The sequence below is a fragment of the Hemitrygon akajei genome, chromosome 32 (assembly GCF_048418815.1).
Source record: "Hemitrygon akajei chromosome 32, sHemAka1.3, whole genome shotgun sequence".
Lineage (NCBI taxonomy): Eukaryota > Metazoa > Chordata > Chondrichthyes > Myliobatiformes > Dasyatidae > Hemitrygon > Hemitrygon akajei.
The window spans coordinates 17,418,064-17,490,152 of record NC_133155.1 but is presented as its reverse complement, the minus strand read 5'-3'; the positions used below and the strand labels follow the sequence as shown (position 1 = coordinate 17,490,152).

The 72,089-nt window shown below is 42.0% G+C and overlaps 1 protein-coding gene across 1 annotated transcript; it reads left to right on the top strand.

The window, feature by feature from the left end:
* Positions 1–27,215: 27,215 nt before the first annotated feature.
* utp11 (UTP11 small subunit processome component) lies at positions 27,216–43,984 on the top strand. Its single transcript, XM_073034654.1, has 8 exons — positions 27,216–27,349; positions 30,430–30,491; positions 31,484–31,586; positions 33,067–33,180; positions 38,258–38,351; positions 40,558–40,688; positions 41,653–41,763; positions 43,489–43,984. Exons 1-8 carry the CDS (start codon positions 27,287–27,289, stop codon positions 43,570–43,572), a joined length of 762 nt encoding a protein of 253 aa, XP_072890755.1. The 5' UTR covers positions 27,216–27,286; the 3' UTR covers positions 43,573–43,984.
* The last annotated feature ends 28,105 nt before the right edge of the window (positions 43,985–72,089 follow it).

The window sequence follows — 72,089 nt, the reverse complement described above, 5'->3', positions numbered from 1 at the left end:
CTTCATCTGCAAATCTGCTGGGATCTTCTACCGTGTCCACTGCTCCTGATGCGGCCTCCTCTACACTGGTGAGACCCATTGTAAATTGGGGGACCACTTCGTTGAGCACCTCCGCATCACCTACTACACACGGTACTTCCCAGTGACAAAACCTTTTAATTCCCATTCCGACATGTTGGTCCATGGCCTCCTCTTGTGCCAAGATGAGGCGACCCTCATATTGAAGGAGCCACACCTCATATTCCATCTGGGTAACCTCTAACCTGACGGCATGAACATTGATTTCTCCTTCTGGTAAGCAAATTTTGCCCCACCTGTTCCTTTATTCCCCACTCTGACCTTCTCATCTGCCTTTTACATCCCCCTGGGTCCCCTCCTCCTTCCCTTTCCCCTTAAGGTACACTCTCCTCTCCTATCAGAGTCCTTCTTCTTCAGCCTTTGACCTTTCCCACCTACCTGGCTTCACCAATCACCTCCTAGCTGCCCATTTTCCCCTCCCCCCCACCTTTTATTCTGGCATCTTCCTCCTTCCATCTCAGTCCTGAAGAAGGATCTTGGCCTGAAATGTTGACTATCTATTCTTTTCCCTGGATGCTGTCTGACTTGCTGAGTTCCTCCAGTGTTTTGTGTGTGTTGCCTTGCATTTCCAGCATCTGCAGAATATCTTGTGTTTATACTTTTCGTCAATGATTTGTAGATCTTTGACATGTTTTTATAAACAACATGAAAATCTAATGGATGATGAGTTTAAATTCATTTTTGAGGGAAACTTCAAATCCAACTCCTGGCAACTGCTCGATTTTTTTTATCTGTGGGGCTGTGTTCACACACAAGAATAGACAGAGAATATGAATGAATTGAAAAATGATTAACACTGATACTTTTTGATGCTTTTTCTTTCAGACGTATTCAACACAGCTCAAAACAGCGGACTACGTTGTTCAGCCGATTAAACTAGCTCATGATTTCTTTTTCAACATCATTCCTGAGTGCAATGAATTACCTAAAATTGTATTCTGCCTGAGAACAGGAAGATCTTGCAAAAGCCCAAATGAATGTCCAACTGATTTACTTTGCTTAGGGTAGAGAGGATTGGTGGCAAGAAAATTGGTTGGAAGCTTAAAATACTGACACCAAAGACACTCGTGAGTTTCTGCAGATAGAGAGAGCATTCTAACTGAGCATAGAGAGCATTCTAACTGGCTGCATCCCCGTCTGGATCAGAAGAAGCTGTTGAAAGTTGTGAACTTGGTCAGCTCCATCAAGGGCACTAGCCTCCATAGCAATCAGGAGTGATCTTCAAGAAGTGATGCCTCAAAAAGGCGACGTCCTTCATTAAGGACCCCCATCACCCAGGACATGCTCTCTTCTCATTGCTACCATCGGGAAGAATACACAGGAACCTAAAGGCACACGCTCGATGACTCAGAAGGAGTTTCTTCCCCTCATCCATCTGGTTTTCGAATGGACATTAAATCTATGAGCACTACCTCACTACTTCTTAATTTTGTTTTTGCACTACTTATTTAATTTGACTCTTTTATATACATACTTACTGGATTAAGCCTGATTCTGATACGGCAAAAAGGTCTTCAGCACAAACAAGAGGACAATGCTGTATTGTCTCACGAGAAGGGAAACTGTCAACAGAGCAAAGTTATGAAATAATTTGTTGGATGAGATTACATGCTCAAGTATTTCTGAACTTACATTTATCGAAACCAAGGTTCCATCTAAATTCTGCGCAGTCATTTGTTCTGATAAATGATCATGGGAACTAATGGAACTGTTTAAGCAAATCTCACCATCTGGCTTTAATTGATTTCTGTCGTGAAAGATTTTTGATGCAGCTCCTGTTACACCAGACATTAAATGTAATTTATATTTCAGTGCAATTTATATTTATATATCTTACAAAATGAGTGTTTAAAATTCAATACTTGGTTATTAAATCTGACATTATTTTATATTACTGAACAGCTGAAACTGTCACAATGCTTAGGTATAATTGAGAGATGCAGATTATATTGAAAGTAGTAAATTGCTGGAAGTGATTACAGTTTAGTTGTATTATAGACTCCGTGCATTCTTTAAGCAGTGAGAAGCAGGCATAGTGAAATACAGCAGGGAAACACGGAATCTGCCCCAAACATCAACCACCCATTTTCACTAATCCTACATTAACCCTTTCTCATTCTCCCCATATTCCCATCAACAAATCCCTCCAGTTTCTACCGCTCACCTACACAATTAGGACACTTTACAGTGTACTTAAAAACCTGCAAACTTGCATGTCTGTGGGATATGAGAGGAACTGGAGGACACAGAGGAAACACATGCAGTGCTAGGGAGAACGTGCAGACTCCATGAAGACAGCACCTGAGGTCAGGATTGAACTTGGGCTGTTGGCCTCATGATGCGGTGGCCACTTTGCCACTTGTGATAACTATTGGTGGTGTTAGAGTGTATTCAGGCGTTAAGGTATATAACAAATATCAAGTTCAACAGTAGCCATTCTTCAGATTTGAATGTGGATTGTAGATTAAATTTAAAATGCAGCCCTGAATGATAGTTCTCCTGGAGCTACAGACTGGAGTTGATTGCAAACCAGACACTGCTGATTAACACTTATTTTGGGTATCTACAATCTGGGTGCAAAGAATGAGGTGTGTGAAAATATGTAATTCAAAGGAAGCATTGTAGATGCTTTGTAACTATAGAATTGTTCTGCTGTTACCTCTGATCGTTAGCTTGTAAAAATGTTATGGAATATTGAGTTGGGAGACTTCATCCGCCAAGTGTCTCATTTTGATGAATAAAACACTTCTATATCCACCATCTTCAGTGTTTAGCAGATGACTTTGTTCATGTTTCAACAGTGGTTTTATATTGAAATATTCAACAAGTTTCAATGACACAAATTGCTGTGGGAGATCAATTATTGTTTCAAGTTGAAGAAACATTTTCTCTTCAGTCTCTGAAGCCTTAATTTTAAATAACCACTTATATTTATGTAGACTTTTTAAGATAATGAAATGGTTCAAACTCTGGATATTCCATTTGATTCACACTGGAATAACTTTAAAGCATATTCCAGCTATGACTGCAGTAAAGGTCACTGAACCAGAGGGCTAAATATTGCTGTTCAACACAGACAAAATGCTGGAGGAACTCAGAAAGTCAGGCAGCATCTACAAAAAGAAATGAGGAGTTCACATTTCAGGCCAAGGCATTTCATCAGGACTGGAAAGGAAGGGGACAGAAGCCAAAAGAAGAAGGTGGGGGAAGGTGATTCCCGTTGATGGCTCACTGCGAAGTTACCACTTACACTAGGCTCACTGATTGTGGTTGCGACACATTTTCACCGCCAGAATGTAAAGCTCAAAATTCAAATCGTTGATAGTAAAACAAGTATTCAATAGTAATTGAGCTTTGTAGTCACGGATTTGGCTACATGACAAGTGAAACCTTTTATTTGCAAAATAACTAACTCCTGGGGGAGCTTAAAGGATCAGGCTATATCCGCAGAAAGAAATGGACGGTCAACATACCAGATCAAAATCCTTTATCTGGACTGAATGAGTGAGAAAAAGTAGTCAGTATAAAGAAAGTACTGGGTATTAGTGGGATAGGGTAGGGTTGGGTGTGTTTTGCAAAACCTAGGTAAATCAGAGCCAATTTGATTAGAGAATTCAACTTTTAAAACTTTTTATTAGTCTATTGTTCAGCATTATCTGAATGGTTCAGTATTTCTTTGTTGTGTTGCTTAAGTATCTGAGAAAGAATGCAAAATTAAAGAGCATGCAAACGGATTACTTTAAAGTAGAAAAACGCCAGAAGGTCCGCACTAAAGGACAGAGTTTGGAGTGGAAAGTTCCTTGATAAATATGTTTCAAAAAAAAATAGTCACAAACGTTTCCCCGTGGGAACCATGACAGAGCTGAACTTCTGAGTTCCACCGGTGGGAAAAGTATCTGATGCCATCAGAGGTTCTGGGATCAAGGCAGGTCCGGTCAAATAGCCTCAATATGAACTTCCATACTTGGAATTAATTTTTCAGGCAAGAGCAATTTACTTTGCTGGATTTGTCCAGTTTGTGATTCTAACCTTGAACAAATTTAATGGAGAGATTGGGTGAGTGTGAGTATTGGTTGGGGGGAAGAAACAGATCACCGTGGGACTTCTGTCAGTGCATTCGCAGTCTGGCACTGAACAGTGGAAAGATGGTAATCTCAAGGCTCATCCATGAAAGTCTCTCCAAAAATCAAAGCAGATACTTTCCTCAACAATATTCCCAAAAGATAAAGTTTCCGGAGTGAGATGAATTAATTGAAAATAATTATCAGCACAGCTTACTCCATGCATAATGCATTTCCATCACATAATGTTAGTACAAATAGACTTGTGTGATTGAGTTTCCAGGCTGGCTTGTTTAAAAAGCGGTGACAGAAAATTCTACAGTAACCTCCAATAAAATTGGGATATTTCCAGAAACTGCAGTGAGTGACAGACTTTTTTACATTACTTACATCAGTGTGGCAGTAGTGACACTACCTCAGATCTACAGGGACTCAAGTTCAGTTCTTCCTGCAGTCTGTCCAGAACTTGTTCATTATCTCTGTGACTGACTAGTCTTTCCCCAAATACGCTGGTTTCCTCCCACAACTCATTGATGTGCACGTAGGTTACAGGTCAGTGGTAGAGCTGGTTGAGCCATTGTCTGACAGCACCTGAGACCAAGATTCAGGGATTCATCTGCGATTCTGAATGAAAATGCCGTAGTTGTCACCGACTTCATCATGACCTGTCTGGATGAGTGTGTGCCTTTGAGAACATACCAGGCAGACCCAAACCAAAAGCCGTGGATGAACCAGGAGATTCATAGTCTGTGGCATTCCAGATCAGTGATCCAGAGATGTACAAGAAGTCCAGGCATGGCACTATGGAAGGCTATTATAAGGATGAAAAAGCAATTATGATTGAGGTGAGAGATGGAATTGGATGAACGTCACCTCTGTTACGGGCTGTAGGCCATCACTTCTTACAAATGAAACCACACATCATGAATGGCGGTGATGCTTCACTTCCAGATGAGCTCAATGTCTTTTACACACGCTTTGAAAGGGAGAATAAAATACATCTGTGCAAATCCTTGCAGCATCTGGTCACCCTGTGATCTCTGCCTGTGAGACCAACTTCAGAACATCTTTCAAAAGAGCGAACCCTCGCAAGGCTTCAGGCCCTGATGGTGCACCCAGTGGTGCTCTGAAAATCTATGCCAAACAACTAGCGGGAGTGTTCAAGGATGACTTCAATCTCTCACTGCTGCAGGTGGAGGTTCTCACCTGCTTCAGAAGTGCGACAATCATACCAGTGCCCAAGAAGAGCAGGGTGAGCTGCCTCGACAACCATCACCCAGTGGCAGGCACATCTACTGAAGTGCTTGAGAGGTTGGTCTTGGCTAGAAGCAACTCCTGTCTATGCAATAACCTGGACCTGTTGTAATTTGCCTACCACCAAAGTAGGTCAACAGCAGATGCAATCTCACTGGCTTTCCACTTGGTCTTGGATCACTTGGACAAAAGCAGTACATACTGCTGATTTTTTGAGCATTCAACCCCATCCTACCTTCAGTACTAATCACCAAGCTCCAAAACCTGGGCTTCTGTAGCTCCCTCTACAACTGGATCCTTGTTTTCCTCATTGGGAGACCACAGTCTTTGTGGATCAGAAGTAACATCTCCTCCTCACTGACAATCAACACTGGCGCACCTCAAGGATGCATGCTTTGCCCACTGCTCCACTCTCTCTACATCCACAACTGTGTGGATGAAAAGGTGATGAAAAGGCATACAGGAGTGAGATAGATCAGCTGGTTGAGTGGTGTTCCAGCAACAACCTTATACTCAATGTCAGTAAGACCAAGGAATTGACTGTGGACTTCAGGAAAGGGAAGTTGAAGGAACACACACCAGTCCTCATCGAGGGATCAGCAGCGGAAAGGGTGATCAGTTTCAAGTTCCTGGGTTTTAGCATCTCTGAGGATCTATGCTGGGCCCAACATATTGATGCAATTACAAAGGTGGCACAGCAGCCGCTGTATTTCATTAGGTGCTTGAGGAGAATGGGTATTTCACCAAAGACACTTGTAAGTTTCTACAGATGTACAGTGGAGGGCAACCCAGCTGGTTGCACCATTGTCCGTACACTGCAAAGGACCGGGAAAAGCTGCAGAAAGTTATTAACTCTGCCAGCTCCATCGTGGGCACCACAGCATCAAGGACACCTTCAAAAGTCGATGCCTCAAGAAGGCAGCATCTGTTATTAAGGACCCACTATCCAGGATATGTTACCTTCTCATTACTCCTGCCAGGAGGAGGTACAGGAGCCTGAAAACATACGCTCAACGTTTCAGGAACAGCTTCTTCCCTTCTGCCACCAGATTACTGAACGATGAACCCATCAATGCTACTTCAATAATTTACTGTCCTCACTTTTTGCACTATTTAATTTTTTTATACAGTATATACTTTTTATTGTAATTTATAGTTTTTATTATAATGCACTGCTGCTCAAAACAACATATTTCATGACATATGGTGTTTGAGGGGAATGGGTATATTAAAGTGAAATTAAACCCGATTTTGATTTTTTTTTAAAAATGGGATTAATGTTTTTGTCGTACGCACAAAGTCACCGGAAAGAAGTACTGGTAGACAGGAAGTAGTCTCTTTATTCAACAAAATAAGACACAGCAGGCATCGGATTGAAACTCTGTTAGAGGAAATTGCCTGCTCAAACCAACACTACATGACATTTTATGTGCTAAAGATCAAAGCACAATTCTATATTTAAATGTATCTACAATGCTTTCCTTTGAATCACGTAAAACTTCTACACCTCCTTCTTCACACCCACACTACAGACACAAAAATGAATTTTAAATCAGCATTGTCTGGTCTTCCAATTAACCGCAGTCCACAACTTTGGTCCACAACCATTGTCCAGAGCTGTATTTAAAATTTAATCTACAGTCCATATTCAGGTCAGAAGACTGATGGCTGAAGTTAGTTGCTGAAGTTATTTGCAATATGCGTTAACCACAAAATACCCTAACAAATATAATGAATGGTTGACACAGATTCAGAGGGGCAAAGGACTTGTATTTGTTCTTTATCTATGACCCTTTGTTAACTGGCTACAGTAATTCTTATTCTGGGTTAATGTCAAAGAGAGGCAAAGGAGAATTGATGGTGATAAATGACAGAGAATAAGTTGCAGGGGTACAGGGAAGGGGAATGTGCTACTTAGTATTGCTCTCCAGGGAAATTGCCTCAACTCAATGCCCTCCTTCTAAATAAAGAAGCTCAGTAATAAAGGAAAGATGGGAATTGTCGTCTCCTTAAATATTGAACGCACAATTCTCAAAAACAGTTTAGTGTTTTAACTTGATGGAAAATCTGCCTGTCTGACTGTGTACTTGCAAATTATTCAATTTGTAATATGATGCATCTGTCTTGAAACCAAATTTTAAATTTACATTGTTTCTTGTCCTATTCCTAAAATGTATCCGTTTAGTGAACAATCAATGTAATGCAGGAAGCTTCATTTATAACTGTAAATTATCATAGACTAAGATTAGTTTTATAACTATTCATTTATATATCCAAGATGGCGGCACGACACAGCTTGCAGCGGCCACTCTGGAACTGATTATCTGTTATTTGTGAAGTGGGGTGCCGTGCGCAATCATAATCGATTGAAAATGGACGTGGAAGCACTGAGAAACATCGGGAAATTCCAGGAAGACCTTCTTCGTTGCTGCTGCTGCTATGAGGTCTGGGACTCTGCTGGGAAGAACAGGCCCCCAGTCCTCGGGGTCACGTTGCCGATGGCCATTGGCGGGGCCGTGTTAATACACTCGGCAGAGGATGGTGCTCAGAGAAGCTGTGCCGGAGGGGATGGTCGTCGGCTCGGAGGTTCGACAGACTCGGAGTCCTTTCGACGGACTCAGGTTGCTTTCGGTGTGTGCTGCGTCTGCGAGGCTGGTTTCGACGGAGCTTCCATTGTGTGCTGCGTCTGCGAGGCTGAGTCAGCAGCGCCTTGGAAGTCCATTGCGGGGTTATTCCCTTCTGCCGCCGGTGTGGGATGGCAAGTCTGTCGGGACCCTGGGGACTTGTGGAAACTGTGGTGATTTCTTTTGAACTTACAGTCCTTTAACATCTTGGACTATTTTTACCGTGCCCATAGTCTGTTTTTTATCAATTATGCTATTGTTTGCACTGTTGTAACTATATGTTGTAATTATGTGGTTTTGTGCAGGTCTTGTAGCTTTAGTTTTTGGTCTTGTTTTTGTCTGATGGATTTGGAGCTCCTTTTCGGGGAACGCGCTAGACGGTAGCGCGATATTAATATGCAGCAGCCTCTCCGGTGTAGTCTGGTTTGTCATATGCTTTTCTGATATCATTCTGGGGGAACGTTGTCTCATTTTTTAACTGCATTGCATTTGTGGTTTCTAAATGACAATAAACTGAATCTGAAAACGATCTTACTGAATTGATAAAACCTGATAATAGCTAATAAAGTTGTTCCTGATCACACTTGGTGAACTAATATCTTTAACTAGTGGAGAAACAGAAAGCTCAGGAAAGGAAAGCAATGAATCCAGAGAACAATTGAGGTATCGATGAAGCTCGCCAGGTTTGTAGTAAGCCTGACTTTTAGATCTATCTTTGGTAGATCAGCTAGCCTGTCCTCTGCATTTTTTCTTGTTAGTACTGTTTCCATAATCTATTCTCCTGAAGATACCAGCTTTAGTTTGCTCCATCTCAGCTGTCTACAGTTCGACCATTTAAGGTATAGGCAGTTAAGTACAGAGGAAGAGAACGTGCAAGTGGTTAACTCATTGCAAGACCCAGCAGGCAGCAGCTGTCCTCCTGTAGATCATTTGAAGCTCACCAGAAGATTAATTGACAGAACAGATCCGCCCTGAATAACACCTCCTCCCTCACTACCATTCAGGGCCCCAAATAGTCCTTCCAGGTGATGCGACACTTCACCCGCGAGTCTGATGGGGTCATCTACCGTATCTGGTGCTCCCAGTGTGGCCTCTTATACATCGGCGAGACCCAACGTAGATTGGGAGACCGCTTCGTCGAGCATCTACGCTCCATCCGTCACAAAAACTGGGATTTCCCAGTGGTCTCCCATTTCAATAATACTTCCCAATCCCATTCCGACATGTCGGTCCATGGCCTCTTCTACTGCTATGATGAGGCCACACTCAGGTGAGAGGAGCAACACCCTATATTCTACCTGGGTAGCCTCCAACCTGATGGCATGAACATTGATTTTTTTGAACTTCTGGTAATTGCCCCTCCCTTTTACCATTGTCTATTCTTCCATGGTTTTCTACCCTCTCCAGCCCATTATCTCTTTAACCAATCAACTTCTCAATTATTTACTTCACCACTCTCCCTCTCTTACTTCCACCCATCACCTACCATCTTGTACATCTTCCTCCCTTCCCCTCGCCACCTTCTTAGTCTAGCTCCTTCCCCTTCCTTTCCAATCCTGACAAAGGATCTTGGCCTGAAATATCCACAGTTTACTCCTTTGCACAGATGCTGCCTGGCCTGCTGAGTTCCTCCAGCACTTTGTATGTGCTTCTTTTGATTTCCAGCATCTGCAGACTTTCTTGGGCCATGAACTATGCCTTAAGTGGCAGGGTTACACTTTAAAGTGTTCTAATGTCAGAAAGAATCTATTGTATTTCCCTGTGTAGTTTCAGTGAAGGTCCCGCACTTAATAATTCATTTCACTAGTCACGGAGTATCAACTGCAAATTAAATTTTGCACAGGTTTTATTTTCTGAAGACTGGTTCTTATTTTAGTTAATCCATAACTGTGCTCGCGTAAGTTCATAACCCCAGAATAATCCCTAACAGACAAGACAGTAACGATAACTTCCATTCCTCAGAGAGCAGCCGGTGAATTGCTGGAATGAGTCTAGTCTTTTACCCTGTTCGACCACTACAGGTAATCTTTGCAGCAGGATAATAGGGGCTTGACGTGGAGCAGGCCGAACTGCAGATTTGAAGAAGGCAAGAGGCGGTAGCTTGTGCTTCATGATAAACTCATCCTAATGCTCAGGTGTAGTGGTCTTCCCCTTCCTGACCTAGAACGTTTAACGACTAAGTGCCGACCGTCCTACTTCCTGAGAGAGTTCTCCGCCGTGATGCTGATTACAGTTTACGTACTGCCAAAGGCAGATGTCAGGCAAACACTTTACATAGAGTGCCATGATTAGTGAAAAAGAAACAGGCTACCCTGGCATCTTTCACATCCTTGCCAAGCTTGCTTGAAGAATTAACTTCCCAATTATCATCAGCACGTCACCTGCAGCACCAGGGGACCCAACCCACTCAACCACTGCTACACTACCATCAAGAATGCCCACTGTTCCATCCCTAGAGAACATTTCGGGAAACCTGATCATCCAGCTGTCCTCCTCCTACCTGCGTTCAGGGAGAGACTATAGAACAAAGCACTAGAGGTAAGGACCACAAAGAGGAGGTCACGCGAGGCAGAGGAGTGGCTATGGGCAGCTTTGAGTCAGTGGAATGGGCCATGTTTAAGGACTTAGCAGAGCAGCTGAATGAATGTGCCATGGTTGTCACAGACTTTATAAAGACAATCATGGATGAGAGTGTCCCCACAAAATCAGTCTTCTGCTACCAGAAGCCCTGGATGCATCAAAAGATCCACAATCTGCTGAGAGCTAGATCAGTAGTGTTCGGGTCTGGCAACCTAGGACAGTGCATAAGGTCCAAGTTTGACCTCCAGAAAGCCATCTCACATGCAAAGTGGCAATTCCAGACCAAGGGAATGCTATCACTTCCTACAAAGCAAAACCAAGGAACATACAGTATGAGACAACAGGGTTTCACTCCCGGATGAACTCACTGCTGTTTCGCTCTCTTTGACTGACAAAACAAGGAGGCTTCTTCCTGACTTCCACAGATGCTAATGATCTTGTGATTTCAGTCTATGAGGCTGACAACAGATTATCCTTCAGGAGGGTGAGCCCACAGAAAGTTTCCAGCCCAGACGGTACACCTGACCAAGTACAGAAGACCTGTGCTAATCAACTGGCTTGAGTCTTTAACCTCCCAGTTCAGCCCTAGAAGAATGTGGTAACCTGCCTCCCGTGACCACCTGTGCCCAGTAGCACTTAAATCCACATTGATGAAATGCTTTGAGAAGTTAGTCATAAATCACATCAGCTCCTGCCTGATGAGTGACTTGGATCTGCTCCAATTTGCCCACCGTCGCAACAAGTCAACAGCAGATGCCATTGCATTGAGTCTTCACTCATCTCTGGAGCGTTTAGACCAGGGGTGTCAAACTCAAATACACAGTGGGCCAAAATTAAAAAATCGGTACAAGTCGAGGGCCGGACTGGTTCAGCGTTTATTGCAAAACTTATTGAAATGAATTTATTACACATATTAACCTGGAACTAACAAAGCTTAGGTTATTGCCTACAAAAACAACATTGAACATTAAATAAATAAAAAATCAGTTGCATTTATTTCTTATGGCTTTATCTGCAGCTCTTCCGGAGTAATTTCTAATGAAAACATTTTTCCACAGGCCAACACTCTGTGATTCACACTAGTCTAAGCCAGATACTTGGCATCTCATCTTGGATGCAAGTTCATCAATGTTTGGAGTCAGGCTCTGAGCTGAGGAAATCCTCAGAATTGAGTGAAGGTGTTCATCAGAAAGACGACTCCTGTGTGATGTTTTGTTTATCTTCATCAAAGAGAACAGTTGGTCACACAGATATGTGCTGCCAAACATAGAGAGCATTTGAGCAGCTTGGGTACGCAGCTGGGGCATTGTGTCGGGAATGAAACGTAGAAACTGTGCAGCGCCCACCGAGTCATACTTTGCCTTGAGTGTGTCACTACATTGGAGTTCAATCAGCTCCATTTGTATGTTGGTTGGTGCGCTTTCCACGTCAGCTGCAAATGGATTACTGAGCAGTTCAAACCTGCTTTTTTGGGCTTCAAAGTTGGCAAATCGCCGTGTGAAGTCGGCACCAAGTATGCTAAGTTTTTCAGCAAACTTTGCACGTGGGAACACTGTGGTAGAAACCTGCTCTTTCATAGTTTGGCAACACGGAAGATGGCTCAAGTTTTCTTGCTGCATCTGCATCTCCCACAGGCGCAGCTTGGTTTTAAAAGCCCTCACTGCAGCGTACATGTCTGTGATCACACGACCCCGCCCCTGAAGCTGCAGGTTGAGCGCATTGAGATGGCTCGTGATGTCACACAGAAACGCCATTTCACAAAGCAACTTTTTATCCCGGAGCTCTGTTGTGTCTTTCCCTTTGCTTTCCATGAACTGACAGATCTCCTCACGCAACTCGAAACATCTTTTCAGCACTTTTCCTTGGCTTAACCATCGCACCTCTGTGTGATAGGGCAAATCATTATATTCTGAACCCAACTCCTCCAGAAACGACTTGAACTCGCGGTGATTCAAACCTTTGGCTCTTATGAAGTTAACTGCTCGTGTTATGGTGCTCATTATATGTTCCATTTTCAAGGCTTTGCCACACAACGATTCCTGGTGTATGATGCAGTGATAAGCTGTCAGCTCACCTGCGCCGTTTTCCTCCCGCATCTTCTCCCGGATCCTGCCCACCAATCCACTCTTACTGGGGCCAGCTTTAATAGTAATTAGATATTATCTCGCGGGCCAAAGATAATTCCACCGCGGGCCTTGAGTTTGACATATATGGTTTAGACTGTAAAGATGCCTACATCTGAATGCTCATCATTGATTACAGCTCAGCATTCAACACTATCATCCCCTTGAAACCAATAAATAAGCTCCAAGAACTAGGCCGCAATACTTTTTTTGTGCAACTGGATTCTCAAATTCCTCACGTGTAGACCCTAGGCAGTATAGACTGGTAAAAACATCTTCTCCACAATCTCCAACAGCACAGGAGCTCCAAGAAGTTGTGTGCCTAGCCCCCTGCTCTACTCACTTTACACTACAGCTCCGATGCCATATTTAAGTCTACTGATTACACCACTGTCAGCCGAATTAAAGATGGTGATGACTCAATGTCTCGGAGGGAGATTGAAAATATGGTTAGATGGTGCCACAGCAACAAATTCTCACTATTATGGATTTATTGAGCATGCCTGAAAGAAAATGTATCTCAGGGTTGTATATGGTGACATATATGTACTTTGTTTATGGATTTACTTTGAACTTTGAACTTCCGAAACTCTTTTCACCTAGGTTACACAGTAAATTTCTCCTATTTTTTTAAAGTCAGAATACTTTTTTGCAATTTGGAAACAATTCCATGCTCTTTCAGATTCAAACTTTGCAGTCTCTGAAACAAAACTTGTTCCTTAGTAGCCGTTTTCAGGTCAGAAGCCATTATCCGGGCTCGAGTTCTACAATCAGGTACCATCTGATTATTGAAAGCTGCAATTCTCACATTCTACAAACGTTTTTTACATAAGACTGGATAAATGCAATGATCTGTACAAGGTCCCAGAAGGGGCTGGGTTGGGGGTGGGGATGTCGTAGCTACTGGAATGTGGGACCAGCAGGTGGAATGCAAGAAATAATCTACACAATCCAGACCACCTTCCATCAAGGATATAGATACAGAAAAGTGACGGGAAAAAGCCAGCAATATCATGAAGGATCCCATCCACCCGTCTCACTCCCACGCCAGTTCAACCAGACTCAAAAATAGTTACCTACCCCAAGCAGTAAGGCTGATTGACATAGATAGATAGATAGATACTTTATTCATCCCCATGGGGAAATTCAACTTTTTTTCCAATGTCCCATACACTTGTTGTAGCAAAACTAATTACATACAATACTTAACTCAGTAAAAAATAAGATATGCATCTAAATCACTATCTCAAAAAGCATTAATAATAGCTTTTAAAAAGTTCTTAAGTCCTGGCGGTTGAATTGTAAAGCCTAATGGCATTGGAGAGTATTGACCTCTTCTTTGCGGTGGCGTGTTGGGGAGGAAGCATTAAGAAGAGGGACGCCTCACGTCTTAATAAGCTGGTAAGGAAGGCGGGCTCTGTCGTGGGCAAAGTACTGGAGAGTTTAACATCGGTAGCTGAGCGAAGGGCGCTGAGTAGGCTACAGTCAATTATGGAAAACTCTGAACATCCTCTACATAGCACCATCCAGAGACAGAGAAGCAGTTTCAGCGACAGGTTACTATCGATGCAATGCTCCTCAGACAGGATGAAGAGGTCAATACTCCCCAATGCCATTAGGCTTTACAATTCAACTGCCAGGACTTATGAACTTTTTAAAAGCTATTATTAATGCTTTTTGAGATAGTGATTTAGATGCATATGGAGGGCGCTCTCCACAACTGACCTATAGAACATCTTCAGCATCTCACTACAGACATTGAATGACGCCAACCTTCTAAGGAAGTACAGTCGACTCTGTGCCTTCCTGCACAAGGCATCTGTATTGGCAGTCCAGTCTAGCTTCTCGTCTAACTGTACTCCCAGATACTTGTAGGTCTTAACCTGCTCCACACATTCTCCATTAATGATCACTGGCTCCATATGAGGCCTAGATCTCCACCCACTAACCCACCCTGCCGCAACCCCCTACCACCAATACTTTATCATTGCCTGTCAGATTCACCTTGTGTACAGGCATTCCTGTAGCTAGCATCACTTTATGTACATATAATCAATCAGTATATAAGCTACCTTCTGTACTTATATATTCATTGTGCTCTTTATCTTAGTGTGTTTCTTATATACTGCATCAGATCCAGAAGAGCAATTATTTTACTCACCTTTACACTTGGAAATGACATTAAACAATCTTGAAATGTTGAATATCAAAATCAATAGCTGCCAACAATTATGGCTTAGTTATTGGGAGAGGTATGATAATTTAACTAAATAATTGCGATGAACTTAACAGAAAATTCCACGCTACACTGATGACTGTATAATGATGGAAGTTAATAACTAGGGAAACCAAAGACAGTAAAGTGTTTCCAGTTCTTTTTGATAAAGATGGAAAAACAACTTGCATTGACATCTATTCATGGTCAGAATGTAAATTACTGTGCCTTACGTGGTCAGGAAAGTGAAAATCAAAACAAAACGCAGATACCGGAAATCTGAAATAAAAATTGAAAACTGAGCCAGACCAGTAACTCACTGCATGGAGTTGAACCAACAGACACCAAACGCCCTCCTGCAGACTGCTTGAAGCTCACATTTCACGTGTGCCTCAGGAGAAAGAACTGTTCTCATCAGCTGTCTTTTGCAAATCTTTCATTTTGCCACAGAAGAAGGAAATGTTTCTGAGGTACAGTTGCTGCAATGATGCTGAAAAAATCTCAAAGAGTTAGGAAGCATTTGAGGAAAGGGGATCAGGATTAATGTTTTAGGTTGAAGAACCTTTGACAATAAACTCTCAACCTGAAGGAACAACACTTGTTTCTCTTCCTCCAGAAACTCTGCCTAATAAGCTCAGACTTTTCAACATTTTCTGATTTGATTTGGGGACAGGGACGTTCAGGCTCTGAGGCTGCATCAGTCTCCTGCAAACCAACAAGAAACTTGTTGAAGCAATGACAAGCAGTTTGGGAAAACAAATGGAAAGATATAAGACTCTTCTTCAGCCCATTACCTCTACTGGGGCATAGGCCGCCAATTGCATTTTGCCCAAGGCCTCTTAACTGGGCCGAACTTTAATCGGCCCAGTGGCATCTGCTTTCGTCACATGACTTCATACGTCTTCTAGGCGCAGATCCTTCCTCTCCCAGTGATGAGGTCTTTGGAGCTTCTGCAGCTCTGAGTTTTTTTACGGGACGGGATGCTAGCTCCATGCTCAACCCTCCTCCTTTCACTGCCGCACTTGGGACTTACTTGGCTGTGTGTGTAAGACTCTAGAAGAAACATTTTTTGATAATACTTTCCACTTCACCAATAAGTTTACAGTGAAGAATGTACACTGCTTGAATTTACACAGAAACCTCAGAAATATTATTCAGACACCAATCCCTGATCCTCAGGGAACGTAGAATTTTACCCTAATGTAGATATTTTATAAAGGATTTAGCCAGTTTTTCTTTATCCTTGAATGGTCTGGGAGACTTATTGAAAGATACAACATTGCCATCTATTGGTTCTTCTAAGCATTACACTGTTAGCCCATGACTTTAATATTTATTTTGAAATTCAGTTTTGAAACTTTTTATTTCATGAATATACAACTGAAAATCAGCACTTCTAGAGGGAAACATAATGTTATTCTGCGTTACTTGAAAATTTGTCCTGACAACTTTGGTATCAGCTTATCTGGTCACCCTGCCACTAATTCCTCTGGCACCATTCCCCCTGAAACACCGTTTTCTAAGCACAGCAGGGGAATACAACACGTTGTCCTCTGCCTATCACTGGGCACTTGTGAGACCAGCACTGTACCCAGCAGAGTCACCTGCTAGGAAGAGAAATGACTTATGTTCATCAGTGAGGTGTGCACTCCTTCACTGAACGGATCCAGCGAGCCCAGTAGCTCATTGACAGGAGCGGCTCTAAAAACCACCATATGCCCTCCTGCAAACTACTTGAAGCTCATGTTTTGCATGTGCCGCAGAAGAAAGACCTGTTCCCCTCAACCGTCTATTGGAAACTTCTCAATTCACCTCGAAAGAACGATATGCTTCTGAGGTGTGGTCACTGCAATGACGTGGGGAAAGAGGGCGCTTTGACGAGGTGACGAGGACGAGATGATTTGTCTTGATCGTGTTTCATGAAGCGAAAGCTTTGCTTGGGATTCTGGGGTAGCTTCCAGTGGTCTGAGGGTAGACTATCAGTGTTGCTGGGCTTTCTGTCCATGAGTGCATTGAAGTTCGGACATATCTTTGTCCTTATCCAGTCTCCACATGCAAAAGATTTGGAATGGGATTACAGAAGAATGGTTTGAGGCAGAAACGCTGGCTGGTTATTTGCCTTCTAACAGGAGGTCCACATTGGATCTGTAACTGCTCCTCATTCTGCGCACACAGGGAAATGCTCCTTTTTTCTTTATAAATCAGAATCCCCAACCAGTCCACCAATGTGTGGCTCCCGTGCGCCTGGGATATTTCCCCGAAATCTCTAATTCCACTCCTCTCCAATGCGCCCAATCACCAAACCTGATCCCACTCACCAAGAATAGCACAGATGTGGCTGCTTCCTGTCGGATCCAGGCCCCTGGATTTGAACTTGACCTCCAGCGCTATCCTGTGTAAAGGCTGCATATCTCCCCTGAATACTGTGGCTTCCACCCACAGCCCTGACGTATGCTGGTTGCTCGGTTAGTTAACCACTGCAAATTATTCCTAGTGTAGGTGTGTAGTGGGAGAATAGATGGGCATGTGAGATAAAATAGGGGACAGGAGAATGGGATTGGTGGGATCACTCTAAGAACAAGTAGAGGCTTGAAGCCCTGAATGGCCTCCTTCTCTACTTCAGTAAACATGAGAAGTTCCTTTCTTTTCATCACCAGTCATCTTCTGAACCCAAGTCTTGGTCTATCCACCATCACTTCCACTTCCACAACCTAGTGAGTTCAGTAGAACTTCTAGACAATGATCTAGCTTTGTCAGCTCCCTCACTCCCTCATGGGCATCAGTCTCCCTAGCGTTAACTTCTTCTTAACAGTAATTCACATTTTTTTCATTATTATGCATTGCAAAGACAATAGATTCCATGACATATGCAGGTGAAATTAAACCTGATTCTGATTCTGGTCTTATACCTGACCTACAGCTTCAGAATCAGATTTATTATCACTGACAAACAGTAAGTAGGGAAATTTGTTGTTTTGTGGCAGCAGTACAGTACAAGACATAAAAAAAATTATTACAGTTTACAAAAATAAATAAGTAGTGTGAAAGATAAATTATCAAATAGCATCCACGGCACCATTCGATAACCTGATGGTGGAGGGAGAATTCAGTGTGGGTCTTCAGCCTCCTGAACCTCCTCTCTGAGGGTAGTAACGTAAAGAGGCATGTCATGGACAGAGTGCCTTAATAATAAATGCTGCCTTCTTGAAGCACCACCTCTTCAAGGTGCCTTTGAGGGCAGGGAGGTTTGTACCTGTGATAGAAATGGCAGAGTCTCCAAATCTCTGCAGCCTCTTGCATTCCTGTGTATTGGTGGTTCCCTGCAAATGGTCAGAATGCTCTCCATCGTCTACCAGAGGAAAGCTGCAAGAATCGTTAGTGATGTAACAAATCTCATCAAACTCCTAGTGAAGTAGAGCTGCTGGCATGCCTTCTTTGTGATTCAATCAACGTGTTGGCCCAAGATGGATCCTCTTTACATTTGATGCAACAAATTATGGTCAGTAATGCATGACCGTATAATTACTTATAAAACAATAAATTGCCTATTCATCAGAACTCAAGTGAATGGTGAATTTTCCTTCACTGAAGCAAGTTGTTCAGCTAATTCAACCTAAAAGTACTTTCCGCCTAGTTCCCATGGGCGATTTCACATCTGCATTCGGACGGAGTTGTTTCACGATTCTGGCAATGCTTCACCATAAAACAGTCATTATGAAGAGAACAGAAGTATCCAAGGGGCCTCTGTTCTTCAGCTCTCTTCCTCTGTAAAGATCTTAGTTTCTGCACCAGGCCAGTCTCTGATTACTGTGTGGAGACCAAGACTTCACCAGAAGGAAACAGCTTCCTGCTGACTTCCAGCTATTTCTCCTAGATTGTCTCCAAGACTCAGACACATGTAAGTCCTGTAACCACCCACAAAACTGCAATGGCTGACAGATGGTTAAAAAATGTAAGCTGTTTCATGCTCTGTATCCACCAACCCTTTAACCCATAAACCCTTTAACTTCCTTTAATCATGATGAACTTTTGTTGTATATGAAGGGTCCTACATGATAAATTTATGTTGCTACTTGAACAAGTATTGACTAATATACAAAGCCTAGGATTTTGATTACAATCCTCAAAGTCATTCTGTCAATGAGGATTGTTCAGAAAATCTGATGGATACCTTTCATTTGCTTTATATTTCAGCTCATCGTTCTGGAAATAGCATCCATCTGGGAAAGTGCGCATTTACCTGCAAGAGTGATATCACCTGCATAAACACACAGGTTGCTAGGCACATGTGGAATCCTTCCAACAACGTTCTGCACAAATTGTGCAGAAAACTGTTGGTGCGTGCATGATGTCCAGATGATGCAATCCTGGAGCTAACCAGTGATCTGGGTTCAATTCCCGCCGCTGTCTGTAAGGAGTTTGCACGTTCTCCCTATGGCTGTGTGGGATTCCACCAGGAGCTTTGATTTCCTCCAACAGTCCAAAGATGTACTGATTGATAAGTTAATTCACCACTCTCTGGCTAAAGGACTTCCTCCTCATCTCCATTCTAAAATGATGCCTCTCTATTCTGATGCTTAGACTCTCCCACCGTAGGACACATCCTTTCCACATCCACTCTATCAAGGCCTTTCACCATTCTGTAGGTTTCAATGAGGTCACCCCTCATTCTTCTGAATTCCAGTGAATACAGGCCCAGAGCCACCAAACACTCTTCATGTGACAACTCCTATAGTTTCATTAGATGGTAAGGTCCAAGAGTTAAATCCATGACGAGGATTGCCATTTGCACATCTTGAGACCACGTGAGCTCGAGAGCAGCACTTAATAACATCCCAGTATGTTTGTTCTCTTGCTCTTCTGGGTGCAAAGGTTCACAGGACCCTTGAGGAAGCATTCAGTAAATTATACCTGTTGAACCAAAGTCCACCCAACTAAAAGACCCATGAATGTGCATCAGTCTAAGGGAACTTCTGAATTTGGCTGGCCTTGAGACAACTGAACCACCAAAACAGAGTCCCCAACAACCTGCAGAATTATGCCTGGTGGTTATTGTGATGTTCTGCACTGACTGCCGGCACAGCTCAAGGAAAAATCAGTCATAATTGAAAGGCAGAGCAGAGTTAATGGGTTTGAATGGCCTAATTCTGCTCCTCTATCATATGGTTATAGTCTTATAGTCTACAGCTCAGTGGCAGCAAACAAGATGCTCCTCAGTTCAACCTGCCTCTGGCTCCTGTTCAGGGCTAGAGAAACTGCAAGCCTTTGCTGCTGTTAGATTGTAAACTCCCCTCCCATCATTCCTGCTGCAGAATGCCGAAGGAGATGCGACAAATGAAACACCATCAAATGGCTTCAGTGATTCTGCAATGTGAAGAACTTCCCTGACACCACGTACACCTGTGGCAGCACCGACGTGCCTTTCCCCTGCTTTTTTACAAAGTCAAACCTGATCAAAATCAAAAGTAACTCAGGTAATATGAAATTAATTCTTGGGAGCATTTATTTGCTGATGCTGAGGGAGACTGTAATGTTATGAACTGAGATTTATACTTTTCTGCAATATTTCACCATACTGTGTTGAGTTAATTTTGATCAGTTAGATGTTGTTGTTGTTGATGAGCGCTGTCGAGTCGCCATTGATTCATGGCCACACTCTGGATGGTGGAGTTGTCCACAGGGTTTTCATGGCAAGATACAGAAGTTGATTGCCAGGTCTTCCTTCCATGCAGATAACATCAGCGAGATGTTAGCGGGCGTCACACCTGCGAATTTCTGCATTTTGCTAAATCTGAGGATCCAACTACAATTTAAAAACTTTGGTTTGTGTAGCATCTTTCATGTTGTAGGGAACCCGAGAACCTTCGGAGGTGTCTATTTTGATCAGCTCCTTATATCTGCCAGCACACAGCTGTAAGGGTTAAGGATCGAGAAACAACTTTATTTGCCATTATACTTACATGCGTTAGGAACTTGCTGTGGTGTTTTGGTCAGGGCAAAAACAGTCAACAATTATCAAGAATAAAGAATCATATAAAAAATAAAGTTGGGGGTTGAAGTATGGCTGTATAATAAAATGTCCATAAATACATAAACCAGCATGTATTTACAATGTAAATAGCATTATAAACCGTGGCTCAAATGCTTACAGTGCAGTAATGGGGGGAATAGATAAAGGGTAGGAGAATGGTTCTGCAGATTATCGGCCTGGGGGAAGAAACCTTTAAAGTGGCATGATTTTTTGTTTTAATAGCTCTAATACTGCTTTCCAGAAGAGAGCTTTTGGAGAAGGCAGTTTACTGGATGGGGAATATCCACAATGATTTTTCTCTGCATATTACTTTGTCCCGGACATGTACAAGTCCTGCAGTGATGATAGACTGCACCCAATGATCTTCTCTGCTGATCCGACAGCTCGCTGTAGTTTTCAGCAAACCAAAGTTCAAAGTAAACTTTATTATCAAAGTACATATATGTCACCAATTTCAACCCTGACATTCATTTTCTTGTGAGCATACTCAACAAATCCATAGAATAATAACTATATGCAACATTACCTCTCGGCTCCTAAGTTCAATTCCAAGATTGATGAGAGCCAATACACCGTACGCCTTCTTAACCACAGAGTCAACCTGCACAGCTGCTTTGAGCGTCCTATGGACTTGGACCCCAAGATCCCTCTGATCCTGCACACTGCCATAATGCCATAATGGTCTTACCATTAATACTATATTCTGCCATCATACTTGACCTACCAAAATGAACCACTTCATGCTTATCTGGGTTGAACTCCATCTGCCACTCCTCAGCCCAGTTTTGCATCCAATCAATGTCCTGCTGTAACCTCTAACAGCCCTCCACTCTATCCACAACACCTCCAACCTCTGAGTCATCAGCAAACTTACTAAGACATCCCTCCACTTCCTCATCCAGGTCATTTATAAAAATCACAAAGAGAAAGAGTCCCAGAATAGATCCCTGAGGCACTCCACTGGTGACCGACCTCCATGCAGAATATGACCCGTTTACAACCACTCTTTGCCCTCCGTGGGCAAACCAGTTCTGGATCCACAAAGCAATGTCCCCTTGGATCCCATGCTTCCTTACTTTATCAATAAGCCTTGCATGGGGTAACCGTATCAAATGCCTTGCTGAAATCCATATACACTACATCTACTGCTCTTCCTTCATCAATGTGTTTAGTCACATCCTCAAAAAATTCAATCAGGCTCATAAGGCACGACCTGCCCTTTACAAAGCCATGCTGACTACTCCTAATCATATTATACCTCTCCAAATGCTCATAAATCCTGCCTCTCAGGATCTTCTCCATCAACTTGCCAACCTCTGAGGTAGGACTCACTGGTCTATAATTTCCTGGGCTATCTCTACTCCCTTTCTTGAATAAAGGAAGAACATTGGCAACCCTCCAATCCCCAGGAACCCCTCCCGTCCCCATTGATGATGCAAAGATCATCACCAGAGGCTCAGCAATCTCCTCCCTCACCTCCCACAGTAGCCTGAGATACATTTTGCCCAGTCTTGGTGACTTATCCAATTTAATGCTTTCCAAAAGCTGCAGCACATCCTCTTTCTTAATATCTACATGCTCAAGCTTTTCAGTCTGCTGCAAGTCATCACTACAATCACTAAAATCCTTTTCCATAGTGAATACTGACGTATTCATTAAGTACCTCTGCTATTTCCTCCAGTTCCATTCACACTTTCCCACTGTCACATTTGATAGGTCCTATTCTTTCACATCTTATCCTCTTGCTCTTCACATACTTGCAGAATGCCTCGGGGTTTTCCTTAATTCTGCCCGCCAAGGCCTTCTCATGGCCCCTTCTGGCTCTCCTAATTTCCTTCTTAAGCTCCTTCCTAGTAGCCTTATAATCTTCTAGATCTCTAACATTACCTAGCTCTCTGAACCTTCTGTAAGGTTTTATATTCTTCTTGACTAGATTTATTACAGCCTTTGTACACCACAGTTCCTGTACCTTACCATAACTTCCCTGTCTCATTGGAACGTACCTATACAGAGCTCTACACAAATATCCCCTGGATATTTGCCACATTTCTTTCACACTTTTCTTCTTCTGGTGTAAGCCATATTGCACCTCTCTTGTCAATTTTCACATTGTAAATCTCAAGGCTATGCAGACCTGTGTCATTCTCATCACTACCAGATTTTTCATCAACAGCATGCAGATTAGTGCTCCTTTTGAAACTGCAACTTGACTTTATACTTTTATCTCTTCCTTGTGCCCAATGTACTTTTTACATCTGCCCTACTTTGTTGCATTTTTCTGCAAGTTTCACCTTTAAACATTCACACCTTTTTGATGTGGTGAATGCGAGTCCTACCACATTTGTAATACAATTTGTTCGACAGGTACGTTTCTGTTTAGAAGTAACAATTTTGTTCATGCTCACTTTCACTCCTGACTGCAACTCAATTGTATCTCTGGCTGCTTTTTTCCATTGATATAGTGATTTCAACTGCTCGTTTAAATGTGACTTCTTCCTCAGTTAGGAACCGTTTTTGAATGCTTTCTGGCAAGATTCCACAAACTAAACGATCTTTCAATGGATCTTTAAGCCCAGCAGTAAACTGACAATACTCAGATAATTTCTTCACTTCAGCCACCTAAGCTGAAATAGGCTCCCCGTCCTTTTGATTCTGCTTATGAAACCTTAAGATTTCTGCAATCAATAATGCTTTTGCTTCTTAATGTTCCTGCATTATTTTCACGATTGCTGCAAAGCTTACTTATTTCAGCTGGTTTGGTTGGAGCAGTCAAACTTATTACAAACTATATGCTCTTCCACCAATTGCACTCAGCAAAATTGATACCCATCTCTCATTGGCTATTCTATTTGCTTCAAAATACTGCTCAATTCATTCAGTATACATGATTCAGTTGTCTACTGTGTAATTGAAGTCTACTGTGAATATCTTTCCAACGTAACCAGCCATTTCTGCTTTTATTTATTTATTATTATCATTATCACCTGGTACTCACTGTTTACGAACCAGTGAATTTCATCCATTTTTTTGCCTTCCAAAATTCAAACGCCTTTCTCTTCCCTTTCCGAAGAAAAAAAAGGTTGTGCTTTTTTTTTCAAACTTGAATATCTCTTTCTTCCCTTCTGAATAAGAAAACATGCTGCACTTTTTTAAAAAAAAAAACTCAAATGTATCACTGTGCTTGAATAGGTAAGTAGCTGTCTCGGGTTCATTTTTAAAACTTCTTCATCACCACTGTTACGTTTTGAAACTCCAAAAACTAATTGAAAGGAAAACATAGGAGAGCGGGGCATAACTTGTGTATGTTTAGTTCTACTTAGTGAGACACACACATATGACTTGGTGGCATAATGACGTATGCCATTCATATACTTTTACATGTAACCCATAATGAATTATGTAAATAACAAAGAATACTTAATCAAGCAATATATTTACAATATTCATCAAATATTACTGAAATAACAAATACACTACACCACAGTTACATTGTTGTAACTTAATTGTACTTTCCTGTGTCTCCTCTTTCCTTTTTTCTTCACTTACTTCTCCAGACCTTAAAACTTGTCCATGCTGGTTCCTCATGATTAGCATATTCACAAAGTAGAGAGGTATGGGATCCTAGAAAACCTGGCTGCACGGATTCAGTATTGGCTTGCCAATGGAAGGCAGAGGATGCTAATAGATAAAGTGTATTCCTTCTGGAGTTCAATGACCAGTAGTGTTCCTCAGGGATCTGTTCTGGGATTCCGGCACTTTGTGGTTTTTATAAATGACTTGGATGAAGAAGTGGAACGGTGGGTTAGTAAGTTTGCAGATGGCACGAAGGTTGTGAGTGTTGTGGTTAGTGTATAAGGTTGTCATCGGTTACAGAGGGACCTTGACAGGATGCAGAGCTGGCCTGAAAAGTGGCAGATGTTGTTCAAACCGGAGAAGTGTGAAGGCTGGACTTGAAAGTAGAATACAGGGCTAATGATAGGATTCTTAACAGTGCGGAGGAACAGAGAGACCTTGGGGTTCATATCTATAGAACCATCAAAGTTGCAATGCATATTGATAGGGTGGTTAAGAAAGCAGATGGTGTGTTGGCCTTCATTAGTTGGAGGATTGAGTTCAAGAGCTACGAGGTAATGTTGTAGCTCCATAAAACCCTGGTTAGACCACACTAGTGGTTTTGTGTTCAGCTCTGGTTGACATTGGAAGGAATTGGAAGCTTTTAAGACAGGAAAGAGATTTACCACCCCCCCCCCCCACCCAGGTTAGAAAACACGTCTTATGGGGACAGGTTGAGCAGAGAAGGTGGGTGATGAGAGGTGACCAGAGGTATACAAGAGGCATAGATAGAGCAGATAGCCCAAAGATTTTTGCCCAGGCCGGAATTGGCTAATACAAGAGGATATAATTTTATGGTGGTGGTGGCATCTGTCGGTCTCGAGAGACCATGGATCTGCGCCTGGAGTTTCCAGGGTGCAGGCCTGGGCAGGGTTGGAGACCGGCAGTTGCCCAAGCTGCAGGCCTTCCCCTCTCCACCCCACCGATGTTGTCCAAGGGAAAGGCACTAGGACCCATACAGCTTGGCACCGGTGACGTCGCAGAGCAATGTGTTGTTAAGTGCCTTGCTCAAGGACACAAACACGCTACCTCAGCTGAGGCTCGAACCAGTGACCTTCAGGTTACTAGTCTGATGCCTTGCCCACTAGGCCACGCGTCAACAGATATAATTTTAAGGCAGTAAAGTATTGGGGGGGGGGGGATGTCAAAGAGGCGGTTTTTGTTCATGCAGAGTGGTAGCTGCTGCCAGGGTAGTAATAAAGGCTGATATACAGTATTAACAACATTTAGGAGACTCATAGACAGGCAAATGCATGAAAGAAAAATGTAGTGCTATGTAGGAGGGAAGGGGCAGCACAAAATATGGGCCGAAGGGTCTGGACTGTTCTATGTTCAAAGGCCAATGCTCTATCTGAAGTTTTTGCTGAAGATTTGTTTCATTATGTTGTTAATCTGAAATAGCGACTGTAGTATGAGGGGCTTCGGCCCTCCATAGATGCTGCCTGACACGCTGTGATCCTCCTAGCAGCTGCCTGTGGTGCTAATGTCTGCAGATTTCCTCCCCACAGACGCTAGGCACTAGCTGAATATTTCCACACAATGTTGGGACTGTACCTCGTCCCGCCGACCATCCACCTTCCATTTTCCAGTTCTTCTCCTTCTTGTTTTACAGTGGTTGGCATCCAGCTTAATGGTGCATTACCGCCAACTTCTGCTCCAGAGTGAATGATAACTTACATTCTAAATCCTTTCACCCAATCACACACACACACACACACACCCTAACCTACACTTTATCCTCCCATCTTTGGCCATCCCAGTACCCTTTTCCTGTTTATCCATCATATCCTATATAAAAAAAAACATATTCCTTAAGAAAGCTAAAATTACCCTGACCTGCACTCTCTCGCCCATGCTCAGTAACCCTTTTAATGTGAATTCCTGCACCCCCAATTCCCTTAGATTAATTCTCATCATCTCTCTCTGTATCCCATACTTCTGCAACTCAGAACCACATGTTCTACTGACTCCTCTTCCTGACATTCCTCACACAATCCTGTCTGTTTCCCTGTCATTTTCAATGTTTTGTTTAATGCACAGTACCCCAGCCTTAACATAGTCCACACAGTCGTCTCTCTTTTGTATCCACTACCTACCCTACTAGCTGCAACACTCTTTTGTATTTGATATAAATGCCTCCCTTTCCCCCCTCCCTGTCCCATCTTTCTTGCCACATTTGGTTGATTTTTTTCCCAGATTACACACTTAACCTCTGCTTTACTGATACTAACGTGCATTTCTGTATTTTGTTTCTTTAACACCCTCCTTGTCAACTCATCCACCCTCTCATTCCCCTTCACCCCCACGTGCTGCAACCCACTGAAATTTTATCTGACCTCCCCGATTTGCAATTCTTGTCACTGACTGCAGGACTTCAGAAAGTACATCTTTGCGATTGTTTGAGTGAAAAGACCTTAAACTGAGGATGAATCTGAGCATATCAACACTTTAACTCGCCTAGCTTTCTCCACCCATCGCAACGCCACCACCACAGCCAGCATCTCCATGCCATTTCTTCCACTCCAGCAGAATCTTCCTGAGGGGGCGGGATTAGTCTGACAAAGGCCCCGCCCCTGTTTTGTGCCCGGATGCACTCACACGGGGGCGTCGTGTGCGGGGCAGATTCGGCCGGAAACCCTGCGCGACTGACCGTAACCCCTGACCCGGATACGGCTGGTCGTGGCCAGGGAGCCGACACACGGGGCACGATGTCTGCCGCGTTTCGGAAGGCGCAGAAATCGGTGCAGCGGAACCATCGGGAGCGGAGCCAGGTGGGTGCTGGGATGACAGTGGGCAAATAGCGTGATTATAGAGGTGGCGAGTGAACCGCGACATGATCGTGAGCTTCCTCTCCACATCTCCTCCTCCTTCCTTTCTTGCACCCCGTCCCCTCTCTTCTATCCCTCTCCTTCGTGGAAGCAGGCGTTAACGATGGGAATCTAAAGCCCGGCTGGAGGAGGCTGGTGACAGACTCAATCCAGAGTGCCTTTCTCACTCCTGAGACCTGGCTCTGTTGAGTCCATAGGACCGATGAGGCCGGCTTCCTTCAGGTCCTATTTTGCTAATGGGATACCCGGGGACTGCCAAATGTACACGTTATGGCCACAAGAGGCTTGAAAACCTATCGTGACTGCCTTGCCATATGCGCAAGTGCAATGAAATGGAAAAAAAACACTTACTTGCACCTGAGTCAAACGTATATAGCATCATATAAGCAGCATTCATAAAGAAAAAGAACACAAATGCACCCCTATAACTCTTCAAGATCTGTCCATCATCGACAAGGCTCAAGTCAGTGGTGTGAGGGGATGCCCTCCCTTTGGTCAGTGCAGCTTCAGCAACATTGGAAAAGTTGAACACAACGCAAGTCTCATCAGCAGTTCTGGGAGTGGATACTGGTTCACTTGTCCTGTAGTGAGCTTGGGCTATTTTGTGGAGCTACAATTGGTGGAATCTCCCCAATACTCCCCATAATCTGTGTACAAGGATTATTCTTTCCTAATAGTGTCACTACTCAAGATTGTAATGCTAGACTGAGGGAGAGTTTGTGTTTTTTTCTAGTTAAGACATTAAATGAAGGGCCCATCAACTGGTTGTTAAAGATCCCATCACAGAAGAATGCTAACTTTCATTGGTTTTCTGTCTAAATTTACCATGAATTAGTTTTTTGCAAAAACAGATAATCAGATATCTCATTGCTACAGTGGCAGCTTACTTTGTTTCCTACCTTTCAACAGTGCTGAGATTTCAGAAGTTATTCATTGAACGTAAAGGTATGGTTGGCGAAAGGCACTGTGAAAATAAATTATCTTTTTTTTCTGCTGAGGTGAAGTGAAGCATTCTCTCTAAAACACACACTCACACGGACAACACACATAGATCCTTATGCTATGCCAGGAGCACTTGCCTTTTGCTGACGCTGTCACACAGTATTGAATTCCTTCATGACTTGGTGGGGAGGTGCTGCCTGTGAGGGTTGATGTTAGGTGGGTTGGGGCAAGCATTACAGCCACTAAGTGCTGAAATGAGTCAATGCATTGGAGTGGAAGCGCCTGGAGCAATCTGATCTTGATGAGTGATTATAAAGATGGGTGTTTATTCCTTCCCTTTGCCCATCAATGTGGTCACTGTCTACAAGTATAAAAATACATCTCCTTACAAAGACGTAGGCATTCTAACTGGCTGTGTTATTGTCTGCTACGGAGGGGCTACTGCATAGGATCGAAGTTGTTTCATATGGCAGGTGTTTCTCTCTTCACAGTTATGATTGTTTCTTGTCAAGCCACCCCTCCGGCTCCTGGCCACATCGATGAACCACAGCAAAGCCATCTCAGGTCTTGATGAGAGGTCATGTTTGGGCCAGGCGGAGGACGTCCTGGGTTGGGACACCACGGGGGCAAGCTGGGATTTGTCGGGTGCCCCATGGATGTAATCTTTACGCTGTTTTGACGAGTTGAGTCTATTTGCTGCTGTCCTTTTTTTTTGGTAGCTGTAGTAAAGCCTGGGAGGAGAGAGGTGGGGTAATGATGAAGTGTAGCCCAGGAGGGGCAGACACGAGTCTGTCTGTTCGGGAGCCGAAGTTTGATCAGTCTTCGTCGGGGATCTGGTCCACAGCTGTTCCAACATGAGTGGCCCCGAGTTGGCATCGCCTGATAGAGTCCTTGATGTACGCAAGCCTCCACGATGTCAGCGTTTTCATCCAGGTTCTGGAAGAGGATCTAAGTAAAGCTGCAGACGGTTTTAAACTTAGATCCATCACAGGCCTAGCCTCCATTGGAGCAGTGCCTCAAAAAAGCGGTGTTCATCACAAAGGATCCCCACCATACCCTCTTTTCATTGCTGCCTTCAGAAAGGAGGTACAGAAGCCTGAACGCGCATACGAACAGCTTATTTATTTATTTATTCATTAACTTGCAGCATGAAGACGTATACTCGTGATATCAAACCTGATTCTGAAGGTGTTATTGGAATGTTATACCCAAAGTGATCAATTAATTAATCTGTGTTATCAACTTATGCCTAAATTTTTAGCCAATTTGTCGGAGTGTTCCGGAACTTGCTAGTTGCACCAACAATAACCAGCATCAGTAGAAGTTGGTGTAAACAATGGCCATCCTGTATTAAGTCTGAAACTGAAGATTGCAAACCTTTATTTATTCACATCAGATAGAATATACAAGAACCTATGATGTGGAAGGTTTTCTGTTTTGATATAATATGCTGATGCTGTAAAATATGTACATGTTACATTTATATCTGGATGTATATATACAAATAATTCATACTCATATTTGGCACCATCAATATATAATACGATCTTTTATTTGTAAATAAAGTCTGCTGCTAATCTGAAACATGATAATCACAAACTCTGGAAATTTTGGCTGTTTAATCAACAATTACATTTACAACTAACTGTCAGGCAAATAGTTCAAACTCTGCACTGGAATACATCATGAATAATGTGGCAACACGAGTGAATCTGCAGATGCTGGAAATGAATAAAAACACAAAATGCTGGCAGAACTCAGCAGGCCAGACAGCATCTATGGGAGGAGGTAGTGACGACGTTTCGGGCTGAAACCCTTCATCAGGAGTTCTTCGGCTCCTGATGAAGGGTTTCCCCCCGAAACGTCGTCACTACCTCCTCCCATAGATGCTGTCTGGCCTGCTGAGTTCTGCCAGCATTTTGTGTTTTTATGAATAATGTGGCACTGCTTTGCACATTTCTAAAGTGATTATTTCGATTGATATGTGTATTTCCAGGAAAACTATTAAACTTAAAGCAAAGTTTTTCACATTCTTCTGCAGGCATTCCTACATTTTAGTAACAATTAACTTACTTCTACAGCTTGGATCTCGTAGGCACTTGGGTTTCTTGGAGAAGAAAAAGGACTACCAGCTCCGTGCACAGTGAGTGCTTTAAGAAACATAATTTCCAAAGCATTTGGCTTGAACTAAAGAACTGTGATAATTAAGAATTAAAACTGCAGACGCTGGAAATGTAGCATAAAAATAGAAAATGCTGAAAATATGCAGCAAGTTAGGCAGTATTTTTAGCAAGAGAAACAATATTGCTAATTCAGGTTGAGTAACTTTTAACGAGAAAATGAAAAATAAAATGCTGCAGATGCTGGAAACCTGAAAAAAGTCAGAAGATTCAGGAAACACAGACAGCATCTGTGGAAAGGAAAAAAAACAGTTAATGCTTGTCTTGTCAACAAGAAAATGACAGAGTGAAGGCACAAGGGAGAAAAAATATGTACATCTTTTTGGGGTTTTTTTTCTACCTGCCCTCATTCCACTATTAAAGGGAATGACTCAGAGAGTATTGCGCCACCTGAACAACCTTGGTCTCTATCCAATCGTGGACTTTTCTTGTGTTAAAATGTGCTGATTTATTCGTAATACAGTTCTGATGCAGAACTAAAACATCATGTTATGCTTAATAACTCCAAAAACTATTCGAAAGAAGAATACAAGAGCATGGGGATAACATGTACTTTGTTTTGAGCTGCTCACATATGACGTGGTGGCATGCTGATGTATGCAAGTCATGTACTTTTACGTATAACCCATAATGAAGCACTTAAACAAAGAATGCTTAAACAATATATTTACAGTATTACTCAAATATTACTGAAATAACATGTCCAATTATTCTGTTGAATATATTTGTGTGGGCTTTTGTCAGAGACTCACACAACATTCTCCTTGTTTAATTATTGACGTTACTATTACAGCACAACTTGACGCCAGTTGACTGAGTTTCCCTCACACACCTAAGGATCCTGAATGTACTGAATACAAATATTTAATCCAGACCTGTATTGTATATTATAGTTGTTTCATGATTCAAAGATTTTCTTTAAATAATCTTGCTAATTTATTGTTGTGCTTTTTAGAAACTACCATTACAAGCAAAATGTCCTAAAAGCACTACGCCAAAGGGCATTAGATAAAAATCCGGATGAATTCTACTTTCGAATGACCAGAACCAAACTCCAGGTGAGTTTCTTGTGATGCTATAAATTGGGTTTCTTTAGTAGAGATAAGCCCAGGATAGCTTGTGCTATTAAGGTCAACTTTCTTCAGGTTTTCATCACTTAATATAATTTCCAAAAGTGTAAATGATATGAATGATTTTTGGTTTCTCTGCATCAAGATATGATAAACTAGATCCTTAGCAATTAATCAAACTTAGCAAGCTTGATGATTAAGAATTTTTACTTTCCTAATCTGGCATTCATTTTTTACAATCATACCAAATATTTGGCTTTTGGAAAGAGACCCTTATCGTTAGAGTTGTAGGAAACGAAGTAACTTTTTGAATAAATTGTTCTATCTGTTTTCAAATAGACCATAGATGGCCCACAAAATCAAATTAAACCAAATGAACTATTTCAAGCAGTCCCTCCAATCCTCCCATTTGCAGCCAGATTAAATGTGTTTGATGTTGCCTTCAGTTTGTGCAATTCCAGCTGGGTTAATTACATGGCTCTGTTGATTCCATTAGCTTTGCTGAGAAAGAAATCAACAGATCATGATAGAAACAAAGATTAAAATTCCCTTTTTTCCAGGTCCCTTCCTTTGTGAATATATAGTGTTTACCCAGGAGAGATAAGCTTGACGTTGGTGATGTTCATGATCCCTGTTATGTGACCATCTGACAAATGTTACTTTCCCAAATTAAATTCATTCAAAGGTCTTAGGTGCATGTATATAGACAGGGTGCCTAACACTTTTGCATAGTACTGTAGTAATTTTATGTATTGCACTTTACTGCTGCCACAAAAAAAAAATTCATGACGTGTGATGATAAACGTGATTCTGATATGGGTTTGTCTTGTGGACTGAGAGTGGGAAGGGGGCAGGGAGAGGGGAATCATGGTTGGAAAATGGGAAGGGTGAGGGGAGCCTCAGGGAGACATTTTGTAATGATCAATAAACCAGTTGTTAAAAATCAAATGATCTTGCCTGCTGCCTCAGGGCTGGGAGTGTCTGCACCTGCGCCACCCCTTCCCCTGACACTTCTCATATGCCACCTGACTCACACCCCTCCCTCAGCGCGACACCCCTGCCATTCCCAACATCCTTTGCTACCGCCAGATTTACAAACTTGTTCTCCACTCCATGTTGACAAATACATATAGTACTGTGCAAAAATCTTAGGTGCCCTAGCTATATATTTGTGTCTAAGACTTGGGCATAGTGCTGTACATGTATACTGATGAATTCATGAACAAAGGTACAATTTCTCAGTGTGATCAAGATCCTGCTGTCTGCCCAATAACTGAGCATCATTAGTCCTGTGGTGGCAGAGAATTCCAAAAGTTCACAATCTCTCTGAGCAAAATTTACCTTGTGCCCTCTGTTTCGAATACCGCATCTGTCGTGCGAAGCACCTGCAGAATATTAGAAAAGAAAATGCCAACAGATATTCTATATTGCTTCGGTGCACATTTTTAGAAACGTTTTCTGTGTTTAGGATGGAGTTCATGTCATCAAACAGTCAAAAGAAGAAGTAACAGAGGAACAGCTGAAGCTCATGAGAACACAAGATATTAAATATGTAGAAATGAAACGCGCCATTGAGACAAAGGTGAACTTTATTTTTGTTATTTTGATGCTTTGACAGTAGTCCCTGCCATCGTTTCAATGAGATCTGTCTATATTAGAGAAAGGAATTTTCTTCAGCATAAATTTTGTTTGATATTTGCAGCTATAGATTTGGTAACCTTTTGCTCTTAATTAGAAGATAAAGTCATTCCTTTCACATCAATCTTATGGCCGTAGTACAGATACTTAGTGTGATTTTCAGCCAGTCACAGTTTTTCTGTTCGGTGTACTTTTTGGAGAACTTAAAGCAGAATGACCACTTGGTGGCACTAAAACACCTTCTGTTGAATTTTTCTCCACTGAAAGAAAGACCGACATTCAGCATAAAACATTGGAAACTGAGTAGGTCAGTCACCTCTGGATAGTGAAACAAGTAATGTTTCAGGTCTGGGACCCTTTGACAGAACTTAGGAAAAGATTTTAGTTTTTAGGAACAGAAGGGGAGGAATGGGAATATCTGATATAGTGAGACCAAATCAGTGAATCTGGCAGTTAGAATCATATTATGCTTCTTCGTCAAAGGTGTGTATTGCTTAAAGCAGGCCAGAATGTATATTAGGAAAAGAAATACAGAACCAAAATTTCAAATGGATGAAAGGCAGAAATGACCTTTTCTAAAGCGCATAAGGTATATGAACAGAATTTAGCCTTTTGGCCTGTTGAATCTGTTCCATTATGCTGTCATGGCTGATTAATTCAACCCCATTTTCCAGCCTTCTCCCCATAACTTTTGATGCCTTTTCTAATCAAGAACCTATCAATTCTGCTTTAAATATACATAGTGACTTGGCCTCTGCGTCCTCTGTCGCAACAGTCGAAGTTTTGGACTGAGACCCTTCCTCAGGACAGGAGAGGTAGAGGGAAAATGCTAGAATAAGAAGGTGGGGGAGGGGAAGGAGGACAAGCTAGAAGGTGATAGGTGAAGCAAGGTGGATGGGGGAAGGGAGGAGATGATGGATGGAAAAGGCAAAGGGCTGGAGAAAAAGGAATCTCAGAAGAGAGAAGAGTGAACCATGGGAGAAAGGGAAGGAGGAAGGGCACCAGGGAGAGGTCTCCTCATGCATCACAAGATTAGAGGCCATAGTGGGGAATTGAAGAAGAGGGCAGGTGGAGGGGAAAAATTTAACGGAAGTTGGAGAAATTGATGTGCATTCCAGGTGGAGGCTCCCTGGATGGAGTATGAGCTATTGCTCCTTCAACCTTAGAGTGGCCTCATCGTGGCAGAAGAGGAGGCCATGGACTGACCTGTTGGAGTGGGAAGCTGGACAGGGACAAAATGGTTGATCAACAGGAAATTATGCTTTTTGAGGGTGGGGTGTAGGTGTTTGACAAAGTGATCGCCTGGTCTACTTCGGGTCTCACCAGTGTAGAGGAGACTGCGTTGCAAGCACCGGATACCGTAGACAACCCCAACAGATCTGCAGATGAAGTGTTGTCTCACCTGGTAAGACTGTTTCTGGCCCTGAATGGAGGTGAATGGGCAGGTGTAGCACTTCAGCTGCTTGCAGGGGATAGTGCTGGGGGGGGGGGGGGCGGGGGGTGCAGGGAAGATTGGTGGGAGGACAGATGGACAAGGGAATCAGGAAGGGAATGATCCCTGCGGAAACCAGAGAGGGTTGGAGGTAAAAGTGTATTTGGTAATAGGGTTCCGTTGAAGATTCCCGAAGCTGCGGAGAATGATGTGTTGGATGCGGAGTGGTAGGTGAGGACAAGAGGAACTCTGTCCTTGTTTTGGCAGTGTGAAAATGGGGTGAGTGCAGATGTCCAAGAAACCGAGGAGATGTGGGTGAGTGCAGCATCAATAGTGGAGGAAGGGAAACCCCATTTATTTTTTTGAAGAATGCTGTCCTGGAAGGGAAACCCACATCCTGGGAACACGTGGTGGAGATGAAGGAACTGAGAAAAGGGAATAGCATTTCTGCAGGAGACTGGGTGGGAAGAGGTATAGTCAAGATAACACTGGGAATCAATAGGTTTAAAAATTATATCAGCAGGCAGTCTTTCTCCAGAGATGAAGAAAGGGGGGAGAGGTGTCAGAAATGGATCAAGTGAATCTAAAGGCAGGGCGGAAGTTAGAGGCAAATTTGATGAAATTGACAAGCTCAGAATGGATGCATTAAGTAGCACCAATGCCATCATCAGTATAACGCAGAAAGAGTTGGAGAGCATTACGAGGGTAGGCTTGGAACATGGACTGTTCCACGTTGCCAGTGAAAGGCGGGCATTGCTGTGGCCCATACGAGCACACATGGCTGCACCTTGAGTTTGGAGAAAATGGGAGGAGCTGAAAGACAGATTTTTGAGGGTGAGGATCAATTCTGCCAGATGGAGGAAGGTAGTGGTGGAAGGGAACAGGCATTATCATCTTAACAGCTTAGAGAGACACAGAGTGCAATGGGGAATTAGTTTCAGGCAAAGCAGAAGTTCTGGGCCAATGCTGTGGATTGAACTCAGATGTGCCATGAACTGATCACCCAGTCTGCTTTTGGTTTATTTGCATTGAATAAGTGGAAGTGGATCGATGCTTCACTTTGAAAAACTGAGTTCCTGGATGGTTGATAGGAAAGAGGTTTTGCAACTCCTCCAGAAATGTTCACTTTGTTCTACCCATCCTTCTCCAGCCTTCTCTGCTATTGAAAACTGACTTTTTTTCCTCTTTCAATTCTGGTCTCAGACCTGAAAGGTTAGCTCTTCTTCTTTCCACCTTTGCTGCTGGACCTGCTGAGGACTTCCACTATTTCCTCTTTTTGATTTCTGGCATTTGCAGTTTTTAAAAATATATATATATTTTTGTGCTGCAATTCAACACACCAGATGCTGTAATTTGATATAGCAGAACCAAGTCAAGGCACTGAATTCTAAAATGTCTGCATCTATCTGTAGTTCCAACCTTTTATTTTTGGTGTCATTGCTAAACAGGAACATAATTGCAAGAGTAAACCACATAAAATATTCTACTGTCAATGAAATGATTATTGATTATCTATTTCAATAAGTAAATCAATTCTGCTGTTCAATGAAATAATCATTGATCTATAATATACAATAAGTAGTAGAAGCTGCAGATGTTTAAAATCTCTTCTCCTTCCCCACCCCTCACACGGTATAGTTGCTGGATGCTTTCCTCTACCTCTAGGCAGTCCTGCTCTCCTCTTGGCAGTCTGCACCAACCCTGGAGTATAGACTTATTAACCCTTAATATATTTTAAGTATTATTACTTCTGAAAGATCCCAATAGTTTATGAATATCAAAAGTATTCATAAACATTCACTAGTAATGACTGTTTTCACAACCAGTGGAGTCCCACCAGCTGTCGAAGATGTTCTGCGAGTGCAGCTGGGTTCTTGTACTGCAACAATCCTTGCACTGTCCTGACAGCCAGGCTGCCCGTGGAAGGCTGTAGCTGGGTTATACTAGAAGAGACAGCATGGCCCAAGGGTAGGTGTTCAATGCTCACTGCAATGGAAGATCTACTTCACTATCCTGTCTGCTGTGTAGTGATTCTATCTGTATTGCAGTGTAGCCAGTCTTTGGGATTATTGACAGTAATGGATGCATGGTGTTCTTTCCCATTCTATACATGCATGTCTTCGCTGCCATTTTGAGTATCTGTCCAATAAGCTTGCAGCTTCTAACCCAGGTCATTAAAATATCTTCCATTTTTTAGACCTCCTAACCTTACCAAGCAGACTGAAAAGTCTCCTGGAAGTTCTTGTAAATGAAGGCTAGATATTACCCTGACTTTTAGTCACCTCTTCAAAAAAAAATGTGATTATTTTCAACAGCCAAGATATAGTCTTCACAATCCATACCGTCTCTGTCCTAGGTCAACTGGGAATTTTCAAGTTGTACATCAGTCTATCCCTAATTATAGACACTAATAATTATCCGACAGCAGATGTTAGGCTAACTGGTCTGTAATTCCCCAGTTTCCTTTTCTTGCTTTTCTTAAATATTGGAGTGACATATGCAATTTTCCAATTCAAAAGAACAATTCCCAAATCAAGACAATCTTGGAAAGTTATAATTAGATAAATTAAGAATGGAGGAAGTTTTATGGAAGCTGCGATGCATTAGTTAGAGGGCTTCAATAATGAATTACCGTGCAAGATAATGGTAGTTCATTACCAAAGAAGCATTTAATCAAAATTCATTATATAGTTATAGGATCATGCGTATTTTGTTAGGGGTTCATCTTCTGAGGCATATGTCGCTCTCTGTACAGAATATGTTGGAAAATAGTTTTTAGTTTTGTATCCTTTACATGTTCTGTCTGTACATTCATTTAGTTAGAACACCAAGTATGTATTATCCACTGCTATGTACAGTCCTTTTCCCATGTTGAGCCAGTATTTTTGCTTGTTTTCATTTTCAAACTGAGATACCAGGACCTTTAATGTGTCTTGATTCCATGAATTATTTTGTTTAATTTTGTTCTGTTCTCTGAAAATAAGCAGCCGCCATCACGTCAAACCAGTCGTTCGTTCCATTGACCATAAACAACAGATATTTGTAATTGTTATCTGATCTGATTTAATTAACGTGGAATACTGTTTGAATTTTCAATTTCTATTATTTAGAGTAAAATATGATGAATAACTGGCAGGAGGTGTTTTTTTAAAAAAAAAAATATGCCATTTTAATGCTATAAGCCACATTCAGTGCTGATTTTAACGGGGGTAGTTACAGTTCATTTGAGCTCTCCGGATCCAAACAGAAGCAAAGCCAACAGTGGTCACAGCCAAAGAGTTAATGCAGTCTAGCTTGACTCATTAAATAAGGCATGTTGCCTTGTAACCAAGCAGAAACTGCGTGCAGCAGACAATTTAGTCCAATAAACTATAGTCCAATATGACTCAAATGTAGCCCAATATTTTCAGCAACATTCTCCTTCCAAGTTTAGAAGCTTTTGATCAGCACTTCAGTGCATTAAACAAAATCATGCCATTTCTTTCAAAAAAATACTCATTTCCTAGAGAGCCCATTGATGGAAAAAAATGTCTTTAGTTTTAATCACATTTGCATCAATTTAGCTCTGATTTTTCCATTGCATTCACAGAAAATTGAACAGCTCAAGTCTGAACTCCATTTTTTAGACGCTGATGGGAAGACCCCTAATAAGCACATCTTTTTCTGTGATTCTAAAAAAGAAGGTACTGTATTATGTTGCATACTGTATTTTATTGCATGGTTTTGTTTCCAGAACTTGGTAATGGTCTGATGACATTACTGTAGTTCATTTTATTAAGTCATATACAACTTTAGAATTATTTCTGTTTAATTCTTTTAAGGGCATTACTTTGAAATACCCAAGTTCAAGGTATTTAATGAGAGAATATTATGCTTTGAAAGTCAAAAAAGCCTTTTGTTCCTCAAAAAACAAATGCTGTGGGCAGAGTGGATCTGTTTCAGTTGAGGGTGAATCATTTGCAAGGCTCTGTGTTGGGCAGGACATCGGTGTAGCTAACAGAGCTGCCGCCTCACTACTCCTGCAACTCAGATTCAATCCTGACTTCTGCTGTTTGTGTAGAGTTTACATGTGACTCTGTGGGGTTTTTTCCAAGTACCACTGTGTCCTTCAACATTCAACAAAAAAAAAATATGTAGGCTTGTAGTTTGATTCACCATTCTAAATTGCCCTTATGTAAGCGGCAGATTCTGGAGGAAGAGGGCAGGGAAACAGAATGTGGAAGAACGGAATGCCTGAGAGGCAGATCAGTGCTTGATGGTCGGTATGGATTCAAGAGCTGAAGAAACTGTGCTGTATAACTTTATATTTACAAAACCAAGAGTAGTACCGACTAGCAAAATTGGAAACCAGATCGCTTATAAAGATTACTCTTACCATGGAACAGGGGGGCATTTGTTAGGAGAGTATGGGACGTTTTCTGTTCCGTGACAATGTCATACAGTAATACAGCATAGAAACAAGCCCTTTGGTCCAATGTGTCCATTCCAGCCAAGGTACCCACAAACCTCATCCTACTTATCTTACTTGAATCGCAGGAGAGTTCTGAATGGTGAACTTGTGTGACGTAGATAACAGATTTCTAGTCTATCCTTAGAATAGCCAATACTTGAAAATATTAGTAAAGTATATGCAGGAGCCATGTATCTGTTCTGTCTGCATTGTATTCTTTGTTGCGCATTTATTGTAACTAGTCACATAAGTGGGCTGTGGTAAAAGTGAAGGCAATAAGTTACATACTCATGTTTTGCTCCTGATAGTTTGGGGCAGGGGACCAACTGATGTTGTATCTTTTATTGACTGCTCAGTTGCACTTAACTTACACTTGGGTATGCTTAAGTTTCATCGCTTCAAGATTGAATGTTCGCTAATTGCTAATAAAAGATCGAATACATATGTTTGACTTTGGAACAATCATTATTGGAGCTGAATGTGCATCATACAAGTATAGCAAATCCATGAGGGTCACTGGCAGCAGCAATTCGGTTTGGTTAGGATGGCCACTAAAGTATGCTTTCCCCCCCAAACTTTGAGTGTAATTTCAGTTGTCTAATGGATACTGTATACACTACATTGTCCAAAACATTTATTTGCCAACTATTAACTTTTACACCTTTACAGGAATTAAATCATCCAAAATTTCAATACAGTTTATATCCATACACTAAAATATCCAGTGTGGGGTTTTTTCCTACTCTAGTCAGACAGGCAACATGAATTAGTAAAATCTCTTGATTAGAGGTTTAAAAAATGTCCAGTAATACATGTTGGATTAGCACATCAATAATTTTCTTGTTTGATCTCACGTCTTAATAAATTAGCAATTTTCTATTTATGTGTAAATGCCTGAGCTCAAGCATAGTCTTCAGATACATATCTTCCAGTAGTTTATTCACCTGTTTAATTTCCAACCATGGCAAGGAACCCTTTGGGTCCTAGGATTTATCAGTCATTTTTTTTTACCCCTCTCAAACTGTTTTTTTACTTGCTTATCTTGACTACATTGTTGGTTGCCCGGGAATGTATGGTCTTTTGTACTCTTTCTCTACCAATGAAGATTGATTAAATTTTACTGAGAATGTTACTTGTATTTTTAAAAGGCTCACACAGCCTGCATCACCTTCCTTTTCTTCCAGCATAATGCTCTTGTGTAACAATCAATTGTAACATTCCACATTCTTCCCTAGTTGATATATAAGCGATGAATAATCACATTGTAATTTGCTTTGCACCATTCTAGACAGAGCAAAAGAATATTATGACATATTATTCCAGTTGCTTGTGATGTGTATTGGAGGAGTGATGTGCTTTGACACATTTTGATATCACTGTAATTAAATTTAGCTCCATCATAATGCTTGAAAAACTCTTCTGTTTAAATTTTTGCACAGTGAGGGAATTCAACTTGGCAAAGCGCCTTAATACCGTACCAGAGTTGGTGAACCGAGTGTATAACCGACCAACCATTGAAACATTACAGAAGGAGAAAATTAAAGGAGCCACAGACCCCTATGCTCTGAAGGTAATCAGAAATCTCATTTACCTTAAATTGGGAAATTGGCTTACTATTCTCTCAGTTACCAAAGTACAGTGAAATACTGCCTAGCATGCGATCCGCACAGATCATTTCATCTCATCGGTACGTTGAAGTTGTTGCTTTTGTTCCTTTCTGCATCTTGTGGTGCATCAGGCAGCAACCTTGCTGTTTCTTTAGCACTTTTGTCTGTTTTTTTTATGATACCGGGATGCTAGCTCGACGCTCAACCCAGCAGTGTGCAAGGAGCTGGCCAGATTCAAACCCCTCGCCTTGAAGTCCGGTGCGGATACCCACTACAACACCAGTCGACCGTACATTGAGGCAGTACGAGGGAAAAGCAATAACAGAAGAACATTATTAGTAATTCTAACAGTCTTAGAATTTAGATCAGGGGTTCTCAACCTGGTGTCCATTGACCCCTTGCTTAATGGTATTATTGGTCCATGGCATAAAAATGTTTGGGAGCCCCTGATTTAGATTTAAGAGTGGAATGAATTTCATAGAAGAATAAGTAGATCTACAAGGAGCAGTTTTGCAGTGCATCACCACAACCTGGCAGCATCTTGCATCAGCTCTTAAAGTGAGAGCAATTTCACTAGTGTTCCAAAGTACTGTTGATGTTTTCGAAAAATAATTACCTCAGTACCAATAAAATGCCCCATTTGACTGTCACTTGAAACTCGTTACTCTTGTATTGGGTCATTATTCCACCTGTGAAGAGCGACATTAAAAGCATTTGTAACATCAAGTGTTAGATTTTCTTCTAAGCAAATTGGTGTACTGTGGAAAAAATCATTGATGCTAGTTGCTATAACAGTAACTTTTTGGTAAGGACAGAGGAAAGAATTCAGTCATAATTCAAGCTATCCTTCCTTTCTGTTTTCCAAATGATGCACCTGTACAAAGATTGTTCTCCTTCTTCACAATAATTTGTAATTTGCCCTTTCAGAAACTTGCTCAGCAGAGGAAGCACCAGTACAGCCTTCTGAAGCAACACATTGAGAGAGAGAGGAAAATGTTTGTGATATCGCAGAAAATTCAGACCCGTAAAGACATAATGGTAAGTGTATAGTATGCATAGATTAACAATAGCGCAGTATATAGTGACATGGCCACTGTACAAAGTAACTACTTTGGAATTAATTGAAATAAGTTGCCATTATCTTTGAAAGGTTGGTTGGGTAAGCCCCTCTTTCCTACACTAACTCTAACTCTAGTTAATCCCTTTACCAGAAAAGGTGTTGCAACACTAAAGCTATGAATGGAAATAGACCAATCCTCCAGAATATTAATAATTTCTTAGCAAATAGATGCAATCATGTGCCAAAACCAGAATTTGCCCTGAATGCCTGTAACCTGGAAGACAACAAGGAAGATGATGCAGTGCGGAATGTATAAACATCTGTTTTGCCAACGTGGAGTCTTGCTGGTTATGATAAAGCTTCCATTAATTTGCATTTACCTAGATCAATGACAATGGTGGCTTTTGATTAATTATTCACCAAGGAGGTTCCTTAAGGTTGTCATTGCCAGGGGTTGTAATGGGGATAAGCTCCCACTACCTATTAAATGTTCCCAATGGCATGCATCTCAAATAGTCTCTGACAACCAAATCCAACTCCTGTGGTTTCGCTGCTAAGCCTGGCGGAACCGTTTCTATTAACAGGAAAAGGGTTCAAAAGTGGGTCACTGGCACCTTAAAACCAGCCACTTCGGGCAGATGGGTTTCATCAGCCGTGGTTGGCAACTCATCTAGGAGAAGGAAGACTCTGATCTCAAACCTCTGCTGCTTGCAGCTCTACCCACTCATAGGGGAAGGCTTCAGGAGCAACCACAGGGTAAATCCGGAGCTGGGGTTTCTATGTTGATTTCAACGCTGACTAGCAACTCCTGCAGTGTTGCTGGTGTCAAAACTGTATTGGTCTCTGCTATTCCTTTGGATTCATCAGTTGTGTGGAGGTGGGGGGGGGGGGGGGGAGTCTGCTATATGGGCAGCAGCCTGCTCTCCATATTGTGCTGCCCAGGCTTGTGTACCACGTAGATAGCTGGCACACAATATCCATGGTCGACCCCGACAAATGGAGGGCCTCAAGATTCATTAAGGAAACCTCATCACTAACAAAACAATCCTTTTGTGCTGCCCAGATCCACAGTATTCAACCGTAGCCGTTGAATAAATAAAATTTGTCATGTGTGGCTAGTTTATTTATGCTTAAAAGATCAGGTTATTGAGGTTTGGATGTCCTGGCGTGTTCCTCTGCCCAGCTGGATGGGTAATCTTATTAGAAACTTTATTTTGCATTTCTCTTTATCTAGGAAATATTTTCTTGGTTGCTATCAGCTTAATAATCCCAAAATGATGAAGAAAAAAACCTGTCCCCTTCTGTAAGGAATTTATGGATCAAAAACAATTCTTTGATGTGGTGTAAAAATGAGCCCTTTCTAGATCATAGATTGGATTTCTTAACAGACTGCATCAGCTATTAAAAGGCTAGAAGTCTGTTTGCATAAACAATGTGAATGAAAGAATTCATACCCGTGTTTCAACAGGTGAACTTCTGTGCTTTCTCTCTTTCATCTGAAAGTCTGCTAGTTAAGACATTGTGTAAACTTCCTGTGGATGATATTTTATTGAAACATTTAGCTTGTGATTGGAGATTTTCCTTTTAAAGAACCCAAAATAGAATTGTTTAGAAATTGTATTAATATAATGAAATGGCCAGTAATATAGTACTTTTGTAGAGGTGCAATTTTTTTTAAATTATGGAAAATTATCTTTTCAAAGGACAAGACCAAGAAGGTGAAGGTCAAGAAAGAAACAGTAGACTCTCCGGCCATCTACAAGTTTGACTTTAAGAGAAAACGCTGATGTATCTTTACAAAGCAGTTCAAATTTTGCATACCCTTTTCTAGACTTTTTTTGGAATATATTGTTTTTCAAACATTTTTAATATTTATTGGTTGGCTCTTGTCATTGTAATATTAAGCAAACCGATACTGTAAATATACCAGAAAACACAATCTTAAAAATACTGTACTGTGCAAAAGTCTTGGGCACCCTAGATTTATATATCTGACTAAAAGTTGTGCACAGTACTATGTAATCCTAACAATTTGTAAAGAAAAAAAAAACACTTTACTGCTTCCTGTCAGAGCAGCAAACATAATCGGTGAGTTTTATATCTCTCGATGTCTAAAAAAAAAATATAGGGCCTTCCGGTTTTCTGAGAAGCATGTTACTTTGGTGCCTTTAATAAAACCAAGGAGTTCAACTGCAACAACGTCTACATTGTTCTTCACGGTCAATTCCAAATGATGATACTTGTTTGATTTCTTGATAAAAGCAGCACCTAGGGATCAAAAGAGTTGTTTTCAAAACAGATGGAAAAATCTACCACACTGCTCTTCTTCCTTTAACTAAAACAATACACTGGATCCGGGTACGTCCATATTGGTTTAAAAAATACTTTACTCGTTTAAAACATCAAGGTACCTCTCATCATCATCATCCTCATGTCATGCCACATGACCGTGAATGTTCTTGTCAAATTTTTCTACAGAAGTGCTTGTCATTGCCGCTTCTGGACAGTGTCTTTACAAGATGGGTGACCCCTGCCATTATCAATACTTATCAGAGATTGCGGGTGTCAGTGGTCATTTAACCAGCACTTGTGATATGCACCAGCTGCTCATTTGACCATCTATCACCTGCTCCCATCGACTCACGTGACATAGATCTGGTGGGGTGGATGGGGTTGGCCAATCAGTTGCTAACATCTTGCCCAAGGGTGACCTTCAGGCTAGTAGAGGGAAAGAGTGTCTTATATTTCAATGATTTGGATGATGGAATTGATGGCTTTCTTGCAAAGTTTGCAGACACTACAAAGATAGGCGGAGGAGCAGGCAGTTTTGAGGAACTAGGGAGGCTACAAAAGGAGTTAGATTAGGAGGATGGGCAAAGATGTGACAGATGGAATGCAGTGTCTGGAAGTGTACAGTCATCGAATTTGGTAGAAAAAAATGAAAGGGTTGACTATTTTCTAAATGGAGAGAAAATACTAAATCTGAGATGCAAAGGGATTTGCGAGTCCTCGTGTAGGATTCCCTAAAGGTTAATTTGCAGGTTGAGTCTGTGGTGAGGAAGGCAAATGCAATGTTAGCATTCCTTTCAAGAGGACTAGAGTATAAAAGCAAGTATGTAGTGTTGAGTCTTTATAAAGCACTAGTGAGGCCTCACTTGGAGTACTGTGAGCAGTTTTGGTCCCCTTAGAAAGGTTGTGCTGAAACTAGACAGGGTTCAAAGGAGGTTCACAAAAACGATTCCATATGTCATATGAGGAGCATTTGATGGTTCTGGGCTTGTATTCACTGGAATTTAGAAGAATGAGGAGTGACCTTGTTGAAACCTATCGAATGGTGAAAGGCTTGATAGAGTGGATGTGGAGAGGATGTTTCCTATGGTTGGGATGTCGAAGACCAGAGTAGAAAGTACTAAGTCTCAAAATAGAGGGATGTCCTTTTAGAACGGAGATTGAGGAAGAATTTCTTTAGTCAGAGAGTGGTGAATCCGTGCAATTCATTGCCACAGGCAGCTGTGGAGGTTGCTAGATTCTTGATTGGACAGGGCAAGAAGGAATATGGGATGTATACAGGAGAATGGGGCTGAGAGGAAAAATGGATCAGCCATGAAGGAATGGTGGCACAGACTCAATGGGCCAAATGACCTAATTCTGCTCCTCCATCTTATTGTCTTGTGCCTCCTTTGGTAGAGACATATCTCCACACTACCACCCACTAGTACCCGACATTTTTTAGGCCATGGGCCTTTAATCAAGGTGTCCGTGGACCCCAAGTTGGGAAACCCACTCTAGAACATTAAATATCTAAAACCTTATGCTTTTGTGTCTGTGCTATTTCACTGTAAGATGTGAAATGATGGCTCAACATTTCCCGAGCCATCTGTTCTCAATGCAAGTATCAAAATTTGTCTCTGTCAGTATAGTGTCCATAAAATGGGCATCCAACCAAGATCTCAGTTAAAAAGCTTATGGTGGACGGAGTCAAAATTCTTACCAGAGTCAAGAAATACAACTGCCAGATCTATTCCTTTTGGCTGCCTTCCTTAAATTATTTTTCAATATTACAATACTCTCATTACAACTGGGGGTGGCTGTGACATTAGCGTTTTGGCTAGAATTTTAGTAAATAATCTTAATAGAAATAATTGGTCACCAGTTGTTAATTCATTTCAACTTTTTTGCATCATTAGAACTAGGAATTTGGACGGTCTAGCTGTGTTTTATGAGGAAAGGAATCTTAGCCATCGCCCAAGAAGAAAACATATGGGATAACAAACAATTTAGTGAACCTCAGCTAGACCCAGACCATCTGGGCTGGCCACCATACCCTTTATAACACCATTATTTGCATTTGAAATCTTGAATGCATTAAAATCTCATAAGACAATAAATCAGTCTAAACACAAACAAGAGAAAATCTGCAGATGCTGGAAATCCAAGCAACACACACAAAGTGCTGGAGCAACTCAGCAAGCCAGGCAGCATCTATGGAAAAGAGTACAGTTGACATCTCGGCCCAAAACATAAACTGTACTCTTTTCCATAGATGCCATCCAGCCCGTTGAGTTCCAGCATAAGTTAAATCTATTAATATCAGCCCTATTATTAGCAACTACAAGAGGAGATTCAAAATAAAGCTCCAAATCATTAACATCACTGGGACAAGATACAGTTGCCAGGCCTTCCGCGCAGATACTGCTGCTGCCCAGGTTGGGACTTGCCCAGATTCAAAATCAGGGCCATCCACCTCGAAGACTAGTGCTGATACCACTACACCACCGGCTGGCCTCTAGAGGACTACTAGTTCTCAAACCCTTTGCTAACATTGATTTTTTTTTCTTGTGTTAACTTGAAAACACTCTTTTTGGCAACAAATCTCTTAATAGCATTAGATTTAAGTTCACAATATTTCTGGCTTTAAAATCCACCGTGCTCCTTGAAATCCTATCATCTATTATATATTAAAAGATCTGTAAACTTAAGTCACGAGAAAGTAACGCAAAAAAAAAGGTATTGAATTCAGATGTAATTTTAGCAACATGGTATTAATCACATTTTCAAATAAAAGTGCAATTTGATTTGAAGACAGTTACATCCTTTTCAAAAGAAAAATTAATTAATGTATTCTTTGACTGTGCCTTTCCTGAAAGAGTACTCTCCTGTGTCCCTTTACACCCCGCCCCCATCGCTGGAATCAGAATTATATTTATTATCACTGATATAGGATGTCAAATTTGTTGTGAATAATTAAAAGTTGGAATTATTATAAATTAATAAGGTACAAAACTATTATAATAAAAACTGATCTCTGATTTGTGTTGACAGTAAGTTGGATCATGCTAGACTTTACTTGACTCCCTGCCACCAGTACTTGCCCATGTTTGGCCTTTTAGGTGCAGAGGGTCACCCTCTGTGTCCCTTCATCCCCATAAGGCAAAGGGGCTCCTAACAGCAAGTAGGGAAATATTACTGACAGGGAATATCCTGAACTGTTGCTGGAGAACTCTGATAAAGATAACCTTTATTTGTTTCACGTACATCGAAACGTACAGTGAAGTGTGCCGTTTGCACTAATGCTCAACAATGTGGCGATTGTGCTGGGGACAGCCCACAAGTGTTACCACGCTTCTGGAGCCAACGTATCATATCCACAACTCACTGACCCTAACCGCACGTCCTTAGAATGTGGAAGGAAACCAGAGAAATCGGAGGAAACCCACAGGGTGACACGTAGAATGTACTAGCTCTTTAGAAGTAGCGGCAGAAATTGACCCCCAATCAGTGATAGACAATAGACAATAGGTGCAGAAGTAGACCATTCGGCCCTTCGAGCCTGCACCGCCATTTTGAGATCATGGCTGATCAATTCCTATCAATACCCGGTTCCTGCCTTGTCCCCATATCCCTTGATTCCCCTATCCATAAGATACCTATCTAGCTCCTTCTTGAAAGCATCCAGAGAATTGGCTTCCACTACCTTCTGAGGCAGTGCATTCCAGACCCCCACCACTCTCTAGGAGAAGAAGTTTTTCCTTAACTCTGTCCGAAATGACCTACCCCTTATTCTCAAACCATGCCCTCTGGTACTGGACTCTCCCAGCATCTGGAACATATTTCCTGCCTCTATCTTGTCCAATCCCTTAATAATCTTATATGTTTCAATCAGGTTTCAAACCGCTATGCTACTACACCACTGATCTAAGAGAGATCTAACTAAATGCCAATAAATATAAATTTCATATGTTAAAAGTATCAGGACAGCAGCAGAAACTAAAATGAAAATAAATAAGCCACTTGCCTGCACTTACCAAACTCAATCCCCTTCAGATGAATGTCTGAAAGAAAGCCAATGCTTGCTTCAAACTGAGGAGGTGGATGTGGAGTGCATCTGGCCATTCCTTTCAGCGCCTTGCTGCTCTGCTGCTGGACTTGACATGTGGAAGGTCTTTTGCTGACACTCATGACCTCCAGGCCTTCCTGGGTTTCTGCGTTTGGCCTGGTATGTCTGGAAAGTCTGGAATGATCCGAGTTGTGAATGTCTGACTGTCATTCCCTACAGGACTGCCAGCTGTCAGTTAGCTCGATTTCAGCCCAAGTATTATGTTATTAAGGGGGAGAAGGGACAGCAAATACTGACCCCTGTTGAAAGTTGTTTTGTGACAACAGGATTAGGCTTGGCTGCTCGTTCCATTCCCCCTGCATCTGGTAGTTGGATATCTGCCAACAGCTACTGGAACCAACTCCAACACAGCAGTAGCTTTATAGAAGACAGACGCAAATTGGCCAAATAAGAACAAACTCTAATGATGACACACAGTGCTTTAATGTTCCAATTCAAATTTGAATCCCATAATCATTAGCTGCTAATTCCAAACACACTGGTGAAGGAGAATTGAATGCATGGTCATGGTTAAATGTTGGTACAGTGACATCGTGTTAGCTTTGATGCCAGTACGATGGAAAATCATTGCCATCATCTTGGTCTATTTTGAACATCATTGCGTAATAAATTTTCTTGCTCTACTGTGAAAGTTCCTGCCGTCAATATTTAAATGTGCACCATATGAATTTCTGGAAGCAGCACTGGATTTTTCTTGGCTTTCAGACAAACTTGGTACTCCCACACTGCATTCTAAATGGGTTTGAATACCCAAGCAGCAACCACCTGTGTCCCTTACCTGAAGATCGCTAATTTATTATTCACCGTCATTCAGGAACAGCGAGAGTCTTCATTAGAGCCCAAGGAAGATCTGTTTTGTCTGCCTCGTCAGCATCACTGAACCTCATCCCCAGGAGGCTTGATACAAATTAATTAACCTAATTAAAAGCACTGATTGCAGAGATGATTGGTGTGATGCTGGCGGCACTCGCACATAAGCTGCATGGGGCGGAAATGTAGCCAACTGATGTGTGACTGTGGAGACAAGACTGCAGAACTAAGCAAACCTCATTAAAACAGACTTCATTTTACACAACTTTTTTTTTTCCAATTTATAAATACAAAACCAGAGCTGGTCATCAATCCTTCCACTTTAAAAAAAAATGTTAAGTCAACAATGATTGGTATACACCGGTGCGGTACATTCCTCCTCACACAAGTTTGCCAAATACTGCAAAGGTCACCAGTTTATGGTTCATTCTGAAACAGCTAAACAAAGTAAAACATTTTAATTTCTTAAGCAACACACCCACACACACAGCGCAGGAGGAACTCAGCAGGCCAGGCAGCATCTATGGAAAAGAGTAAACAGTCAATGTTTCGGGCCAAAGCCCTTCTTCAGGACTGAGAAAGGAGGGAGAAGGTGCCAGAATAAAAAGGTTGGGGGGGGAGGGGAAGGAGGCTAGCTGGAAGGTGATGGGTGAAGCCAGGAGGGTGGGAAAGGTCAAGGGCTGGAGAAGGAAGAATCTGACAGGAGAGGAGAGTGAACAACAGTAGAAAGAGGAGAAGGAGGGGACCCGGTGGGAAGCAACAGACAGTTGAGAAGTAGTAAAACACTGGTTCAGAGGGCATGTACGATCATGAGAGGCTAGATTAAACCTGGGTCGTTTTCTCTGGAGCACTGGAGGTTTACAAGATTATGAGAGGCACAGACAGAGTGGACAGATAGTATCTGTTTCCCAGGGCTGAGTTGTCTCCTACTAGAGGACATGCACTGAAGGTGAGAGGAGGCAGGTTCAAAGAGGATGTGAGGGGTAAATATCTTACTCAGAGAGTCATGGAAGCCTGGAATGCACTGTCTGGTACAGTAGTAGAGGCAAATATATTAGAGGTGTTTAAGAGATGTTTGGATAGGCACATGGATGTAAGGAAGATGGAGGCACATAGACACTGTGTATGTCGGAGGGATTAGTGTTTGGGTGTTTTTGATTTGCTTTTTAGCTGCTTTGGCACAACATTATGGGCCGAATGGCCTGTTTCAGTGCTGTACTCTTTTATGTTCTAAGTAAAACAAAGGGTGATGATGGGACGAGAGGCATTGATAGTGTGGATAGCCCGAGGCTTTGTCCCCAGACTGAAATGTCTAACACAAGGGGGCAAAGTTTTAAGGTGATTGCAAGTAGGTACAGTGGGGATGTCAGGGGTGAGTTTTTCACACAGGGAGTGTGGTGGGTGCGTGGAATACACTGCCGGTGACGGTGGTGGAGGTGGATACAATAGGGTCTTTTAAGAGACCCATAGGTAGGTACATGGAGCTTAGCAAAATAGAGGGCTATGCGGTAGGGAAATTCTAGGCAGTTTCTAGAGTAGGTTATGTGGTTGGCACAACATTGTGGGATGAAGGGCCTGTAATGTGCTGTAGATTTCCATGTTCTAAAAGGTTAGAGTGGGGAATAGTGGGGTGTGTTTCTTTGGGATTTCCAGCATCAGCAGACTTTCTTGTGTTAGTTGTTTTAATTTCTTGCCTGCTTTTGTTTAGTCTTTAGGGTGAAGAGAATTGATGTTGTAGCTTTAAAATCTCCAATTAAAGATTTGAGTTAAATGCCCTTTAGTCCTTACTGACCTGCAGTTGCAGTGTGGTTAGACAAGGAGGTTAACGGATAGTTCGTGACTCATTTATCTGAGTACCAGCCAAGGATTTGGACCTGGTAGGGAAATGAACAGAACAGCCAATGAAGGACTACCCACACGTTGATAATTCATCATTTAGCAGCTCTTTTGTGTAATTATTTTGATAAATGTGATGATTTAACCAGGATGTAGTGTGTGAATTGATTATCATTGTATGCAGACTACACAGGTGAGCTGGTGGCAGTAAATTTTCTATCTAAAATTAGATGAATTATATTGGACAATGAAAGCAACATTTCATTCCAGGCTGGAAAGGGAATGGGAAAATTAAAAGGATTTCTCAGGTTTGATTTTCATTAAAGGTATGCTGAGGCATTCTTTTCTCATTCACCGAATGTCAGCAGATGATTCATCTTCGGGAGGCTGCAGGATCTGATTTCCACTAGCATGGCCATTGCAGGGGCCACTGGGGTTGGAGGCAGAGTGACACAGCTAGTACATCCCTTCCCGTACAGTTCCAGAAACTCGGGTTCAATCCTCATCTCTGATGGTGTCTGTGTGGAGGTTCCATATTTTCTCCTTGACCTTGCTCTGGTCTCAAAAGTACGTAGACTGGTCAGTTAATGGGACACTGAGTTGACCTATTGTGGAGATGGGTGGTGGAATCTGGTGGAAATTCATAGTGACAGGTATTTGATGATCAGTAGGCCAAAAACCCTAATTCCGTGCTGTTTCTCTTTGTGACTCCATCAACGTTGGTAGATAATTCATTTCCCTGGAGGTTCAGCTTTCCTCCCATATACTTAAATGTGCAGATAGTTTAATTGACTGAGTTTTCACGCTTATACTCGGTAAAGGAGAGCAGCATGAGAGATGACCTCATTGAAACAACTAGGATTCTGAAAATAGATGCTGGGAGGAAGCTTCCCCTAGTAGAAACAAGCAGGATGGATAAAGGAGAGTCAGTAGATGTTGTACACTTGGATTTTCAGAAGGCCTTTGACAAGATGCCGCACATGAGGCTGCTTAACAAGCTAAGAGCCCATGGTATTACAGGAAAGATACTTGCAATGATAGAAATTTGGCTGACTGGTGGGAGGCAAAGAGTGGGAATGAAAGGGACCTTTTCTGCAAGGTTGCCAGTGATTAGTGGTGTTTGGCAGGGGTGTTGAGATCACTTCTTTTTATGTTATATGCTAATGATTTGGATGTCTAATTTGATGGCTGTGTGGCCAAGTTTATAGATAATACAAAGATAGGTGGAGGAACAGGTAGTGTTGAGGTAGCAAGGAGTCTGCAGAAGAGCATCAACAGATTTGGAGAATGGGCAAACAAGTGGCAGGTGGAATATAGTGTAGAGAAGGGCATGGTCATCCACTTGGGTAGAAGGAATAAAGGCATAAACTATTTTCTAAATGGAGAGAAAATTCAAAAAAATCAGAGGTGCAAAGGGACTCGAAAGTCCTTGTGCAGGATTCCCTAAAGGTCAACTTATAGTTGAGTTGGAGGTGAAGGACGTCCATAAATTTCTTTAGCCAGAGCGTGATGAATCAGTAGAACTCATTGCCATAGACAGTTGTGAAGGCCAAGTCATTGGGCATATTTAAAGTGGAGGTTGACAGGTTCTTGATCAGTCAGGGTGTCAAAGGTCATGGGGAGAAACCTGAAGAATGGGGATGAGAGGGATAATAAATGCTTGCCTTTGTGCTGAAGTCATTGAGAGATTTAGACATCTGAAAACCTTGCCCAGAGTTCACCCTCATGGCCACACGAATATTGGAAGGATTGCATATTTACCCATGTTCCATGCAGGTTTACTTCTGACTTTCTATTTTAACAAAGCAATTGTTTAATAAAAGATATGTAAGCGTGAGCTAAAATGGGGTGGGACACAGTTTCATGTTTCCTTAGCTCAGCTCAAGCTTTTGAAGTTTTTTAAAAATGTAATTGTTACATCGCATCGTAAAGGTGTGGACTACCTTGCTAAATGTCATCCACATTTTTTCTGAGGCCTCAGTCTGAGGGTAGGATTTGCCCACTAATCACTAAGAAATACAAAGGAAATAGATGCACCACTTGAAAGGGTGCCATGGCAACGTAGTGGTTGGCGCAATGCTATTACATCTCGGGGGGTCGGAGTTCAATCTCAACGCTGTCTGTAAGAAATTTATATGAGGGATTCCTCCAGGTGCCTCCGTTTCCCCACCTCATCCAGTCCAAAGATGTACCGTTAATAGGTTAATTGGTCATTTGTAAATTGTCCCGTGATTAGGCTAGTGTTAAGTAGGTGGGTTGCTAGGCCAGAGGGACCTGTTCTGGCCTGAATCCAGATAAAAAGAAAAATCAGCCATGATGAAATGGTGTAGCCATCTCAACAGGCCGAATGGCCTAATTCTGCTCCTTTGTCTTATGGTCTTGTGGTCTAGGAGGAGAAAGTGTCAGAGCTAACCAAACACTCAGTACTGCTGACAGTGATCCATCCATGCTTTTCATTTTGCTGAGAGTGCAATCAGTGAGCCAAGCCAGGACAGAAAATTGGAGTACCTCTGCCATAATTCAACAAAATAATGTCAAAGTAGGATGTAAATGACTTGATCCTCAGGAGCATTAATGTGCAGAGAGATCTTGGGGTGCACATCCATGTCTCCATGTAGGTGGCAAAGCAAGCAGTTAGAATGGTAAAGTCACGAGTCAGGTCATTGAGTGTATAAGCTGAAGCTGTATAAAACTTTGGTTATACACACAAAGTGCTGGAGGAACTCAGCAGGCCGGGCAGCATCTATAGAAAAGAGTAAACAGTCCGTGTTTCAGGCTGAGACCCTTCTTCAAGACAGAACCTGATGAAGAGTCCTGGCTCAAAATGTCAACTTTACTCTTTTCCATAGATGCTGCCTGGCCTGCTGAGTTCCTCCAGCATTTTGTGTGTGATGGTTGGATTTCCAGCATCTGCAGATTTCTCCTTGTTCATTAAACTTTGCTTAGGCCACATTTAGAACATTGTGTACAAATCTGGCTGACACTTGGAGAAGGATCTGGAGATGCTGGAAGGGGCACTGAAGGGGTTTACTAGGACACTGCTTGGATTGCAGAATATTGGCTACAAAGAGAGGTTGGACAAACATAGGTAGTTTTCTCTGCCGCATTGGAGGCTGTGGGGCAAACTGAGAGAAGAATCTAAAATTATGAGAGGGAAGGTAGTCAAAGAGTCTTTCTCCCAGAATGGAAGTGCCAAATACCAGAGGGCATAGGTTTAAGTTGAATAGTACTGGAAAACTCAACAGGCTTAATCAGAACATTACAAGTTTTGATGAAGCATCATTAACTTGAAACATTAACTCTGTGTCTTTCTCTATAGATGCTGCCTGACCAGCATTTTTTGTTTCATTTCAGATTTCTAGCATCTTCGGAATAATTTTTCTAAGCTTTTTACTGAAGAGCTATATAATCCCTATAATGTTCTAGTCTTAATCAAGTTGAAAACTAGAATACACTTTGCGACATGCATTCCTGAATGTTGCTCTGTGTATGCAAGGTCCTGGGATATGCTAATAAAATGTGACTTAGTGTTTAGCACGTTGGAGGCAGCTGGTTGGGCAAGGATCTAATATGCAGTATACATGCCAGTCTGAACTTTGTAACCCTGATCTCAAAAAAAAATAGGTCATTGGCTGGAATACAGAGAACAAGAGAGTTCTCTTTGTGCAATTGTTGTACAATAAGTTAAAGAAGTAAAGAATAATTTAATGGAAGCTTCAGCCTGTGCGTGTTTGGCTTTCTGTACAGTAATGAATTTGAACTTGCCTCAAGAGATAATGTTTCCTTCTAGTCCATTGCCATCCACCTACACAAGGGTCCAGCACATAATATTTCAAAACAAGCGCTCTTTCTTTCAATTTTTTCAAATCAAAATGCCTCTCTTTTGAGTATAATTGTCACATGTATTAAGAGATAATGTGGTATGTCTTATTACAACCCACACTCATTGCAGTAAACAGCTGAAGTCTGCACGAGCCAGGTCACAAGGCTGCATACTTTTTATAAGTCATCTTTTGTGTATGTGACTATTATTCCTGCAGAATGCATCTTGTGTTATCTTTGAACCAGAGGAAAAGCTCTAAACTATAACCTACACCTCCAGCCCATTTTTACTGGCTTGCATTGACAAAACTCTTTGATCGGTCAGTGTTTGTTTCACTGTCATGTGGTCAGACCCACGTGCGCAGAATTTACTACCTTTTCAAGGATTTGGATTGGAAGAGAGCTGAATCCTGTTATGTTTTTAATTGTACAAGGAACTCTTTCAATCTGTAGTGCCAATAGATTAATGGTAAATCCAGAGAAATTCCAGCCTCCATAAATCTACCAGTTTATAGATTGTGAAGTATTAGGGGAAGCTCATCATTATATTAATATTATTTATAATAATTTCTGAAAGGAAAAATAATTAAATGAGCAGCATTTTTATCCAATTTTTTTCAATTCTATTAGTTTTTCTGTTTTTCTTTCTATTTGTTGCACTTTTCTCGAAAATGTTTTGACTTCCTCCTGTCCTCTTCCAACGACAGCAATTAAGAATACTTTTCAGCTAACTGAAAACTAATAGGGTGTAGACTTACAATAAATATGATGGCAGACATGTGTCAACAGTGGTTTAAATATTTATGGAAATTATTAACATTTTCTCACAGGGACATTTATAAGGACAGACCTTTTCCAAAAAGATGTAAATAAGGTTGAAAGAGTACAAGAGAAAATTTACAAGGATTTGCTGGGACTGGAGGACAGTAAAAAGGAAAGATTGAATAGGTTAGGACTTTACTGCACTGCAGTAGTACTGCAAGGGATATTCAGTGACTTGGAAATTTTCTTGCATCCATCTCCTGACTTGTGTTTATCAATAACCTTTTTGTGGAGTTGCTTGGAGTGTTCTTTTGTCTTCATGGTGTAGTTTTTGTCAGGATATGACTCACCAGTGGTTAGACCTTCTTCTTCTGATGACGACTTTTACTGGTGCTTGGCAGCCCAATTTAAAGATGCATTACCCACCACCAACCAAACTGGAGTGTGGTGTAGAGAGTTGGAAATAAAACCCCTACTAGTTCTTTATCAAATGACAAACTAAATTACCCCAAAGAACCCCATAGATTTTAAATAATGAAAGACAATATCGTGGATTAAATTAAAATCACTTCCATAATTTAGTACAGTTTTTGAATGAAAACTGTCAACCAGCAAAGCTAGTAGCGGAGCCTGGATTTACTTTCTTTCAACCTTCGCATTGTAAAATAATGTGTTCAACTGTTTCACAATGATGACAAAAGCTACACACCCCAGAGTGCTGTTTTCCAATTCTAAGTCGAGTCAATATAATTCCTTCCATTCTTGTCTTAACCCCTTCTCCCATCAATTCAACAGTTTTATGTATTCTGTAAAGATGTGTCCTATTGTGCCAACTATCCCACAAGTCTTGCCACAATCCCCTAACTCTCAGCCCCTCCAACCCCTTAGCTTCCGACTTGCTAAGTGGAAGATCTATATCCAGAGATTAACTTTTAACAGCTTTTTTGGCCAAACAATCAACCTGCTCATCCCCCTCAACACCTCAGTGTGCAGGGACCTACAAGTAGCAAACATGTAATCCAATACTTAGAATATGAAATAAAGTTTGAAGAGCTTCTAGTAGTAAATCTGACTTACTGCTAGAATGACCTGTTTTAAGATTAGTCAAAATGGAAAAAGAATCTGAGCAAATTATAACCCTGCAAGGACATATTTCCTCCACCCACTGGAAGCCCAAAATGATGGCAACTAGCCCTGGGCAGTATATACTGATAAATGGTGAGCAAGATGTTTCTTTATCGTTGCCTGTAATTCAGACACAAAAACAGCCACACTGACGCTCCCTGTTAAATTATCTTTTGATCCATCAGTAAAAGTGGTTAACGTATCACAATAACTTTCCTTAACATATTGATGAACCAACAGACTCAGTAGTTGGACCTTCCAGATACAGATGAAATTTTACTCCGATCAATTGAAACACCTTGATTTTACACAGGAGATCTCCACTTAATTAATTATGTGACTTCTAAAACCAATTGGCTGCACCGGCGATGATTTGGTGTGTGATGTTAAAGGGGCTGAATACTTACACAATCAATTAATTTGTGTTTTATATATATATAATTAATTTAGATCACTTTGTAGAGATCTGTTTTCACTTTGACACGAGCATCTTTTTCCATTGATCAGTGTCAAAAAAAGCCAAATTAAATCCACTGTGATTCAATGTTGCAAAGCAAGCTTTTTTATGACTTATTCTTAGTTTCAGGTTTTCACTTGTTTTAAAATGCTTTGAGGGTTTTTGGTAATTTTACAAATTATTATTTGTTAAGGCCATACATGTCTCTGGTGTTCATGTTCATCTACAGGATAACACTGGCAGCTGGTGAGCCAAGGGACAAGGCCTCACTGTCTGCCAAAGCGCTTTTATGAGCGCAGCAGGCCGAACTCAGCCAAGCCATCATGTCGGGAGCTGAATTCCCCGGATTATGTCCGGGACAGCTGGGTCAAACAACGTGGCTCACTGGCAAACAGCCAGTCAGTTTGGGACAATTGGAAGTCAGCCAATTGTAAGGAAATTTCTGACATTCAAATGGATAAATACAAAGGTAAAGAGAGAGTTTCACTGCACCCTCAAACCTTTATCCCCTGTGCATCTAAATGGTTTCTCATCATATGAACATATCTAATAATTAACTTCAAATCTGGAGTATTACTACCTAATAGAAAAAATAGCAGACTTCTTCCAAAATCTCATTTGTCAGAATCAGAATCAGGTTTAATATCACCGGCATATGTCATGAAATTTGTTAACTTTGCGGCAGCAATACAATGCAATACATGACAAATAAAGAAAAAAAGGACACGCACACAATATACTTACTGTAATTATATATGAAAAAACAAAATATTTAAGTTAAAATGTAGTGCAAAAACAGAAATAAATTTTTAAAAAGTAGTGAAATGGTGTTCATGGGTTCAATGTTCATTTAGAAATCGGATGGCAGAGGGGAAGAAGCTGTTTCTGAATTGCTGAGTATGCGGCTTCAGGCTCCAGTACCTCCTTCCTGCTGGTAACAATGAGAAGAGGGCATTTCCTGGGTGATGGGAGTCCTTACTAATGGACACTGCCTTTCTGAGGCACCGCTCCTTGAAGATGTCCTGGATACCACAAAGGCTAGTACCCATAATGGAGCTGAATAATTTTACAACTCTCTGTAGCTTCTTTCGATCCTGTGCAGTAGCCTCCCCCCACCAGCTGGTGATGCAACCTGTCAGAATGCTCTCCACTGTCCATCTGTAGAAGTTTTTGAGTGTTTTAGGCGATGAACCAATTCTCCTCAGACTCCTAATGAAATATAGCCGCATCTAAATAGCTGCATCAAAATGTTGGGATCAGGTTCGGTGTTCAGAGATATTGGCACCCAGGAACTTGAAATTGCTCACTCTCTCCACTTCTGATCCCTCGCTGAGGATTGTTTGCCCATGAGTACATTTTTAATGTTTACCCTTTCAAAGATATGTTTCAGGACATGCTGACCAAAATGCTCAGTGCATATTTGATTCTGTAGGATTTACAGTTCAAGGTGAATCATTTTGATTGCTAAGTTACATTTTTAATTTTCAGACTCATCTTGTCTGAATATTTTTGACTCTTTTAGGGTTGGAAGACAGAGTCTGCACCCCTCAAATAATGAGCACAATAAAGTGAAAAATCCATAATAGAAACAAAAAATGATAGAAACTTTCGACAGGTGATCAGCATTTGTGGAAAGAGACTGAAATTCCTCGTCAGAAAAACCAATAAGCCATTCAAGATTTGAATTCCATCTATCATGGTGTATCTCTTCTAACAAGATACGCCGTGGCAGCGTAGTGGTTAGCATAATGCTTTGCAGTACAGGTGACCCGGGTTCAATTCCCATCACTGCCTGTCTATTCTCACAGTGACCGTCGCTGCTTCTTCCAGGTGCTGCAGTTTTTCCCACAGTTCAAAAATGTACCGGTTGGTAGTTAATTGGTCATTGTTGATTGTCTCGTGATTTGGCTAGGATAAAATTGAGGGACTGACGGGTGGCACATTTCGAAGGGCCGGAGAGACCTATTCTGCGCTGTGCCTCAATAATAAATAAAATACAAGTTCATTATCTGCTGTGACTTACAAGATTGGATTTGGAAGGCAAGTCTGCAGCTGAGTAACCCAGTGAGGGTCCAGGTTCACAGACACTCAATGGTCAGTTAAGGAGGAAGGTGAGGGGTGAAAAGAAAAGCAAATAGAACAAACTTAGGAACTGTTACCCTATTTTCTCTTGCAAGCGATAAGCCCGCATAACAGGAGAACTGTCATCTCTTAGCTCTGTTACCACTGCATTGCAGCGGCAACACAAGCAACGTGACTATGTGATGCTGGCGCTCGTGAGCTATGCACTGCACCCGTGCATATGGTAATAGACTCTACTTTGACTTTGGCTTCCAACCACTTGAGTTACGGATGAAGTGGATGCTAAGGACCCACTTCTGGGCTGCACCTGCTTCTGTGGTTCTACAGCAATTGCTCTGGACGGGTTTGGGATGACTCTTCAGTTTCCACTTCCACGCCTGGGGTATTAACCGGCTGCATCGCCATTTGGCATGGCAGGGTGGGGCTGCCCCACGGGATTGAAAGAAGCTGCAGAAAGTGGTGAACTCAAGTCAGCTCCATCATGGCCACTGGCCTCCATAACATCCAGGACGTCGTCAAGGAGCGATGCCTCAAAAAGTCGACGTCCATCAATAAGGACGCCCATCATCCAGCACACGCCCTAATCTTATTGCTACCATCAAGAAGGTACAGGAGCCTGAAGACACACACTTAGCGGTTCAGGAACAGCTTCTTCCCCTCTGCCTTTCAGATTTCTGAATGGGCATTGAACCCATGAACATTACCTCACTACTTTTCTGCACTGCTTGCTTAACTATTATATACACACACATATTTATTATTATGTATTGCAATAATGTACAGCTGGCACAAAACAAATTTCATGATGAACGCTGGTCATATTAATCCTGATCCTGATCCCAATACTGGCTCTGAACAGAGGAACTCACTGTAAAGAATTATAAAAATCCTGAGATGACTCTCAGCAGGTTACCACACCAATCTGTACTATTCTTGCCAATAGTTCCGATGTTACATCTCATTGAATGGTAAAAACGAACCACTCTGTTCAGGCTGGGTGACTTAAGGGCGCACTCACATATTGCAAAAGAAATGTAAAATATTGTTGGAGTGCAATAACGGGTGTATGTTTACTCCTCGCAAATAAACACATTCTATAGTTAGACATTGGAGGTTGAAAATACAAAAAAGCATTTAGTTGGAATTGTTGATAAATTGATAGAAAACTCAAGCTTTTTCACCACTGAAAAATATATAAGGAAGATGAAATGTTACCCTTATTAAGTAACTTAAGATTGGAGTATCCATCACAGTTTTGCTTCTTTCTCTCTCCAAATGTTTGATTCAGCCTGATAATCAAAGTTCAGAGTTCATATGTTATTTAAGTGTGTATACTCTATACAACCTTGTGATTCATCTCCCCACAGGCAGCCACAGAAGAAAGAAACCACACAGAACCCATGAAAACAAAAGAAGACCGACAAACAGCCAATGGGCAGAGAGCAAAAGGCACGTTGTGCAAGCAAACAGCATTCAGAACTGAAGTTCACGAAAGTGAGTCAAACACGAAGGCGGGCGTCACTCCAGCCGATTCACAGAAGCCCATAAAGCTAGCTTACTAAACAGTATAGGAGCTGTAACTGCATCTGAAAGTACAGGGGGTATCAAATAAAGTGGCCAGGGACTGTGTGCTCGTGGCCTTCAGCTGCTGTAGCACATCCATTTCAACGCTTGACAGCCTGTGCATTCAGGAACGCTCTTCTGCACACCAGTGTCGTAACACGAGGGTATTTGAGTTACGATTGCCTTCCTGCCAGATTGAACCAGTCTGGTCATTCTACTCTGACCTCTTTCATTAACAAGGCATTTCACTGCCACTGCCTGGATTTTTTTTGGTTCTTTGACCATTCTCTATAAACTCTATAGACCATTGTGTGTGACAATCCCAGGAGATCAGTTTCTGAGATGTTCGAACCACCCTGCTTGCCACCAACAATCATTCCACAAGGTCACTCAGATCACATTTCTTCCCCATTCTGATATTTGACCTGAACAACAACAGAACCTCTTGACCAGGTCTGCATGCTTTTGTGCATTGAGTTGCTGCCACATGATTGCCCAACCACTGTGGTCAGGCTAATCGGCCTATAATTTCCATTCTTACTGAGGGAATGCCACACCACTGGAAGAGGGGAAATTAATCTGAGCCTGCCTGTTCACATGGCTGGACATCAAAGATCTCAAGGTATTATTTCAAAGTACATCGGAGTTATTCCAATGCTCTAATGAATACCATCCCACTCTTAATATCTAGTCTTTCCTGTTTGTGGAAGCTTATTAATAAATTGGCCACCTTGTTTAGTACTTAATAGTAAGTAAAACACTTCAAACATACTGTATGTCTAGAGCCATAAGATGCTTAGAAATGTCGAGAGATGCACAACAAATGCTTTATATGTGTAACTATTTTATGAGAATGCTTATGCAATTATGGATCTGGATGAGCTATCCAAAAGGTGGAAGTTGTCAACAAGGGATATAAAGCAAATAAAAATTCACAAACCTTGTAGTATATTAGTGGATTAATAGGTAATATGGTTCCTCTGAAAGAATCCTTCCTGACGGGTAATAACGTTATGCAAATTTTAATAGTCATTTTGACTGGTATACTTGGTGCTGTGTAGGAACTGGAAAGGAAACCAAGAAAATTAAAAGCTCTATTGTAATAAATTATACTTCAGTTGCTAATGAAACTCTGACAGTTTTTGGGGTGAGAATGAACAACTGTGGCAGAGAGCCAAGCCTGACAAGTTACAGGAGCCATGAGTTTCAAATCACTATTTTGCTGACCCTGCTTTACTTTGACCAAGGATTTGCTGATCAAAATGTTAACGTATTGAACTGAGGTCCAGCACACTCCGTATACCTCGGGAGCATTTAATGTTTATTAAACCTTACAAGTATGTAAAATTTCCTAGTTATGGTGTGTGGCAATCATCTTCTACACAAGTCTCCTAATTCACATTCACTCTCTATTACAAAGAACATTTTAATACCAGAGTGTAGATCCCTGACACGACATGCTGTACGAAACATTAAAGTTTGATACTGATGAATATCAGAGAGAAAAATATAAATCAATTTCCATTAAGCCTGTCCGCTAGCAGAAGAAAGTATTTTTAAAAGGAGACTTGGCAAACTTAATAAATTGGCAGGGTGCGTGTGGGGGGTGGAATTCAATTCTATTAGAATTAAAACCACTTGCATTAATGTACCAGCTTAACATTGAAGACTTCCCAAAGGGGGAAGAAATAATAAATCAAAGACCTGAAGGAATGGATGACAAGCCAAAGTAGAAGAGCCTGGGGAAGCTGCTGAAACTCACTCAGAAAGGAGTTTGCAAATTTTTGTGATTGCCAATGTCAAACATAGATTTGAGTTCTTTGACTGTCGCACATCGCTTAACAAAGAACACTAGGCAACATTTAAATAGATCCACATCGAGACAAGTTTCCCAAAACCTATTCCAGGGCCAAACTATTGTTTATAATGGGAATTTCTATACACATTTACTGAAAGGCTGCTTTAGAACAATGTCTTTGACACTTCATTCATTTAAAACAAATAATTCCCTAAACTCTTCTGTTGCTGGTTGAAATGAATGGCTGCTTGTCTTCAGCCATGTAATTAGGTGGGAGAGTTGTAACATCTCTGAATGCATCACAGCAATTGAATCTGCAATGAGTTGCTACCAAAATAAAGATTGATACAACTGACCTGTACAAATTGAATGTGTGCTCCTGGTTCACATTAAAAATGGCATGATATAAATATTATATGATACAGTGAGCATACCATTATATACATTACACTGTAACAGCTGAAGTTCAAAGTTCAAAGTAAATTTTTATCAAAGTGCATGTGTGTCACCATATACTACCCTGAGGTTCATGTTCTTGCAGTAAACAGAAAGAAACACAATAGAATCATTAACAAAAACACACACAACAAATGTGGACAAACAATCAGTGTACAAAAGACAAAAATTATGTAAGTACAAAAATAAATTTAAAAAACAAACAAATAAATAAATAAATAACAAGCAAGCAAGCAAGCAATATTGAGAACATGAGTTGTAGAGTCCTTAACTGTGAACCCATAGGTTGTGGAATCAGTTCTGTGTTGGGGTGAGTGTAACTATCTCTTCTGATTCAAGAGCCTGATGGTTGAGGGGTAATAACTGTTCCTGAACCTGGTGGTGTGAGGATTGAAGCTCCTGCACCTCCTTCCTGAAGGCAGCTGTGAGATGGTCTGGATACTGAGGGACCTTGATGACGTCCTGTGACCGCAATTCTTCTGAACGTGCTCCGTGGTGGGAAGGGCGTTATCTATGATGGACTGGGCTGTATCCATTCATTTTTGTAGGCTTTTCTGTTCAAAGGCATTGGTGTTTCCATACCAGGGCATGATGCAATACGCCTGTATTCCCTCCTCTGCGCATCTATAGAAGTTTGTCGAAGTTTCAGACGACGTGCCGAATCTGTGCAGACTTCTAAGAAAGTAGAGGTGCTGCCATGCTTTCTTTGTGATGGCACTTACGTGCTGGATCCAGCCCATATCCTGCAAAATGATAACACCGGGGAATTTTAAAGTTGCTGACCCTCTCCACCTGTGATCCCCTGGTGAGGACCTCTAATTTCCTCCTCCCGCAGTCAATAATCAGCTCACTGGTCTTGCCGACATTGAATGAGTGGCTATCGCTGTGGTACCACTCAGCCAGATTTTCAATCTCCCTCCTATACGCTTATTCATCACCACCTTTGATGTGGGCAGCAATAGTGATGTCGTTAGAAAACTTCATTAGCCTCACGGTCATAAGTACAAAGTGAGTAGAGGAAGGGGCCAAGCACAAAACTTGGGGTTGAGCACCACATTTCCACAACTGGTCCACTGGTCCGTGGCCACGCAAGTAGATTGGACCTAGAAAAGCTGACAACTGTGAAGGCTGAGCTTGCCAATGTAGAAGTACTTGGTACTGTATGCAGGCCAAATAGCCTCTGGGCAACGCCCCTCCATATGGTCCCTAAGTCCGATGGTAGTTGCCTCTCGTGTGGGGTTACTAACACAATAGAAGTTCTTAATATATATCTAAACTACACCTGATACTTGTGAAATTCCTACAACATCTGATGGAGTACTGGCATACTATAATCACCCTAACAACAACCAAAAACGAACAACCACTGTTATCAAAATAAATCGAAGCATTTTCCAGGGTGACTCTCTAAGCCCATTATGGTTTTGTCTAGCTTTAAACCCGTTCTTTAATTTACTGAATTGGACAAAAGTAGGGTATCAAATCAGAAAATAAAAATGAATTATGACTTCAGAAACCTTCTGTACACGGACGATTTGAAAGTATACGCTCCTTCATCAGTAAAGCTAAAGCAATTAATTCAAATAGTATAGCTATTTTCAAAAGATGCAAACGTGAACTTTGGACTGGGTAAGTACAGAACATTAAAGAAAAGTGCATAGAACTAGTGGAATATAAAACAGAGCCGCAGAATAAAATGCAACCGTTGGATGAGTGTGAATCACAGAAGTGGAGTTAGAAGCAAGGCATCTCGGTTCGGCACTTTTAAAATCCCACAAGTAATGGCCCGCAGGGATGATTAAGGGACGAAGTCAGGGAATTTTAATTGCTTGCCAAGATCGACTTTCAGTTGCCAGTCAGACACCGCATTGAGCAAGCCTGCTGGTGATCTGAGCTGAGTCTGTGGTTGGTCTCCATCTTGGACTAAGGCTATGAGCTTCTTGGGTTGGCGGAGGTGCCTGCTGTTGTTAATGGCCAAGGAGGTACTTTCTGCCACTGCCTTCAGCCCCTGGTCATGGAGCTAGGGGTAGCGTGCCTTGTCCCAGGGGTTTTGGCCACCTGTTGAGGATATGGCATTTTGAGGATAGAAAAATGGAAGGCTACATAGGAAGGAAGGGTTAGATTAACCTCTGAGTTGATATATGGCTGCCATAACATTGTGGACCAAAGGGCTTGTACTGTGCTGCGGTTTTCTGTGTTCTACGATAATACTTCCGAGTGTAGGAACACTTCTAACTAAGAAACACGCGCACATTTTCTGTGTTCAGTGGCTTAAAGCCACATCACAAGTTCCATTTCCTTATTGCGTTATGTTGAAAAGATGTAATCTCTTACAGAGTCATCTAGTACCAAAGGAGGCTTTGCTTCCCATTGTACCAACGCCAGCTGAAAGAGCCGTTGGAATCAGACCCACACCCTTGTTCTTTTCTCTTGGCGCCCAATATTTTCCTTTCCCAAGTGTGTATCCAATTCCCTTTTGAACGTTACTGTTGCTGCTCCTTCCAACACTACTCCAGATCATAAACGACTTGCTGTGTAAAACAAAATTTCCATATAACCTCTCCGTTTTCTTTCGCTCGCAGTTTAAATCAATTTGTAATTATCAGAAAGCATCACTTTTTCACATTTGTAATCTTGAAAATAATACTTTCTGCGAAGACAGCCTTACTCAGAAAGTAATTTAGAATCCTCTAAATCGCAAAATATATTCCTAAAAGCAAGTCATTAATTCAAGGCATGTTTCATGTATCACTTTAATCATGAAGTATTTCAAAATATCTTTATCATGCTTTGAAATAGTGCTTTTTTCATGAGTATGCTAATGACACACATTCCTGTGGTGTTCTAGGATCTTTCAGTGTAGAATGGTATCTGTTATTGAACTATGACAATAGCGAACATCAGAAAAGTCATAAAAGAGGAATTAAACACAAGGCACCTTGGTCCAGCACACTTAAAATCCCAAAAGGTAATGGCCCACAAGTGCAAAATTTTTTGGATTAAGTGGCGGAAGTGGAACAGTATCACATAACCTGCTTTTCTTTCCAGATGTAACTTTTGCCTAAAAATGGTTCAGGGAACCTCGGTATTTATAGATCAAACCATTCTTCACATACGTCTGAAGACATGGCATGTAGGTCTCATCAGATAATTCTATTTTCACTTATAGGATGTGGGCAACCATAGGAAAGACAGGATTTGTTCCATCCCTAATTGCCCCTGAGGACGTGATGCCAATCTGCCTCCCTGCATCCTGACGGTGGCAGTATTCTTCAATGCTGTCAAGGAGCTCCAAAACTCACACTCAGTGACAGCTAAGGCACGGCTGTACTTTTCCAAGCCAGGATAGTCCATGAATCAGATGGCTGCAGACGTTCCCTCATGCCTCCTGCCCTTGTCCTTCAAGGAGAAATCACAAATTCAGCCGGAGCTTTTGAAGAGGCTTTGACGAGCTGCTGTGATGAGTATTGTAGACTGGTGCCATCATGGAACGCTAGCGGAGAAAGGAATGAATCTTTAAGAGAGTGGATGAAGCACCAATCAAGGAAAATGGTTTGTCCCTGATGAAGCCCATATCTGGTACAATGGACCCTCAGGATATTGATAGTATGGTATCTGGCAATTGTAATAACATTGTGTACCAAATGGAAGTTTGGCTGGTACTTGCTGGAATGGTAATTCCCTAACACTGGTGAACAAGCAAGCACGACCTGCCATTCATCAATCCATGCCTGAACTTCCAGGTCTTGCTCCATGCGAACGTGGATTGCTTCACTAATGGAGGAATTACGAATGGAGCTAAACATTGAGTAAACACTGACAAACATTCCCAGTGGTTGGGTCGGGTGGAGACTTTGAATGGAGGGAAGGAAGAAGAACCACCACCATGGTCACTTGACTTGGGTTCCTCCCCCACTCCCACTACATAACTACTCATTGATCAGAATGCTCAACTTGTCTGATATTTCTTCCCCACCACCCCCCCACCCCCCACCCCCAGCCCTGGGAGATGAAGGGCAGTTGTGCAGGAAACCTAACAAGTCTTTGTACATAAAAAATCAGTTCAGAAGCTCAAAAAGCTCTTTTCCAATTAATTAGTGGTGCCAGAACTGTACTAGGCTGTTTAAAGGACCAGTTAATCGACTTTATTTAATGAATACACACATACAAGCAGAACTGAAAAGCACGAAGCTGCCCTTGAATTACTCCTTGGGATTGGAGGAAAATGACTGACATGGTTAATGAAGATCGTGGGTGCAGAGGAATTTGGCAAATCTCCAGACTGAATACAGGAAGCTGCTGGAATATACAAAGGACACTTCACATTCTGCTTCAGGTCCTAAGTACCATTTTCCCGTCAACACACTGCCCTGATACATTCTGATTTTATTCTCCAAACCAAAGGAATTTAAGCTCTGTTTGCAGCTTTATATTCAAAGAAATGTGTTGGCAAGCTTATGGCTGCTTGAAGTGTGCATGCCGTATTTTTTGATAAAGTACAGACTGAAGCCTTCAAGGATTCCTAATGGGTATAAATGTTTCACTTTTTACTTTTCAAAATATTTGTGGGAACAGAAGATGTGATGAAAGTTAGGAACGGAAAACACTCAACCTTAAAGCTCAAACTGTCTGGCCTGTGCAATTGAAGCTGAAATAGTGCCTACAAAAATTCTACCAATGTTCATTCAGTATTCAGTTGTACTCCTTTATTTTGCACCCAAGTTATCTTTATCCTGCTTCTGATAGTCCAGGAAAATGTTCCTCAACTGTACCACTGTTACTGTGTCCCGCTAGGAACAGGGTGGCAGTGTAGCCACTTTACAGCACCAGCTTTAAGATCAGGGGTTCGATTTCCATCGCGGTTTGCACGTTCTCCCCGTGGCCGCATGGATTTCCCCCGGGTTCTCCAGTCTCCCTTCAATTTCGTTAAACTCTGACGCTCTTTGTAAGGAGCTTGTATGCCCGACCGTGAACTGCGTGCATTTTCTCCAGGTGCTCCGATTTCCTCCCACGCCCCAAAGGCGCACTGTTTGGTAGGTGAGTTGGTCACAGTAAATTGACCTGTGATTAGGCCAGGCTTAAATATGTAGGTTGTGGGCAGGGCGGAAAAAAATCTGATATGCTTGGAGACAAATGCTGCACATCGCTGTATGTTTCGATGTATATGTGACAAATGAAGCAAATCTTTATCTTACCTTCAACTGATTATTTCTGTATCTGAGGTGCATTACGCCGCAAAGTCAGGTTGGAGGGTTTGCTCACCTTGTCCTTCCCCAAAGTGCACATCATGTCGCACGTTCAGTGCATTTCTTGATCAGAAAGCACATGCACTTACTTGTCAGAGTTTTGGCTGAACATAATCAGTATAGGCCTGACAGCAATCTTGGAGAAAGACTAGGGACTGGGTGATATTGGGATCAGATAGTTGCTGCAACATCTGTCAGAAGTGATGGATCTTCACTTTCCAGGGCTCAGGGGGCCATTTTGCCAAGCTCAGTTTTCTAACTCAGCAGCTGACTCTTCCAGTGGACAAAGAGTTGCTTTAAGTTAAACTCCTGACCAATATTCCTTGCTCAGCTTCTTGTCATAAGCAAGAACCAGTCTTCGACTCTTGATGTAAAGTGCAAGTAATAGCCTTTGGACTGTGGGAGGAAACCTACGCGGTCACGGGGAGAACGTACAAACTCCTTACAGGTTGGTAGGTGGATTGGTCATTGTAAATTGGCCCATGAATTAAAATCGGGTATTGCTGGACAGTGCAACAGGGGGCCAGAATGGCCTATTCCACATAGTGTGTCAATAAATAATTTTAAACGTGTATCACTAAAAGTCAATGACTACGTTTAAACTACTTTACTAGCTGGAAGTCAAGTATCTACTCCTTGGTAGGGACGGGGGGCCCACCACTGCTCAAATAGTGGGTATCGGCAGCTAAATTCACCTTGAAGGATAAACAGGGGAGTCTTTGAAGAATAGGTGGCTACAGTATAACTCCCATAGCTTCCTATATTGGATAGGCGATAAGATTTTCATTTGAGTTCATAACTTCACAGACAGCAAACCCGATACCGTCACACAGATACTCAGGGAGACCTCCTGTCTCCTGAGGGCTAGTTACCTTAAGGGGTCAGAGCTGCTGATGGCTCCCCTTACATTAGATGCTTTACTGGCTGTGGTGAACTACATATACCTGTCTGGACTGCTCCTGTGGCCCCTCCCACAGACCCCTGCTGACTGCTCCTGTGGCTCCTCCCACAGACCCCTGCTGACTGCTCCTGTGGCTCCTCCCACAGACCCCTGCTGACAGCTCCTGTGGCTCCTCCCACAGACCCCTGCTGACAGCTCCTGTGGCTCCTCCCACAGCCCCTGCTGACAGCTCCTGTGACTCCTCCCACAGACCCCTGCTGACTGCTCCTGTGGCTCCTCCCACAGACCCCTGCTGACAGCTCCTGTGGCTCCTCCCACAGACCCCCGCTGACAGCTCCTGTGGCTCCTCCCACAGACCCCCGCTGACAGCTCCTGTGGCTCCTCCCACAGACCCCTGCTGACAGCTCCTGTGGCTCCTCCCACAGACCCCTGCTGACAGCTCCTGTGGCTCCTCCCACAGACCCCCGCTGACAGCTCCTGTGGCTCCTCCCACAGACCCCCGCTGACAGCTCCTGTGGCTCCTCCCACAGACCCCTGCTGACAGCTCCTGTGGCTCCTCCCACAGACCCCTGCTGACAGCTCCTGTGGCTCCTCCCACAGACCCCCGCTGACTGCTCCTGTGGCTCCTCCCACAGACCCCTGCTGACAGCTCCTGTGGCTCCTCCCACAGACCCCTGCTGACAGCTCCTGTGGCTCCTCCCACAGACCCCTGCTGACAGCTCCTGTGGCTCCTCCCACAGACCCCTGCTGACAGCTCCTGTGGCTCCTCCCACAGACCCCCTGCTGACAGCTCCTGTGGCTCCTCCCACAGACCCCTGTATAAAGGCGATTGAGGCCTGAGCCTGGCCTCATTCTCCAGGATGTAGTGTTGTTCATTCTTCCAGTCAATAAAAGCCGATATCTCGCTTCTTATGTCTCAGAGTGAGTTATTGATGGTGCATCACTGGCCCTTTAGGAACTGTAATCCTGTCTAGTTCTATCAACCCGCACCTGGACTATAACTCTCCATACCACTCTCAACTTTATACCTACTTGATACCTAACTTCACTTAAATGCTGCAATCGAACCCGTCATCTACCACTTCTGCCAGCAGCAATCACCACCCTCTGAGCGAAGGACCCTCAGGTCCCCCTTATAAAAGTCATCTATCACCTTTAACCTGTGACCTCTGGTCCTAGACTCACCCAGCCTCAGTGGAAAAAAGTCTGTCTGCATTTACTCTATCTAAAGCCCTCTATTAATTCTCCCTTTGTTCTCTTGAGCTCCAGGGAATGAAGTCCTCACCTGTTCAACCATTCCCTATAACTCAGGCCCTCAAGTCCTGGCAACATCCTTGTAAAATCATCCTTTGCTCAGATGGCCATGGTGTAACTCTGATACAGTTAAAGATACAATCACAGATGCTGTTGGTGGTTGTTGCCTTTCTGTAGATGTATTGTGTTCCCATTATGGAACGATGCAGTGTGGCTACAAGGTGAACGAAATCAACTGGGCTCTTAAAAAGGTCGAAGGAAAAACCCTGAAGCCTAACACTGAGGAGGAACCCATCACTACCGCCTGTCTTCCCCATGTTTCCATGGTTTCTGGAAGGATTGCCAGGATCCTGAAGAAATACTGGATTACTACCATCCACAAACCCGTAAGAAAGCTCAGATCACAGCTTGTGGGGGTCAAAGATGACCCGGGACTCAGGATGGCTGTCGTTTGCAGGATTCCCTGTGAATGTGGAGCAGCGTGTATCAGCCAGACGGGACACACGGTGGAAACCCACATCAAGGAGCACAGGAGGTGCGTCCGTTTGGGTTACCCGGAGAAACATTGCATTCGCAGTGACCAGAGGATTGACTTTGACTACCGCGCTGTCCCAATGGCTCTTGGGACTGCCTGTGAAGGAAGCTATTGAAATGAAGCTAGAGGAAAAGAATTTTAACAAGGACGAAGGCCTCACTCTAAGTAAGAGCTGGAATTCGACTGTAAACGAGGTGGGACAACAGAAACCTGATTGGTTGCGGACTAACCAATCAGGGGGGATGAACGACTGGGGTATAAATACCACCAAACTGGACGTGCCCAGGCAAAATCCCTGATGAAGATGGTAGAGTTTGTTATCGAAACGTCGATTAAAATCGAGACCTGTACCCAGCTGGAAGCCTGAGAAGAGCTTATTTAAGTTTGTTGCCCAAATTGTTTACTTGAGTTTAAATCTGGTGTATTTTTCCTGCATTAAAGAAGAGGAAAAGTTATCTATTCAACCCAACACCATTCCTTTCCTTCTAGGGCAGATTGTTTTAATCAGTAAACATGAAAATTAAAAAAAAGGAACTTCTAATAGATAATAAGGTGGTCACCATTAACATTAGGAGACTTTTCACTCAGTACTTCTATTTATATTTTAAGACCATACTCAGGATTTTTAACAAATTTTTTGAACCAGAGTGTGGAAATTGCTTTAATGATATCAGCAAATGAATATTTAAAGCATTCTCATGTCATTTTTCAGACTGGTCTTTTAGTAGGTCTGTTGACCCATTTAAAATTAGCAGGTTAATGGCTGCATTAAAATAGGGAAATGTCATGTGTCAAGTGTTCACATGCTAATATGTGATTCCTAAGCTATTGTGGTTTGGGACTCAGCAGTATGAAAATTGTCTTCATGAGAAAAGAGGAGGGGGGAAATCAGGTGGTTGTTAATTGGAAGGGTTCTAAACAATACTAGGAAAATTTCTACCCGAAGTTCCAAGTCTTTGCCCAGAACCGCTCCTGCTATGTTCCATTAGTGTGACTTCAGATTATGAGCCAGAAGTACTGTTTTTGCATGTAAACAGGTTTTATGTTACAAGGAAATATTATGTAGATTTCCTTTCAATATTTAATGTCTCTTTTTTGAGTTAGTGTGTTTGGATGAGTGAAAGTTAGGAACGGGAACCACGTCTTAGAATGGACAAGAGACAAGTGAGGTTTATTATCCATTTTTTCCGTAGATGCTGCCGGGCCTGCAGAGTTCCTCCAGCATTTTATGTATGCTGCTTGGATTTCCAGCATCTGCAG

Excerpts from the sequence above, each read along its gene's own strand:
- utp11 (XM_073034654.1), top strand. The coding sequence starts at position 27,287 with ATGTCTGCCGCGTTTCGGAAGGCGCAGAAATCGGTGCAGCGGAACCAT. Across the intron at positions 33,181-38,257 it reads AACGCGCCATTGAGACAAAG|AAAATTGAACAGCTCAAGTC; the intron begins GTGAACTTTATT and ends TTGCATTCACAG. Across the intron at positions 40,689-41,652 it reads CAGACCCCTATGCTCTGAAG|AAACTTGCTCAGCAGAGGAA; the intron begins GTAATCAGAAAT and ends TTGCCCTTTCAG.